Source organism: Hydra vulgaris, chromosome 02 (assembly GCF_038396675.1).
Source record: "Hydra vulgaris chromosome 02, alternate assembly HydraT2T_AEP".
Taxonomy (NCBI): domain Eukaryota; kingdom Metazoa; phylum Cnidaria; class Hydrozoa; order Anthoathecata; family Hydridae; genus Hydra; species Hydra vulgaris.
In genome coordinates this window covers 31,375,188-31,447,276 of record NC_088921.1, presented here as the reverse complement: position 1 = coordinate 31,447,276, position 72,089 = coordinate 31,375,188, and the positions used below count along the sequence as shown (strand labels likewise).

The window sequence follows — 72,089 nt, the reverse complement described above, 5'->3', positions numbered from 1 at the left end:
GAGTAGCTCTAACATACTATTCACTATTGATACAGCTGACTTTACTTGTGGTCTGACGTTGAAGTCATTAGAGACCATCACACCGGGGTTTCGTTTGACTACAATCTTTTCGAGTGGATAACGTGTACCTTCAACGTTGGCCATTGAGTATTCGCGCGTCGACTAGTTACATGCGCGGCCAACATGCGTTACTTTGCATTTCTCAATGTTGAAATGCATGAGCCAAATATGTGACCATTCTACTGTTCTGTCAATGTCAGCTTGAAGAGTGATGCTGTCCAGCTTGCTTTTAATTATGCCAATAAATTTACTGTCGTTAGCATACAGTTTCATATGATGATTGATGCTGTCCGGCAGGTCATTAATGAAGATTACAAAGAGCAATGGGCCCAGGACCAAGTCTTTAGGCACGTTATTAGTGACTGCTTGCCATTCAGATGTGATGCCGTTGATGACCACTCGTTGACTTTGGTCGCGTAACCAAACAAAGATCCAGTCTAAAATCGCACCTTGAATACTTTAGACTCTTAACTTATAAAGATGGCGTTAATTTGGACTTTGTCAAATGCCTTCGCAAAGTCTGTGTATATGACATCTACTGCGTGGGTGCAATGAATTACTTCTGTCATGATGTGCCGAGTTTCTACTAGGTTTGAGACGCAACTCTTGCAATGTACAAAGCCATGCGGCTTCGGAGGAAATAAGCCATTAGCAACACAATGTTCTATTATACTTGTTTGAAAAATAAAAAAATACTTTCTACAATTTTGCATGAAATGGATGTGAGAAAGATAGCCCGATAGTTTAATGCATTTATTTTACTCCCCTTCTTGAAAATAGGCGTTACATTCAATTTTCTCCGCAAGTCAGGAACTACACCAGTCGCGAACGAGCACTTATAGATGAGCGAAAGAGGTTTGGTAAAGGTAGCTACAAACTTACTTAGGACCCGTTAATGCTTAGTAAATTTACACTACAAATTTCAAAAGCTGGCATTGGATCTTCGCGCTCCCAAACAAAAACGGAATGAAAATAGTTATTCAATAATGAGCATATATCGCCGGTATCGGTAGTGATGTTGCTATAAGCTGTTTCTAGCAATGTTTGCTTTGTACACGTGCGCGTAAGCGTTTAGGGTTGCTTTTGGACTCTCTGGCGAATTTCTCTTCGTAGTTATGCCTAGCAGATTTTACCATTTTAGTAACGTTTTTGTATACGGTGCAATGTGATTTTTTGAGTAATTTATACGTATCGCGACCTGCATTAATCATAAATGCAGGTCGCGATACGTATAAATTACTCAAAAAGGTTAAGGACCCTAATTAATCATTAATGCAGGTCTACTAATTTAGTTTATTAATTAATTTAATGTACTTGGCTTAAGAGGTGCGTTTAGCCTTGACCGCCTTAATAAGATCTGGTGTTACTTGTTGCTCCAGTTTCTTAGTAAAGGGAGTAGTTGTTGATGGAACGTATAGTTTGATGGCTTCATTATACACGTTTACCAGGAGCTGGTAGTTATTGTTTTCATTTTGATCGTGAATTCTGTTTCCCAATCAATAGCTGCAATGTGCGAGGATATCGCTGCATAATTTTCTCGGCTTTAAATAAGTCGAGGTCGTATCGGCAAAGTTAGCGAGTTGTCAAGGCCTGCAACAGCGAGTTAACCTTCAATGAAGCAGTGTACCTGGCCCATTGGAGTGTTACCGAGAGAACCATCTTCAATAAAGATAGCACGGTCTGGCTAATTTTTTATGATCTGATCAAGTGTGCTCGACGATTCAACAACTACGGTACGTTGGGAATGTGACAAGCTGAGTTAGGTGACATTCATCAAGGTACTTGTGGAACCTGATATTGCCTTGACACTTATCTTACACATGAGCAACTGTTGCAATGCCATAGTTAACTTAGACTCATAAGGTTTATGGCTAAAATTGAAATATCCATATGGTAACATTGCCGAGCAGTTTGTATAAGGCAGTATCTGCCGAGCGGCCGTAATCAATGTGACACACTAAGTAAGAACCTGATCATTAAAGTTGCAAGAACGATATAAGCAGCCAAGGAGTAACAACTCTTCACCAATCTTTATTTTTTGCCAGATTTGCTCAATTGATGGTGAGAGGACCTGAGTAGAATTAACTTGAGATTAGTTCAAATCTGGCGGTTAAAATTCCATCAAGTACCATAAAATTTAAAGCTTACCTCAAAACGATAAATAATATCATGAGAGGACTAAATTTAAGTATAAGTGAGTTGCGTAATGCTTTTCCAACTCTGAAAAATAACAAAAGTGCAGGTAGAGATAAAATTAGCGTCAATGTAGTTAAATCTGGTCTTTGATATTATTGAACCCTTATTGTTTTACATTTTTAATCTCTCGTTAACGTCTGGTATTGCACCAGATAAACTTAAAATAGAAAAAATAGCCAAGTTTTTTAAGTCTAGCGAAAAAACAAATGTTTCAAACTTCCTACCTATTTATGTCTTACCTTGTTTCTTGATAGGCTTTATAATCAGTTAGTATCAAATAATATTCTGTACAACAAACAAATTGGGTTTAAAAAAATCATTCTTGGGATCACGCGGTAATTGAAATTGTAAACTATATGTCGGATGCTTTTAACAATTTATTTATTTTACCTTAGGAGTTTTTATAGCATTTGACACTATCAATCATAAAATCCTTATTAAAAAAATTGGAACTTTACGGAGTACACAACTTAGACTTACTTTAAAGACTACATGACTAACAGCAAACAATGTAATAAATTGCGGGGTTCCCCAAGGATCTATCTTAGGACCATTATTGTTTCTAGTGTATATAAATGACTTATTTTTAGCATATAAAAAATTATATCTTATATTGTTTGCTGACGATTCCAATCTGTTTTATTCACACAAAGATATAAAATTATTTTTAAAAATTGTAATGAAGAATTATCTAAAGTAAATAAAATGATTCATAAGTAACTGCCTTTTGGTAAATGTAGATAAAACTAAACTCATCCTGTTCCACAAACCAAAAAAGTTGATAAAATCCCACGTAAACTACCAAATCTTTTATTAATATAGCAGATGTAAAAAGGGAATCTACTGTTAACTTTTTAGGAGTAACTCTTGATGAAAACTTGTAATAAAAGTTTCACACCCTATCCATTGAAAAATATCTTATAAAATTTCCATACTTTATAAAACAAAACCATTTTTAAATATTAGAGCTCTAATGAAAATTCAATTTTTAGTTATTCACAGCTATCTTTCTTGATCCAACATTGCATGGGGAAGTACGAATTACGGAAAACTCAAAAAATTTTATAGTAAATAAAAGCATACTTTTTCGTCTCAAGGCCTTAAATATTTATAAACTAAACATTTAGCAAATATTACTATTCATATTTAAAATGACCCATAGAATATCTTGACTTATATTTCAATCTTACTTTAGTAAAATTTTTCATAAGTATCCAACAAAGTTTTCAGGGAATAACTTTATTGTTCCGAGAATTAATTTAAAAATGAGTTCTTATCAAACTCAAATAGAGGACTTTTTTTACGGAAAAATTTCATTAAAAAGTTCAATAAAGAACACAACTCACTAGAAAAATTTAAAATAAATCCTATAGAATCATAATTTAATTTGATTCTAATACAAAAGACTTTAAAATTTTTTTTTTAAAAGGTGATCACTATCATGTGTTCAAAAGATTTGTGTAAGTATTCAAAACTTTTTTTTTATTTTAATTTTAAATCACTATAAAAGTCATATTATTATTTTTACAAAAGTTATGTATTTTTAACGTTTTGTGTAGAATTTCCATGGTTTTCAATACTAGTATTGAAAACCGGTATTCAACTAACTTTTTCCAGTACCGAAACCTTTTTCCAGTACCAAAACCGTTTCCCAATACCGGTTTTTTACTGTTTTTAAAATTTTAAGTTATTTTTATTTATCATTATAAAAGTTATATATTTAATTATAATATTAAATATATTTACTTATATTGATAAATAATATACAAGTAAGTAATATAACTTTATTTGCGTTACATTTATTTTACTTTACTTTTTATATGTAACCAATAAAAGACATGTACAAAAAAACGTGTCAAAATACAGCTCTTCTGTCTGTAAGTATTTCATAAAACCTTTTAATAATATCATAGAGAAAACTGCTCATTGAAGCTGCAACAGAACATTTCGAGATGATATCAAGTTTGTACTGAATAATTCACGTAAACTGATTAAATTTTTAAATTGTCAAGTGTTCGTAGCACTAAAAATATAATTAAAAAAAATTTAACCAAAGTATCGGGTAGTGTTAATATCGAATCATTGGGCGAAGAAGTTGCTGAAGAAGCCAATAATAACCTTAAGACACAGTTACACCAATCCCTAAGAAAGATTGTTTCTTTCCGTCCCAAAATTAGTTGTTCTAATCCATTTTTATATATATTAAAGGAGCTTAAGCTGTTTGAAGCAACTGGAGTTCGAACATTGAATTTAAATAAGATTGCTGCTATCAAAACAATTTAGCCCACGTCAACATCCAGCGAAAGAGCTTTTTTGGTTGCTGGTAACTTTTTAACTAAGCTTTTAAGTGGAATGAATTTTGATATATTAAATGCATTAATATTTATAAAATACTATTTTTTGGAATGTTAAATTATTGAGTTATTACTGCTTGATAATTTACTTTTAATATTTTATATAATACATTTAATTTTTAGATATTAAAATGTAAAATCAAATAAATTTGAAAAAGAAAAACGTGTAAATTTTTTTTTTCTATTTTGTTTTACTTTTTAATGTCTAAATATATTATTAATATCTAAATATATAAATGTTATATAAAATATTAAAAATATATTATCAAGCAGTAGTAACTCAATAATTTAACGTATAAATATAAAGCGTGAAAAATGTGTAAATTTTCTTTTTCTTTTTTATTATTTTTTTTCATGAAGTTTTCTAAGGATTCGGCAAATTTTTAAAACGTTTTTTATAAATACCGCGCAATACCGGTTTATACCGGTATTGAACTATTTTGAATACCGAAAACCGGTGTTATAATGTTATATATGTTCTGGTATTTTGGGAAACTCTAGCTTTTAAGCTAGAAATGGAAGTAAAAACAAAAACAAACATTATTTCAACCGTTTTTTAAAGTATCGTGAATTTCGAAGAGTGAAATTCCTTTCGGTTCGAAATTTGGTGATCAGAAATCGCTTCTAACTTACCGAAATAAAAATAGAATTTCAAAAAGTTTTTTTTTAATCGAAAATTAAACTTTGGCAAAAGTGAACAACCCTAATCTAATTGACAAAATAAATAGCAATTATAACTTTAACTTTTTGCTTTGTGAAAGTCCTTAAAAATTATTTGGATTTACTTTATTGTTAACAAGGTTTATTGTTATTTAAGGTTATTGTTAAATATTAACCGCAAGCAATACAGTTTTTTTGATAAGAACGCCGCTCATAAAACTCCGAATAGGTTGAAAACCTTTTAATTAATAATCTTATATTTAGTTAAACTTTATCAAGCGCAATTTGGTTTTTAAAAATCATTTTAGTTTAAGCACTAATATTAAAAAATTAGTTAAAATAAAATTATAAAAAAGTTATAATAAGATATAAAATATAAAAAAAAAACAAATAAAAAAAAACAAAAAAAAAAAAACAAAAAATATATATATATATAAATATATATATTATCTATCAGCTTTAAACTAAGAAATATAAAAAACAAAGGTATAACATTAAAATTAACTATAAAATATTAACTACAAAAATTAACAAAAAAATTTTATAAAATTTTCAAAAAAAAAAAAAAAAAAAAAAAAAAAAAAAAAAAAAAACTAATATTATTGTCAAAATGGCTGTCCATTAAATATGTTTAAAAAAAAGGGGAAGGGGCGTCTGAAAATTTTACTCAATGTAGATAAAAGACACTCGATGTAGTTAGGCCGATTTTTAATAATTATAGCGTTTATAACATTATATAACATTTTGCTGACTACAACATATTTCCGTTAAATGATCAGGTCTGTGAATCATAAAAAGACGAAAAAAATTAAAATGACAAATTTGCCGTAACGTATAATAAAAACGTTTGTAGCGAAAAAACCCAGAGCGAAGATCTTTTTTTTTTTCAATATTCTTAAAATCACAATCGCTTGTTCAAATTTGAATAAGATTTTAAATAAATACGCTTTTTAGGTGAAATGAACATCATAGTTTAGTAATGTGATCTGTTCTGATCGTTTTTTTTTAATTTCGCTTACATGTCAAAAAATGTCATAGGACAATTATATATGCCGTATATATGGTGTTACAATAAAAAAAATTCCAATATCAGCATAATTAAAATAAGAAAAACACTAACATATATAAATATAAGCATATATACACTTACAAACGTATAGATGCGCACATACATAAACTGCTAACAGTTAAACATAAGCTAGAATCTAAAAGAAGATCACAAGATCTTGTCATCAGAACCTTATAAAGTACAAACAAGCAAAATAAAGACAAGTATGACATACTAAAAAATAAAGTAAAAATTAAAATGAAAAAAGTAATAAAACCTAAGTTGAATAATAATTTTCAAAATATTAGAAGTATCTGAGTTTGTTATCTAGTGAAAAAAAACATTTTTTTTAGATTGAGCTTCAAAAGATAAAAGGAAGTTGATTGATCGAAATTCCGCGGAACAATATTATTCCATAGGTGGGGTCTACGATAAACAATGCAAAATTGATTAAATTTTGTTTGACAAAACGGCTCATTAAAACAATTTACGTTTCTCATTTTGTATTTGTTGTTAGGTTTGAGTTTGAAAATATTACTAAAAGCGGTCGGGGATAAATTATTTCTCCATAAATATACAAAACATAAAACTTTAAATACATTGAGTTCAAGTAAATTTAATAATCTCATTTCAGTAAAAATAGGTTTTGTTTGTGCATATCAGCATAGTCTTCAACTATATGCGGATCGCATTTTGTTGACGACGATAAAGAAGTTTTAACTTACTTTTTACAGTACTCCTCCAAGCAGTATTAGCATAATTTATGTAACTGTGGATAAAAGAGTAATAAAGTTGACTTAAGCAATTTTTATTAAGGTAGTTACGAGCTTTATTTAGAATCCCAATCTTTTTTTGGTTCTAGGATATGTTTTCATCGAGATAAACGCCTTAGAACTTTGTAACGGAATCATTTTTTATTTCAATTTTGTCTATTTAAAGTTGCGGCAAGTTTGTTGGTAAAAATCGCTTTTTTGCACACGAGTGGAATAGAGTCCATTTGGTTTTATTAACATTTAAAGTTAGCTTATTACATTCAAACTAGTTTGATACATGTTTTAATTCTTTATTCATTTCTGTTTATAAAGAACGTCACCATTTTGTAGACAATTTTTGAGGGACAAAACAGATCGTAAAGAGTAATTTTGAATGATTTTAATGATCGAGGAAGGGTGCTCTAACTATTGGAGGCGATAAGAAAAGGTACAGAAGGAAAACGATTCTTGCTGGTGATGTCTGAAACGACTACAGCTTTCAAGCCATCTTCTGACTGGCAGATTGGAATAGGTAAAGGCAGAAATTGACAGGGAATGACATGGAAATAAGAGCTCTTTTTCAAAGAACAACATCCGGGATCCTCACATTTCACAATTTGCGTGAAATATTGGCTGGTGCGCACATGAGAGGCTAACCATTCCTGATCCTTCGATAAGAGATAACGAGCATCGAGCTCGTCATCTCTTTTCTTATATTCCACTTTTGAAGAAAGAGCCATCTAAGCTTATCCTCAATATAGGAACAAACAATTGTGTAGATGATTCACCGGAAACTATAATGAGAAAACTTAAAGACCTTGTCGAACGTATATCAAGTTTGAACCATCCTGTTTGGTCATTTTGTCTACGCCAACATTTTGTTTCGATAACGCCAAAACCCAGCTGACTTCTAAACATTTAAAAATTAAGTTTAAACAACCACGTTTTAATATTATTGATAATTCTAACATCTCTAAGGAACATCTTGGACAACAGGGTCTCCATCTAAACACGCGAGGTTCGAGTAGATTGGCTAAGAATTTTATTACTTATTTGAAGTCTATTTGATATTAACCCCTACTTTTAATTTATGATCTCCGAATAACCTTACTTAACCCCAATGAAGAATATAGTAATAGGTCTTATTTATATAAACTAAGGGCTAAATATCCTCACAATGTTAGTCAAGCTTTCATCAATATTAATTATATCTGTAATAAGTTCACAAATATAACTAATTTTATTAATAAAACTTTGATATGCTTATTATGGGAGAAACGAAAATAGTTGACTCTTTCCCTATTAGTCCGTTTTTATATACAGGTTACAAAACTCTCTATCGCCTTGATATATCCCATCAAAGTGGGATATATCAAGGCGAATTTCAATTTACAACCTCATGATAAAATAATAAAGGAGTTTCTCTGCCTTTACCAATGTAGTAACTTACTTAAAGCACCAACTTGTTTTAAATCGGTTGTAAAACCCACGTGTATAGATCTCATCCTAACAAATAGAAAGACGTGTTTCCAACACTCTAAGACTATCTGTACGGGTGTTAGTGACCATCACAATCTTATTTTTACAATGCCTGAACATACCTTCCTGTACCTTCTGCAAGTTACCTCCAAAAAAATTTACCTATTTTTTAAAATTTACAGGTCTTTTAAAAACTTTTCAAGTGTTATATTTTCTGAAACAATAAAAAATAAATTGAGATTTTGTAATGACATTTGTGAGTTTAACGCTATCTTTTGCAACTATTTAAATCTATATGCTCGATTGAAAACTAAAATCCAAAGAGGTATCGATAAGCTATTTATGGCTAAGAATTTTATAAAAGCAATAAAGCGTCGCTGAAAATTAAAAAAAAAAATTCTAGATTAAAAAATCAGACATTTCTTTGTCTCTTTATAGGAAACAAAGAAACTTCGTGGTGAACTTGAATAAAAAAGCAAAGAACATGTATTTAAGTGAGACAAATTTATTAAAGACTTCAACTACATTTCTGTGGAAAATATGCAAGCCTTTTCTTTCTAACAAATCTACTAATTTGAACGATCGTATAACGTTGATTGTACATGGGGAAACTATTTCGGATAACTTTCAAATTTCAAACATTTTCAACTTATATTTCACAAACGTTGCACCGTCTCCTATAAATAGTAAGATGAGTTATCGTACTTCACCTTGCAATGTACATGTGTCTGTTGAATCCGCTATTACAAGATATGTAAACCATCCCAGTATTATAAACATTAAAAAAAAATCTAAATTGTATCCTCAAATTTTTAAATTTCATCAAATTACTTCCGATGATGTAACAAAAATTATCCATTCGTTAAATTGTAAAAAGAAGACTTGTGGAGATATTCCAACGTTTATGTTAAACACTTATGCCATCGATATCAGAGAAAGCTTCACTTCTTGTATAAATAATTGCATATACCAAGGCGAATTCTCGTCCTTCTTTAAAACGATGTCATACCATGTTTTAAAAAAAAACGACCCAACTAATGAGTGTAACTTCCGCCCAATAATTATTCTGCCAGTTTTCTCAAAAGTGTTTTACGAGCAAATGCAGGTTTTTATAAAGCCAAGCCTTAACAAATTCTTGTGTGTGTTTCGGAGAGGATATAGTGCACAACACGCACTTTTAATTTAGTTAATAAGAGGCAAGAATGCTTGGATAAAGGAGGTATAGTTGGCGCTATGTTTATGAATTTATCAAAGACATATGATTTAATTTCACATGATTTGCTTATAGCTAAGTTAGAAGTTTATGGGTTTTCTTACAATAGCCTCAAACTCTTATTTTCTCGTCTTTGTGCTCGCTAAGAGGGTAAGACTAGGATCGTCATTTTCTGAATACTTAGATATGGAATCTGGTGTACCTCAAGGCTCAATTTTGGGACCAATTATCTTTAATATTTTTATTAACGATGTTTTCTTATTTATAAAAGACTCTGAAATCTGCAACAATGCTGATGACAACACTCTCTCTGTTTGTGACAACAACCTATAGAGTGTTATTGCTCGTCTTCAAATAGAAACATCAATTGCGATTTCATGGTTTACTTTGAACAAAATGGTTGCAAATCCAGACAAATTTCAATTTTTTGTAGCAGGCTTAAAAAATTGGTATGATAAATTTTTAATGGTCGGAAATGTAAAAATCATGGTTCCTCTAAGGTTAAACTTCTCGGCTTTACAATCGATAAGGATTTGAAATTAGATCATCATATTAAAAGTCTGTGTGGAAAAGCGAATAGTAAATGCTCTCTCACAAATAAGGAGCTTCTTATCAGTAAAACAAGCTACTGATTTATTCAATGCTTTTATACTGTCAAATTTTTCGCATTGTCATTTGATTTGGATGTTTTGTTTTGTCCAACGATTTGAACTTCTTTATAACAAATAGGCCTAGGTTTTAACTTCAATGATGTGTAAATTACTTGCCACTTTTTGTAATTTTTTGTTTTGTATTTGTTTATTAATTCTTATTTTTAAGAGTACAATGGAAACGTACCTGGGGGTATTTGTCTCTGTTTCCCTGTCTACCTTCTTTAAAGAAAGTAAATAAATTTTTTTTTTAAAAAGCTATCACCAATAAACTATAAAAATTTATTTTATTAAAATAAATCTAAATTTTATGTAAAGAAATAATTTATTTTTAAACAAAGTTTATCTTAGGTTCGTCAGAGAAATGACCTAAAGAATATTTTTTGATCTAACATATAAAAGAAGTGAAGCATAATTTATTGGAGTTTCAAAATGATACAATGATAGGCTATTGCTAATCAACGAACAAGGATAAAAAATAAAAAAAAATAAAAAACAGTGATTCTCTTGAAGTGATTATTGTGATACCTGCGGTACTGCACAAAGAACTTTAAAGAATTAATTGAGATAAGCAAAAGAAGGGAAACAGAAGACATACGTAGTACCACAGATAGGGGCGATTTTAGGAATAAAATGAGGTTAGATAATTTAGAATTACTTTACGTTACTGTTTTACAGAAAAAAAACCAAAGCTATTAAGATTAAGTGCACTGTTTTTAAAAAGTTTTTCGAAGCAGGTTTTTCCAGAAGACAATATAAAGTTGTTAGAAAGTCTTGTAAAATACTATATTTTTACTGCAGTGTCCTGCAAAGTTTAAAAATGGATTTTTATCCAAATAAATAAACGTAATATGTCACAAAAGCTTGTCAACCATACGGTCACACGATTGTTAATGTATTTAAAAGAAGTGATGAAAAAAATATTCACAAGTACTAAATTATTGTGACGGATCACAGCAAAATCAATAAAGACAGAAAGTTCTGAATGATGCCAATTCTAATTCAAGTATATTTTAAAGTTCCTTTGTACCAATTTAATTAACTTATATGAAAGATTGATCTTGCGAAATTCAACTCCTTCTTCACGTTATTTTAGCCCTAAAAGAATTAGATTTTTCCAAGAACCTGATAATATAACAAATGTATAGATAAACTTTATTACAAATTTAATTATCTCATTTCATGATAAAAAATTGAAAGTGGGCGGAAATTTTTTTTTAGTTAAGCATAATATGGTTGAAACTAAGGTGTGTAAGCAGCATACTAAGGTGTGTAAACAGCCATTCAAACAGCTTCAACTATGAAATTCTACATTTGTGGTGTAACATCCTAAAGCAATCAAATACGCCACTTGCGTTGTTGCAGTTGAGACAACCTTACTTAAATAACGTTGCAGAAACGTTACAAAGTAGCTTATTTTGCAACGGTTTTTAATGCTTAATAAATGTTAATTAAAGGTCGCTAAAAGTCGTTGTTTAAACGTTGAAATACCGTTGAAAAAAGCGATACTCAAGTTTTATACATCAAATCAGCGTCACAAAAGTTTCAACTTTTGTGACGCTGATTTGATGTCGCAAAACAAAGTTCTAACGACACAAAAATACATTCTGAAAAAAAAATGTTCTCATTATCTTCCATGGATATTCACAAATATTTAAAATACTAATCTAAAGTAAACACCAATTGGATAAAAATTGAAGTCATATAACAATATAAAAGCAAAGAGGAGAATTTTAATAATAACCATTTTGGTACCATGTAATGTTTCATGTTCTTATTTATTAAAAGAAAGAAAATTGCTTAAGTATTTGTTAGATATTTATTTATATATCTGTATATTAAATTGTTACAACTAATTATTAGGTAACCAAAAAAGTTCGTGCGGTTTTTGGTAATTGAATTGTTTTTAGCATTTTTTACAACACCCACATCGCACAAGGCAAGTAGCTTTGTTGCGTAATACAACGCGTGTGTAACGCGCAGTTGCTGCATATATAGTGTAGGCTTGTAACGAGCTTACAGGAAAGGTTTTGTGTAAAGAAAGGATGGCAACCCAACCAACGATTATTCGATCTTGCTTACTTTACGAGTTCAAACTCGGAAGGAATGCAACACAAGCGGCCAAAAACATCTGCACAGCATTAAGTAAGTGAACGCACAGCACAGAAGTGGTTTCAGCGATTCTCTTCGGGAGATGAGTCCATCGAAGACCTGCCGCGTTCTGGACGCCCATTGTTGGTTGATGAGGATGAACTGAAGGACGCTGTCGAGTCTGACTCCAGCCAAACTTGCCAAGAACTTGCAGTGAGGTTTGCTGTGAGTGTTGAAACCATCCGCCTGCATCTGCATGCGATTGGGAAAGCGTGGAAGCTGAGTCGGTGGGTTCCGCACAAATTGTCGATTGACAACAAGAAGCAACGGCTTACGATCTGCACATCACTCTTATCACGCCACAGTGTTGAGCCTTTTCTTGATCGTTTATTGACATGCGACAAAAAATGGATTGTGTACAACAATACCAAGCGTTGCTACCATTGGTTGTCCCCCGATGACCCCATCCCAAAGACACCCAAGCCCAATCTCCACAAGCGGAAGGTTTTGCTCTGCATTTGGTGGACTACAGCTGGTGTGGTGCATTACGAGCTGCTCCCAACAGGCCAAACCATTACTGGACTGGTCTACTCAGCACAGCTGCAACGAGTTCACGACCTGTTGCTTGTAAAGCAGCCTGCACTGGTGCACAGGAGAGGAGTTCTGCTTCTCCACGACAACGCGAGACCGCACACCGCTCGCGTGACTCAGGACAAGCTCCAAAGCCTTGTTTGGGAGAGTTTGCCTCATCCACCATACTCGCCAGACCTCTCCCCTACTGATTTCCATTTTTTCCTTTCCCTGGGAAATCATTTAAAAGGACAGCAGTTCCGAGACCAGGACGCGGTTGAAATGGAGTTTAAAGCTTTTATATATTTTAATAAATAAGCTTGTTTTACGTTGGGAAAAGGTTTTAGATGCTAATGGTGACTATTTTGATGAATAAATGTACTTACTTTTGTCGTTTTGTGTGTTTTTATTATATACGGAAAAACCGCACGAACTTTTTTGGTTACCTGATATTATATTAACTATGTGTAATCTACTCGTGTCGTTATTTCATCCAACATTGAGTTTAGCGCTCCAGCTTTTAAGTGATAATTCCTCGTACGGAATTAGTCCCTAAGGGAATATTTTAGCAATTATTTTCCGTGTAATTCTACAAAAGGAATTACTTATTCCGCAATCGCTAATCGTTATTTTAAACGATTGTTAAAAATTATTGTCCAGAGAGAACAACCATTACACCTTTCTTTTTTTAAAAATGCATGTCGTAGTTAATATAATGTTTAAGTTTCCTCAAAATTCTTCCTGAACTTGTGATAGTAATATCACGGTTTGTTGATTCATCGTGAATTGTATTTTGATGATTGTTTATGTTTTTCGACAGTTTTCTTTTACCCGTGAACTTCTTTTGATAGTGTTGCGGTCATCATCTGATAAATTAACATCCTAATCTACTTCTTCCTTTGTTTTTAGTAGATATCTTCTGTTTCTTCAAGTAACATTTCCATTTAAGGTTTTTACATTAAAACTTCGTAGTTGCTTGCTTTCAACAACTTTTCCTGGTTGCCATTTGTTTCCATCACGGATACGAACACTGTCTCCCTCGCCTATGTTTTCCGTTGTTTTCGCGTTTTTGTCGTAATATTTCCTCTGTAAATTTTGAATTTTTTCACGATTGTTCTTAAATTTATTTAGGTCAATTGGATTAACTTGAAATAGTGACAGAGACGTTGGAAGTGTTGATCTCAATATTCTTTTACTGATGAGTTGAGCAGGTGATGCAAAACCGTCAACAGGAGTATTTTTTACAACTAGTAGAGCAAAGTACAGATCTTGATCAGATCTTTTTGATTTGGTTAGCTTGTTTTTTGGTATTTATACATATCTCTCAAACATTCCGTTTGATTGTTGATATTGTGGACTACTAGTTATATGTTTAAACCCCACTCTTTACTAAAATTTTGGAATTCGGAAAATGTGAGTTGTGTGCCGTTGTCACTCCGTACAATCTACGGTATGCTTTATCACTGTTTACGATTGTATGTTATGCAATCTTTCAACTTCTCAATAACGATTATACTACTCAGTAACGATTATATTAGTCAAGTATATTATAAAACTCCAATTACTCCAGTGAAATAAATCAGTTCCTACATTTTGAAATGGATGATTTAGTTCACTTGATATCATTAATTCTTTTTTTTTTTTTTTTGAGTATTCTACTTTTAACTCTTTTCTATGTTTTCCATCAATCCACTTTACATCAATCATTTTAATCACAATCCACTTTACATTAATCCACTTTACATCAATCCACTTTACTTTGTTTAGAGTAAATATTTCTTTTTGCTGTCGACACTTAGATTCGTTCGTGTCAACAGTTTTTACTTCTTTATTGACTTATTGTAAGTAGCCTATTCTCTGTAAACAAATTAGTCCATATAGAGAATGTAATTTTTGTAATTGTTATAAAAAAGAGTTGGTATTTCACCGTACTAATTGACTCTTTATGATCAAATTTCTTTAAATTCCTATATGAAGAAGTTTGCATAAATAAAAAGTAGTGTTTCACAATAATAAATATAAACTACTTAATGGTAGACATTTTGTCGAAGGTCTAACTACATGTTTCCCTAACTTTCGTTAACAATACAATGACCTTGATTATAAATAATTTTGTTAAAGTATTTGAACCAATAGGATTTAAAATAAAAATAAATAAAAATAAAGGAAACGGCAAAAGTTGTATCCCTACAAATAAATAGTATATTAACTAATCACTTATTTTTTAACTAATGGTCAGGTCAGGTGTATGATCTTCATGATTACCCTGCTATTGATAACATGTAATCTAATGCAATCTGTTCCATGTTCTGCTGCCTTGTCGGATTCGCTTTCTAAATAAAGGCTGAAAGAAGTTTGTTTTCTGTCATTAGAACTATTTAAAATCGCACACGCCTATAGTAATATATACATAGTAATAAATTTCTTTTACATAGTTGGAGGTGCCTCAGTTACTGTTTAGCTCACTTGTAATCTACTTTATATGTATGTTTGTGTTTTCTCTAAGCCTCTGTCGCGGTGTTGACTCACCCGTAAGTTACCATGTGTATGTTTGTATTCTGTCTGAACATCTGGCGGGGTGTTCACTCACCCGTAAGTTGCTATCTATATATTTGTGTTCTGTCTGTTTATGCTATATGTATGTTAGTGTTCTGTCTGAACCTCTGGCGTGGTGTTTACTCATTCGTAAGTTACTTTATGTATGTATATGTTCTATTTAAATGTTCAAGTGTTCTATTTAAATGTTTAAATCTGCTTTGATGCAATGTGAGCTCATTAACTAACTAGACACTCCAACTATTAAACTTACGCTCACCCTTATCTCTAATATTTTGTTGGATGTAATATTTTTCCTAATGCATTTCCAAAGTATCATGCCCGATGTTTTAAGATACTGTTCGCAGTAAGTAGCTCCTTTTAAGAACTCTAGGTCAGGTCAGGTTCAGAATCATCACGATTACCATGCTACTGATATTATGTAACCTAGTATTATCTGTCTCATGTCCTGCTTCCTTGAAACAAACTCTGATTTAAAAATCCTCAGGGCTCTTGGTTGAGTAAAGGCTAGAAGATGGTGTCTCGATAAAAAAAATCTTGGGCAGATGTTAACTAAATCCAGCTACTGTCTTGTTGGAAGCCTCCTAGGCAAAGACTTTAGGGGTAAGCAGAATATTTCTGTTGACCAGCTTCAGTGCCCTTCTTCATCTACTAGGTTAGCATAGCTGTAAACCTGTGTTACATTGTTACCTGTCTAGGATGATGAATGCTAGATCTTTTTGATTTTTCTCACAGACTTTTCCTTATGCCTCCTTGATAGTGGCGATGCAACTCCTTTTGTTATCTCCTAATATGGGTATAGCTATAAAACTCAGTTTAATGGTTTTGAGGCCGGCTGGTAGTTAGGTTTCCCGAACTCTTTGGTAGCTGATTCCATCAACAGCTGCAAAATATCAGAGTATTAACAGCGTCATGTTGCGCATGGATGGTGTCCCTGTTAATGCTTTTGGTGCGCATTGTCGAGGCTACATAAGGAACCCTATATTACAAATTAGGGTTAATTAACAGGATTGAAAAATTGCATAACTCATTGCTTGAGAGGCCGCGCTCTATCTATGCATGAGTCAAGTTATTTGTAAACTTAAATTATGCTAAAAGTAAACCAAGATATTGAACATAAAAAACCATCCCCACAACCTAACTGTTTTAATATATCTTTTACTAATATTCGTGGTCTGTGAAGCAACCTTCCATCAGTTGAGTCTTACCTCCTGCAAAATTCACCAGACTTGCTTGCTCTTAGTGAGGCTAATTTAAATTCTGCTATTCCTTCTTCTGATCTCAGTGTTGATGGGTTGTATCCTTGGATTCGGAAAGACTCCAATAGTCACATGCTTGGCTTAAGGGTATAAATAAGCATCTATTCACCTATTTGTAGTGAAATTAGGTGCCAATTCTTTGACCATTTTTTTTATGTGCTTCCGCTTAGCACCTCTTTACTCTATCACCTTTCTTTTTGCTTTTTATCTTTCTCCTTTATCCCAAGACTGCATTCTTTTAGATGTAACTTTTACTCAAGTTGACCATGGCCTCTCTCTTTACCCCTCTGCCAATATTGTTGTTATTGATGACTTTAATGCTCATCACGCTCAATTATTCTCAGCTCACTAAATCTAGTATCTTATCTCAAGAGTTAGGATCTAGAGACTTTAAAAAAATTTTTAACAGCGTTTTTAACAAAGGTAGGTCTAACATTACATCTCTCAAAAATGTAATAGAGTTTTGTAATTCAAGATGAAGAGGTGATTTACTCCATGATTCTTTGCATTGGTGTGTGAAACTAATGCATAAATTAATATATTAAATTGTGATCGAACCAAACAATGATTTGGAAATGATAGTTTAAGGTTACTAAAAGATCAAAGATAATAACGAGATAATAACATTTTTAAAGGGGTTTTTTTAAATATTAAATTTCATTTTTTAAATCAACGCTTAAATCTAACGTTAAAGAGACAAAAAATATGCATTAAATTTTGCACCATTTTATTCCTTAGAATAACTTATAAACAGAAAACAATAGCAATATAAAATATATAGTGTGAAATTAGATGAACCATATATAACTATTAATAATAATCATTATGTACTTAGCTTTTGTTCACTAAGGTTAACAAAAATAAACTAAAAAAAACAAAAAACAAATACATGCTTGGGTCGACAAGAAGACAACTTAAGCCTCATTACGAAGCCTTTTAAAAATCATAAATAATAGTCAAAAACAACGAAAAGGGCCATCCATAAAAAAAAAGAAGGGAGGGGAAGTAAAGATAAAATGGAGAAAAAATGAAACGGGGAAGGGAAGTTATCAGAAAAGGACATCATTTTATAGAACTTTTTAATTTTAGTTTTAATAACATGGAAAACTATGTAAACATGTGTTTTTATGAAGTTAAAAAAAAATTCGTTTTGATAATTGTTTAAATTTTATTTTCGTATATATATATTAAGTATGTTATAACTAATTATATACTGTTAAACTATTGGTAGCTTCTCGTATCTTTTATCAAAGGTTGAGCACTATGGCTTTTTATTAAATTAATGTGCAAATTCTTTGTGCGAAATTCGTCCTCAAGGACATAGTTTTGCTATTATTAACAATTTTTAAAAAAGAGTATTATTGATATTTGTCCAAAGGGGATTGCTTGTGTAACAGTTATTAATGATTGTCCGATGAGAATTGCTTGTGTAACAGTTATTAATGATTGTCCAAAAAGAATTGGTTGTGCAGCAATCATTATAAAGCATATTTTTATGTTTTCTAATTTTATAGTGTGTCAACAGTATCAAACATCATTGTTGTCTTTATGTCAAAAGTTGAATAAAAATATTCTTCTAAATTTGCTTATAAATTCTTATAATAAAGATCATCCGTTTAAAAAAAAGCTGATTGTCAAAAAAACGATCATAAAATATGAAATGAGATCAAAGAAAGGGAAGATTTGAAGGTCCAAGTAAAAACTCTATTCCAAAAGTATACTTCAATATTCTTGATGCAAAAAGGTTCTTTAATGTCATTTTGGGCCCAGCAACAATCAAGAAATTTTTTGTTTCCCCTTCCAGTTCTTCCTCCTTAGTGTTAATACTACGTCAGATGCCTTTCAACACGACACCCCTAGCACAGTTCAAATTGAGGCAAAAAAGACCAAGACTTATGCTCAAGATACAATCAAAGCAGAGATCTTCATTTTGAATCAAAAGCAGTTGCTATAAAGAGGAGAAAAAGAAGTAGCTTATGGACGATGCTGAAGAAGAAACCGTTAAAAAAAAGGCTAGAGTCCAGGAGCTCACGACTAATCTAAACAAGTTGATTGGCAAAATGAAGTCAAAACAAAAATCAAGGGCTAAAAAGAAAACTGTCATGAATCAGATAGTATTATAACATCGTATAATAATAGGTTGCAATATTTAAAAAATAATAATAATAACTATTTTTTATAGTTCTTTTTGGTACATCAGGTGTTCACTGATCACCCGGAAGTGAGAAAAACTTTTAAGGTATGTGACGGAATTAGTTTTTCAACTTGTTGAATATAGATCTGCTACTCACGATAAGAAGCAATCTAAAGTGTATAAGGTAAGAGAACAACTTTAGCTAATAAAAAATTATACTGGAATTCTATAGGTCTAAATATAAACTTTAAGTCTCTAAACTTATTCACTTTTTTAATTTTCTAATTATTTTATAAACTCAAATCAGAGAATGAAAGTCAGAGTCTCAAATAGCTGAATGAATTTGGTGCCAAGATCGAAAAAAGTGGCAACCATCTTAGCAGAAGTGCTTTATATACTCTGTTGATGCCGAAACGTAGCAATTCGCTTGAACAAAAGAGACACATCCACATGGTTCCAGTCAGAGACGTAGAAAGAATTTTTTGGTGTTCGATATAGGTAACTTTCAGACATGGAGCAAACTCCAAACATTTATATGTTTATACTTATGTCAAATAATGAGGGTTTGCAAAATATTGCGATGATTGGAGGCTGGGAACAAAAAAGCTCCAATATTTTCGCCCCCCCCAGCCCCAAACGTGAGAGCAACAAGTTGATGAAGTATTTTTTGTACTATTCTTAACTAGACTTATATTCATCAATAAATTTTAAGTTTCATAGTATTATCTATTAGCGTTTAAAAATTATTACCATATAAAATTTGCAACCCCCTCAAATTGAGGGGGTTTAAACTTTATATGGTCATAATTTTTGAACGCTAAAATATTTTAAAATGAAATCTAAAATTTATCGATGCAAACCCTCATCATTTGACATAAGTATAAACATATAAATGTTTGGAGTTTGCTCCATGTCTGAAAGTTACCTATCTCGAACACCAAAAAATTCTTTCTACGTCTCTGACTGGAACCATGTGGATGTGTCTCTTTTGTTCAAGCGAATTGCTACGTTTAATTGTTACCTATCTCGAACACCAAAAGATTCTTTCTACGCCTCTGGTTCGAGTCAATTTGATGTGGGCCCAAAACCACTTTTATTCAAGTCACGTGAATGGTTTGTAAGTCAAGACAATAAAGCTTGGATCCTAGAAATTCATTATTTCATATGCTATAATAATGCATATGAAATAATGAATTTCTTTTCCTGGTCATGATTGGGTCATCACCGCAAAGCAAAATTTTATCCCATCCGTCTACGCAGGCATTGAAATCAAACCAAATGGGGTTAGAAAATCTGACACATTTTCTTATTGCTGTTGTTGTTCGATCTAGTTGCTGTTCGATCTAGAGCACATTCATCATCTATAGCATATGATTTTGAACAACATTTGACTCTGCCAGAGTTTGATTCCATTATAAATGACCCTTTGAAACGGAAAAAGATACTAAGTTTCGAGAAAAATGATTGATTTTATCCTTTTCATAGTAGAGCGTAGCCCCGCTATTGCAAAAGCAACAATAAAATTCCTAATGCTATGTTTTCTGCTAGTGTTTACTAAAAACTTAACTTATGTGGTAATGGTGTTGCTGAATGTATTCCAGATGCCATAACCTACATCAGAAATATGCAAACAATATACACCTTATTAAGTTCTAGCCAAAAGAGATGGAAAATAATATCTATATTAACATCTATAATAATAATAGCACATTGGTTGTTCCCTTCGTGGCATATTTTGCAGATAGTCAGATCGAGTTGAAAGTGTCAAACTATTTGTAGCACACCTTCCAAGAGTAAAGCTGACTTTAGAAGACTTACTCCAGCTAAATCTTACAACAAAAACAATAAAAAAGATTCGTGTGGCAATTTTTAATATCAGCACCTTTATCTGCATTATTAAGTCAGTTATGTGGCACAAATTATTAACTTTTATTGACTTAGGATAAATATTGCAACATTCATTCAAGTTAGAAAAACCAAAGTCATTCAAGAAAAACCATTTTAAATATATAAGTTTCAAATATAAAAAGCTGTGACAGTTTAATGTATTAATTTAAAGATCCTAGAAGTGTATGTTAGTATAAAAAAATTTCAATAAAATTTGATAGGTGAAAAAATATATATATCTACAAACGCATATAGTTTTAAAATTACGTACAAAACTTCCTTGGATAGTAATTAAGTCAACAATCAACAATCAAATTTTTGACACCAATAAACTTGATATAAAAAATTCCAAAAAGAAAAACATTATTGCAAAGTCACACTAATCTAAGATGATACCAAACTCTAAAAATTAATACTACAAAACACGTTTTTACCACACTTACTCTGAACGGACTTTTAAAAACGTGGAGCAGTTTGTAGGCACAAAATTCAGTTTTGTAAAAAGCTGATTTCCGCGATCCTAATTCTAAATAACTAGTCTGTGACAGTTGGAAAGCGTTAAAAAAAGTTTTGAAAGTTAATATTGTTTGCAAATAGAACTGAATTTACAATATTTGAAAGCTTTCTAAGAAAAGGGTTTCTAAAATTAATCCTTCTCGGATGCATCAGTTAATTGTCATTTCTTATAATTAAACTAGGGCAAATGTTAACAAACATTAAAGCTGTTTAAAATTCGTTGAAATCAAAATAAATAAAAGCCATGCATACAATTAACGCGTCACATAGTTTTGCTACCATCAGCTGTCCCTCCAGCTAATTACTAGTAGTTTATTTTTATATTATTTATCATGTTTAAAGCAATTTGTTGTAAATTATCATTTTTATTTGTAATGGATAATATTTCTTATTTTTAACAGAAATGCATTATCTTCAGCTTCAATGTATTGTATTCAATATATCATCCGCTGCTTTTGTTGACTTTTGTAACAACCTTTATGCCAGCTAGCTTACATAAAAGTCATTTCAAAATTAAAGATAAAACTTCAACAAAAAAGTTTTATTCCATAATATTAAATTGACCAACGTTCTCGTTTTACCAAGGAGAGAGCAGCGTCAAACGTAATTAAAATTTAGATTTTGACAGCGCTCTCCTACAAAAAATAGTAGAACGTTGGCGACTTTCATAATTTAAATGTAAACAGTAGTTAAATAAACAATATTTATAATAAATAAGTTGTACTATTACTTATATTACGTCAGTTAACATTTATATAGTAAAAAAATAAGTTTTAAAAGTAATTTAACTTTTAATCAAGATTCTGACTTACATTAAAATTTTTTATAATAGCATATATTTTTATCATGGTGTATTTAAGAATTTAATTTAAGTATTATTATATTATACGATAGTATTATTAATAGTAATTTAATCACTGTAGTTTAAATATTATTTATATTTTTATCTGTTATATCTTTGCGATAATTATAAAAATTAGTTTTTTTTATTAGTTTTTTTTATTAATACTTGAGAACTAATATAACTTTTTCATTTACACTTCAATTGAGAGTTAAATAATAAACTTTATCTTAATTCATGATCTTTTTTTTTTTTTGTCAAGAAGTTCTTGATAAACAAACTTTACTTATCGTCATCGAATTCAATTTTACTTCAATTTTACTCAATTTTAAGTATTTGTGTCATAAGTCTCGTTGGACTTTCTCAAACATTATGGCGTTAAAAATGCCGAAAATATATAGCTACTTTGAGCATTATAGTTAGTTAGCTGAGCATCCAAATATTTCAGCAAACTTTGACAGGTATTGAGAACACAAAGTTTTCAATAACAAAAAACTTTATAAAAAGGTTAGCACCTACCAAAAAAAAAACGACACTAAAATAAATTTCAACTACTCCACTTTTAAAAAATATAAGATATATTTTTCAAATATATAAAATTGAGTTCTAAAAAATATTTCTACAAAACACAAAATGTTGGAATAATCATGTTGTATATATATATATATATATATATATATATATATATATATATATATATATATATATATATATATATATATATATATATATATATATATATATATATATATATATATACATATATATATATATATATATATATGTATATATACAGGCCCGTAGCAACCGGGTGGGCAGCAGGGCATTTGCCCCCCCCAATAATTTTTCAAATAAATGATTTTAAGAAATCGACATAAAAAATAACTTTAAAAAAAGAAAAAAAAAGGTCCTTAAAACTATTTCGGGGTAGTATTGCCCCCTAATATAATTTTTGTTCCTACGGCCCAGGATATATAACATATAATATAACAGTTTAACAATTTGTTGCATAATAATTACACTGCATAGTATTATTGTAATTAATTCTAATATCTGATGATTGCCATAGGCGTGAAACTCGGAGTCATGTTTCTTTAACTACCAGGTGTTATAATTTAATTTTACAGAATGTATATATATATATATATATACATATATATATATATATATATATATATTAGGGTTATGAGTTTTTTTAACCCCATGCTGCTGTACGGTAGTTTAATGAACTGTTACCTAAAAAGCACAAAATGAACTATTATTTGTATATCTTTTGAAAAAAGTTCACCCCGCCAGTTTAATGAAACGCTCTTGTAACAACAGTTTTGTTTATTTAAGTTTTTACGCAATTATAAGTAGTTAAAAAAAAGAACAGGTCACAAATATGTGATTTGCATAAACTGTTTGTATGTTGATTTGCATAATTTTTTTTTTTTGGTAATCTATTTGGTATTTATATAATTATATTTTCGACGTTTATTTTCTACCTACCATGTGATTTTGTTTTGTTTATGCATATGGCTTTTAGCCTTTAAAATTTTATGGAAATTTTTTTTTTTAATATTTAATACACGTATTTTTTCATCTCCTAGTCTGGCATATACTGAGGGTTCGCGTAAAGTAAAAAATGTCTCTTTGTATGTAGAAAAATTATGCTACTACATTTATGTTCTAAAATATATATACATACTCAACTATATACATATAAACAGATTTTCAAAAGTACAAAAAGCCGATTTTTAATGTTGCAAAGCTGACAATCTTCCTATAAGTTTTTGCAGATGTACTTTTTGGTTTCTTAGACTATCTTGATTGACATCATCATCAAGTTTGCTAACGGGACGCTTAATTATAAAATCATTCTGTTGTTCTACTTTTATTTCCAACTTTCGGAGCTGCAAAGATGATAAGTTTTTTTGTTACCATAGTTATTTTTATTAATGTTAATAAATCAGAAAAATATCATAAATATAAGTATCAAAAAATATAAATATCAGATAAATATAAATATAAATATCAGAAATATAAATATCAGAATCATAAATCATAAATCTTAATTATCTTAAAAAAATATCATAAATATCAATATCAAAAAATTATCAGAAAAATATATATTTACATTATTTTCAATTGAAATTTTTTTTCTTTTGCTTTTTTTTGCAAAAACTTCCCAAAAGCAAAATCTTAGAAAAACATTGCACTTACTTTTAAGTTAAAAATTTTGTAAATTAAAATATATATATTTTTTAATCACCTGGTTCTCCAATTTGTTTGTGTAGTTATTTAAATTTTCTTTCACTGATTCGAGCTCGACTTCTAGTTTCTTTTTGTCGTTTTCCAGTCTTTTAACTCTATCAATATCCTCTAATGAGGTATTTACATATACAAATTTGCTATCACTCGGATATTTTGGATCGATATTGACTTTTCGTTTTTCTACAACAAACAAAGTTTAGATTTTAGCTGAATTAGTTTTACAAATAGTTTTAAAGAAAGAAATAGTTTCAGAATTTGTTTTAAAAGGAAATAAATTAGAAAATGTTTAAAATCTGTTTAAAAAGAAATAGATTAAACAAAAATCATTTAAACCTGAATTTGCAAGTATTGATGCTACAGTTTGAGAAAAACCGGGTGACTTAAGATTTCTAACCACTTCATTTGTGTCACGTTGAAGTATGTAAGAAGAATTTAAGTCATCAGATGCCTGCTTACGAACAGCGGTAAGTGTTTGACCAGCATGCTGTAATTTTGATTTTAGTTCCTGAACTTCTAGTTCTAATTGCAGCTTAATTTCTTCTGTACTCCTTTTTGCCTTCATTAACTAATAAAATTGGACTTGATCAACAAAAAGTTTTGCAACTTCCAGTAAAGCAAACTGAAGTTGCAAAGTAGCAAAAAAGCTTATATTTGTAAATTAAATATTTTTTTCTTATGATGCTTATTAAAAGTTTATAAAATATTGTTTAAACAACAGATAAAAACATAATATTAAAAATGTTATAAATAATGTTAATAATGCAATAAATAATGTTAGTTTTCTAATATAACGGATAAATAAAAATGTTTAAATTCTTCACCAAAGAGTTGAAAAAGAAATTTTAAAAACTTTTTCTCGTTTAGTAATTAGTTTATCAAATCCATTTCCAAGTGACAAGTGATAAAACATTGAAAGAAAAAAAAAGTGTAAAAAATAGGATTTAAATTTTTTATATTTTTTTTCAAAATTTACTACTTTAATATTACTTTAATTTTTTATACTTTAATACTTTAATATAGTCAGTTTTGCAAACTTGAAATATAAAATATGAATTTTATATTTGTATTGAAAAATTAATTTTGAGTTTAATTTTTTATAATTTTTCAATCATATTTTGTTTCTAAAATATGTTTTAAATTATAAACAAATATATATTAAAAAATAACTATAATAATATAAAAATATGATATTAAAATAACTATAAAATAAATACAATTTTTTGTAGATATGTTAATGTGTTGGCTTTTTTGAACATGTAAATAATGTGATTATCATTATAAATAAGTGAATAACCGTGAAAGATTATTGAAACATGTGAAATAAAGGGTTTACCATTTTTATTTCTTTTTCTTTTTCATCTTTATAACGTATAAACTTGCTTTTTTCTTCTGATAATGAATCCCTCAATCCTGACGATATTTCTTTTTCTTTCATGAGCGTGTTTTCGAGTTTTTCTATTTGCCGTTCACGGTCTCTTATTTCTTTCTCTAACACTGAGTACCCGTATTGAGAGTCCTTTAGTTTTTTTTTCAAACTTTCAATTTTATTTGTCAAAACACTTTGATTTGGATGAAGAAACGGAAGAGGCGTATTAGGAGAGTTAACGGTTTGGTTTGGAGATTGAATGGGAATAAAAGTAAATTGAGCATCAGAGTTCTCAAGAATTCCATGGTACATTGGCTAAATGAAAAAAAAAATTGCTAATAAGAAGATATCAATAAAAAAGACAAGTATTAGATAACATCAAACGACAATATAACGAACATTGATCAAAAACTTTTTCAAAACTTTAACAAGATTTTAAAATTGAATTTTTAAAATTAATCATACTGAAGAAAAAAGGAACTGATATGTATAAAAAAAGTGTAAATAAAAATAGCAAAGTATAAATATCAAAATAAACCTTAACTGGTATGCTTTGTTGCTGAGGAGTGCTCTTCATTTTTGCAAACTCATCTTGCATACTAAAAACTTTTCCTTCAAGTGACTTAAGAGATTTTTCTAAACGATTCTTCTCGCTCAATAAATTCTCGTACTTTTCGTGAGACTTTCGTTTAAAAATATGTTATAAAATTAAATAAGTTTTAAGCTCAAAAATTATAATAAAAAGATAAAAAAAACTTTATGTTAAGTTTTCATTTTAAATACAAAACGTGTTTTGATTTTTTTGTATGTATAACCCCATAAGCAATTTTTTTTATGAGCAACAAATTATAAAAGTAAGAATTAAACTCACCTTATCTAATGCCAATTTAGCGGCATCTTCTATGTTTTTGCGGTCCTTGATATCCTAATATAAATTATAGAATTAAAGTTCGCTAACTCCTTTTTTGTTGTACATGAATCAATTCAATTCCCAATATGTAAAAAACTCTAAAATACATAGTAAAAAAAAACAAAGCACATGGTATATAACAAGAGGTACAACATGCCACAATACGCTGCGATGTAATTTTAATGTCAAGGAGGATTGTCACACGTGGATTCAATTCCGTTATACGTAAACAGAACATAATAATAATTTTAAAACCATTGTTGCTATAACTTTGATATATAGTGTACTCTACAAAACGTTATTAGTAAAATTATTTACCTTTTCTTGTTGCTGCAGATCCAACCTTAGCTTCTCCAATTTCTTTTTTTCAGCTTTAATCTCCTCTTCTTTCTTCAATATATTTTGATCAGGAGTTTTTGATTGCTGTTGGACTTGTTTTTGTTGTTGTTGGTTTATTAACGTCATAATTAGTGACGAATAATCTGTTGAAGCAGGGTTTTTATCGCTAACTTTCTTTTCTTCAACTATTATTTTGAGTTCTTGAACAACATTTCTTAACCTATCAACTTCTTGTTGCCCTTCTTCTTTTAAATTTTTTAAAAGTTGATTGTTATCTTCTAAAGCTTTGGCTTTTAGTTTTAACCCTTCGTTTTCTTGTGTCAACTCCTGTATTAAAATAGAATTTCTTTTGCTTTCGTTTTCCAGCACTTTTTCAAGTTTAAAGCGATCTTCTTCGGCTATTTTTCTATTTGAATCGTCAAATCTTTTCTGATGATCAAGCAATGATTCTTGTAATTGCTTCGTTCGTAACCTTCGTTCAATTTCTTTTTCCATGTCTTCCCGATTTCTGTTAAAGTCTTTCTCTATTCGAAGTTTTTCTTCATTGAGGCGTTTTTCAAGTTCTTCTTTTTGTTTTAAAAATTTTTCTTTTAGTTTTCCTTTTTCAATTTCAATTTTTTTTTCCATTGCCTCGTTATCACTTTTATACTTGTCTTTTAGATTTTCTTTATATTCGTTCAGTAAAAAATCGAACTCATCTTTAAGGTTTGGAGGTAAATCCATTCGACTTTTAAAAGATAAAATCGAATTATTGTTTGGCACTTCTTTTTCAACTATTCGTACTTCTGGGCATGGAATTGGTTGCTTTTTAAGACGATCTATTTCTTCTTTAAATCTTTCAATTTCTTCCTTTAACATGCTTATTAAAGCCTGTGTATTATTTTTTTCTAATGTAGCTATGCGTTCTATCTCTTCTCTGTTTAAAGTTTCTTTTCGCAAAGTCATTTCTGAGATCTCAAGACGTCGCTGAAACTCTCTTTCTAAGGTAATCTGTAAATTAAAATAAATGAATTAGTTTTTGGCCGAAAAATAAATTTAAAGAGAGCAAAATATATTATATTAATATTTGATAACAGGTTTTCAAAAATCCCCTCAACGTTGCATAGGTGTTTTAAGTACGTCTAATTTTTTGTAATTGGTGTTGATTGTTTACTTTTTGTTTAAATTTATTCTAATTCATCTAACGCCGTTTTAAAGTATCTCAAATCAAGCAATCATTACATATATTTTGCATTACCTTAATTAGTTCTTTCTATAAATAAAAATTAAATTAAAATTCAAATAATATTAATTATTATTAAATAGATATTATTATTTTTTATATATTCACAAATATATAAAAAATTATAATATCAAATAAAAATATACCTTTTCTTCTGCATTCTTTCTTTCTAGTTCAAAACAAACTTTGCTGTGCTTAGTTTCTAACATTTCAATTTGTCTTTTGTAGGAAGCCTCTATTTCAGTTTTTGATGACTCGAATTTTTTTTCTAAGTTTATTGTTTCATTAATATGTTTTTCGTTTTTTCTATTTTGTTCGTTCTTTACCTTTTCTTCACATTCGCTTAATAGTTGCGCTTTCATTTTTTCGCTTTCATTAAAAAAAAACTGTTTTAAATTGTCCTTCTCTTTTCCAAACTCTTGTTCACGTAATTTCATTTTTTCCTCAAACTGTTTGTTCATTACAGCTTTTTCTTCTTCTGATATACGCGCAAGGTTTGCAATTTCGTGGGCAAATGCAGCGTTCATTTCAGATCGCTCTCGTTCAAATTGATTTTCTAGATCTTCACGCTCTAATCTCACCATCTCTTCCCACTCCAGCTTTTTGTTCTTAAAACTCTGCAAGAGATTATTTACTCTTGTCGAGTACTCCTCTTCTAAAGTTTCTTTTTCTCTCATTATCATGTGGTATAACTCATCTTTTAGTAGCTTGCTTCTAATCCCATTACTTCCCAATAATCTTGCGTCTAAATGATTGCCAGTATCATTTGAAATTTTTTCAAACTCGTCATCAAGCTCAAAAATTTTATTCAATTTACGTGAGCGCGTTCGGGAAACAACGCGTTCTGTGTTTGCCATGCTATGCTGCAACTTGAGCAAACTTTTTATAAAGTTTGCTTAAAACATCATTGTGGCTTCATGCTAATATATTCTAAACAACAATTAAAAATACAATTTTTTTCTAGAAAATAGAAATTTATTCGTATGTTTTATGTTAAAACAGCACAAAATATAACGTTAACGATAAGGAAATAATAAATGTTATACATAATACAATAAATAAATATATACATATATAACATATATTTATAATACGTAAAAAATATATTTACTTCAGTTAAAGAATAAACTCCGTTAATACTTTTGAGAATCCAACTGGTAAGGAACATATTACACTTATTAACTTATTACGAGCGAATTACTCAGCTATAAATCTTTTAAATTTGAAAAAAAAGTTCACATATTTCAGCTTTCTGCACGAGCTTGGTGTGACACTCAATCGGCATGATTTTTGTAGGCGTGTTTTAACTAGAGCTTAGTTTTCAGAAAGCAAGAAATTCCATTCAGTTTCGTTGTAAACTTTTGCAATATTTATTGCAAACTAAATTCATCAAAAATGTATTTCAATCTTATGATTTTAGAGCGGTGTTTTTAAAGCTCTCGTCTGGCCATTGTTGGTAAACGAAAAAAATTATTTTTTTGAGATTAATCATTTTCAAGTTTAATGCCTCAAATATGCTGATAAATTTATTCTATAATCACAACAAGCACATTTCCATTTGCTCTCAATTTCTAATTTTTCGTTTCAAAAACTAATTAAACTTTATCTAACATTAATTGCTGGAAACATAAATTTTGGTACTCCTAAAAACATTACAACTCAAGCTCTATCTCATAAAATAAAAAAAATTCCTACAAAAGTTTCTTAAGTTTCTACCTTTTTATAAACCTGATTCCTTGTTTAATTTTTTTGAGATAACAACTACAGATTAACAAAATTTTATAAGTGCCTTTCAGTTGCAAAAACTTGATTAAATTTGCAAAACTACAAACTGGTGCGTCAAACAGTTTTTTGTAATAAATGAATGCTAAAAATAATAATAAACCTTCCCAAATAAAACTCAATAGAAGGTGAAGAGGAGAGTTGGAAAAAGTAGATCACGCTAAAAAACGGGCCCAAAAATCAGGAGCGGTCTTTAATTAAAACCTTTTCGTGCTTTCTTTTTATAACAGCTTGCAATAGTTGGTGAGTTTTATCCCAAGAAAAACTCATTTGTTTTCTGCTAGTAATAATTGGAAATGTTGTTGGTATTCTTATTTTGATGAATGGCAAAGTAAGAACGGCACTCTTGCAATTAATGTTGGTATTCTTTATACTTAACCGAGTCCTCTCTGAGTTCTCGAACTATTTTCAATTACTGAGATCTCATGGAAACTCTATATACTTTCTTTATTTAGCTATGATCTGTTAAGGTTTTTTCTTTTTATTGTGCTTGCCATTTTCTTACTCCTGATTCTTTTTTTTTTTTTTTTTTTCTTTCAGTTTACAAAGTTAGTCGCGATACATAATAATATACGTCGTGATTACGTAAATAATACAATTCAGCGTGCTAACAATGTAAAACTAGGTGTCCAAATGAAGATCATAAGGATCTCATTATCGGAACTTTAAAAAGTAAAAATATTAATTTATAACATATATATATATATATATATATATATATATATATATATATATATATATATATATATATATATATATATATATATATTAACGTATATATATTAGAGTGTGACACGGTAACGGGAATTGCGGTAATACCACGGTTACCGCAGGGATGGAAAAAAAATAACGGTTTTAATACCGCGGTAACGGTAATAATGGGCTCGGTTATACCGCGGTAGCGGTAACAGATCTGAATTTATTTCCGCGGTAACGGTTATTAATTTGTCATCTGGATACTTAAAATGGATAAATTAAAGTTAAGCAAACTTATTTCAAAAAACGATGGTAGTATAAGTTACGTCGAAAATCCGGGAACCAGCGATGTTTGGCCGTTTTTCTTAAAGGTGAATGTTGACAATGTTTTTAGTGAACACGTTCTTTGTTCGAAGTGTAAAGCTCTACTAAAATGGAAATCTCGAGATGGTACAAGTGGTTTGAAAGCTCACATAAAATCGTGTGTGGGGAAAACAGAATCGCCAAAAATAACCAGGTTTGCTGTGTTAACCTGTGAAACTGTTAAAAAAAATATCGACTACAGAAAAAACTGAGCTGGTTAATGCAATTTCGAACATGTGTGCTACTGACATTCGGCCATTTTCAATTGTAGAAGGTGTTGGTTGTAGAAAATTTGCAGAGAAATTAATTTCAATTGGAGCTAAACATGGAAATGTTTCTGTTGATGATATTCTTCCTTCTGCTCGAACTGTTTTTCGTCATGTTTATACTGAAGCAGAAAATAAACGAGCTGAGCTTAAAAAAGTGTTTGAGAAGCAGAAACGTTTTGCTGTAACGACTGATTTGTGGACACACGTACAGACAACAATGCCATACATCACAATTACAGTACTTTATATCAACGACCAATGGAAATTGTGCTCATACATCATTGCAACAAGATCAATGGAAGAAAAACACAGAGGTGAGATTATCATAATTTTTATTGATTTAAATACTCAATGGTTTCCAAAATATTTATTTATTTAAACGAAAAGGTTTTAAAAATATTTCTTTAATAATATTAAACCACATGATTTGATTAGTATTTCTTTTTTAAAACCACACGGTTACAAATATGTCTTTTTTAAAACCAAATGGTTTCATAAATATTTCTTTACTTAAGTTAAACCACATGATTTCATAAATATTTATTTGGCTTGTCTCTTCTCTTCTCTTGTCAATTTAAAAAGTAGTTTATTGTAATAACTTTTCACAAAGCTTTCATCAATTAAAATCTTATTTCAATGTTATTGGTAATGTCAATCTTGTATTTTTTATTTTAATTAACGTTTCATAATTATTTTATTATTATAACATTTAGCTGAGAATATTAAATCCATTGCCAAAGAAATTCTAGAAGAAATGGGAGCATAGTAAACTATTATGACAATTATTATGTAACTGACAAATGGCTCAAATGTTAAAGCTGCTTTTTAAGATCAAATTTATATTCCATGTTGTGGACACAACCTAAATTTGGTTTTGGTTCATGGTCTAGAAGTGAAAGATGCCCCTGCTTCTGTTTTGGAAATCATTAGTCTTATTGGCACATGCAAGGAAATAGTGACACATATAAAACGTTCAAAAATTCAATATGAACTACAAACATCGGTTAAGCAATCTGTTTCAACAAGGTGGAATTCTAAACTCACTATGTTGCAATCAGTGTTGACAAATATTGAAGATATAACAACTTTGTCAGCAAGAGAACAAGATAAAAACTTTAAAGAAAATTATTTGATTTGAACGAGACTTTATTGAAAGATGTCATCACAGAGTTAACACCATTTGATACTGCTACTAAACATCTTTCAACAGACAAAGAATGTTCTTTGCACATGGTTGTTGCAACTAAATATCAAACAACAAAACATTTGCAAGTATCGGCTACAGATAGTAGTATCATTAAAGACTTTAAGACACATTTAAATGACATGATGAAGCGCTATTTTCCAATAAATGAAATGCATAGAATTGCAACTCTTTTGGACCCAAAATTTAAAAGAATTGCAGCTAAAATAATGACAGAAGAAGATATTAAAGAAGCACTAAACAGTTTAAACAACATAGCAGATGAGTTGCCTCTAGTTAGACCAGCCTCCTTTGACTCAAATCAAAATACTTCTTTTGAGCCACCTGAAAAAAAGAGGAAAATACATAATGACAATTCAAGTGAATTTTTTGTGGATTTATTTGAAAGTGAAGAAGCTGCCATCAATGAAGTTGACAGCTACTGGAACAGCACAGATTCTGAGAATAATATTTCTTCGTATTGGAAAAGTAAAACAGGACTCTATCCAAATTTGTCACAGGTAGCACAGTCAGTGTTGTCAATTCCAGCAACAAGCACATCATCCGAACATTCATTTTCAATTGCTGGAAGAACACTTGACGATAGAAGAACACAACTTCAACCGGATTGTTTCGATGGGCTGTTATTTCTGCATGGTTTGAACAAAGAACAGGTATAGTAGGTATGCATAATAATATATCTGAATCAAGGACAGTTTTCAAGTATTAATAAAAATATTAATAAAAACAGTTAAAATACAAGATTTTGATATTTGAATTATTATATTGGATGCGGTGACTGGATGGGGAGAGAAGCGGTAATGATGGAGATGGGATGGAGATGGGGACAAACTTGATGGGGATGGGGAAAAACCTGATGGGGATGGGACGGGGATGGAAAAATGTGTATGCAGATGGGGTGGGGATGGGGAGACTTTCTGTCCCCGTGTCACTCTCTAATATATATTAACGTATACATATATATTAACGTATATATATATATTAACGTATATATATATATATTAACGTATATATATATATATTAACGTATATATATATATTAACGTATATATATATATATATATAAATATATATATATATATATATATATATATATATATATATATATATATATATATATATATATATATATATATATATATATATTTATATATATATATATATATATATATATATATATAATGATCGTTATTAAATAGTAAAAGAACGCGGGAACTCGTAGAAGACCATACGGTCTTGTCGTCGAGTACCGCTAAGAAATGATCGTGTTAAAATTTATAAGATATTTACAAGATAAAAAATAAGTTAACGAAGTAAGAAACTTAAGATAATCCGTTACAAATACAAGATACATTATTACATATTACAGTTGTTAATGATACCAGTATAATTTTTATAAATTAATGGTTAAATAGAGGGTAAAAAGGAATATCACTAAAAAAATATCAAAAGTATATTGTTAAATCTTCAATTGTAAAAATGAGTTCTTTAAGTTTTCGTTTAAAAGAAAAGTAGTTACTTTGACGAATAAAATCCTCAGTAAAATTTTTAAAACTGTTTTATTCCATAAGAATGCGTGAAATGTATTTATTTTTATCTTTTGATGGATACAAATTATGGAAAGAGATCGGGGATGAATTGGTTTTATATTTAAACATAAAACAATGAATATTCAAAATGTTAAGCTCGTATATATTAAAAACTTTCATTTCAAATAGTAGAGACTTGGCATGAGTATAACGGTCTTTAAAATATACGAGACGTGCTACATGCTTCTGCTGACAATAAAGAGGTTTAAGTTGATTTTTCATTGTACTACCTCTAGCAATGTTTGCAAAGTTTATGTGACAATGAATAAATGAGTGATATAATTGTACTAAAGTATGTTTTTTTAAAACATTTCTTGCTTTTTACAATAGTCCTATACTTTTTGAAATTTTACTTGATAAGTTTTTAATGTGAATTTTCCATGTAAGATTTTTATCTATACAAGCACCTAGAAAGTTGGTTACTGTTACTTGTTTAATTTGTATTGTCAATATCAAGATGAGGCATGTTAATTGGCAATTTATGTTTTTGATAAGAGGATGGAAAAGAATCCATTTAGTTTTATCAATGTTAAGAAATAATTTGTTTGTCCTAAACCAGTCAGATATTTTGATTAACACATTTTCACGCAATGAAATAGAGTAGGAATGGTTTTGTGTGACAAATAAATTAGTGTCATCAGCAAATATAATTGTTATTAAATCCGAGGCTTTGTATAAATCATTAATATATATAAGGAAAAGAAGAGATGCTAATATGGATCCTTGAGGAACTCCACATTAAATATTTAACAAATATGATGAAAATGTTTCAATGGCGTAAACAAATTGTTTACGATTAGTTAAATAACTTTTCAACCATTTTATGACATTGCCTGTTATACCATAATATTTTAATTTTTCAGAAAAAATTATATGATCAATGGTATCAAACTCCCAATGGTATTAAACTCTTTCGCTAAATCAATAAATATTCCCAATGTGAATTTAGAATTGTTAAATGAGTCTGATATACTTCTTGTAAGCTGAATAATAGCATGCTCTGTTGAATTATTTTTTTAAATCCATATTGCATGTTATAAAATAATTTGTTTGGTAAAAGGTGATTGTATATTCTGTTGTACAAAATTCTTTCTAAAATTTTAGAAAAAACAGTGAGGATAGAAACTGGACGATAGTGTTTTACATTAGTTTTTTCTCCTTCTTTAAATATAGGAATAATTTTTGCTATTTTTAAATCATTAGGAAAAACTCCCTGATTAATAGAGCATTTAAAAATTTGAAAAAGTATGTCTTTTAAAACGTGAAAACAGTTTTTAATAACATTCCCATTGACATCATCTGAACCAACTGTTTTATTTGACTTTAACAATTAAAAAGCACTTTCAAACTCTTCAAAAGACAAATCAAAAAAATTTATATACGAGTTTAGAGGGTCATATGATGCCTTTATTAATTTTTTAGGGTTTGGAATTTTTTCGGCTAGGTTAAGCCCTACACATACAAAATATGTATTAAATTCGAAAGAATTTGTTTTTTGATCAAGAAAAAAATTATCATCTACTTTAATAACTGAGGGAAAAGTTTGTGATATTTTTATAGTGTTACCAGTAATTTCGATTATTAGTTGCCAAGTGCGTTTTGTGTTTAATTTGTATTTTTCAAGTAAATTAGTGTAGTATATTGATTTTGAGTTTTTCTTTTTTTTCCTTTTCCTACTTATTTGTTGCTATTTTAATTAGGGATGCTGATAAGAAATATTTTTGTAGGTACAAAGTCTCATGTGGTTTTTGAGTATCATTTAAATTAAAGAGGTGTTTTAGTCTTAGGACGACAGTTTGTTTTATAGGATCTATAATACCGAGGCCTCCTGCTGTTGTTGGATAGCTTAAGATTTCTTTGAACAAGCTCTGCATGTTCACTTTGCCACAAATATTTTGAGATCCTTTTCTTAATTCTTTTGTCAATGAATTTGTTTACAGGGAAGATATTTGTAGAGAACCAGATTTTTGACATTACGAGTACATTTAAGAACATTCCTTTACACCTCAATGATACATTTCTGTATTAAAATTTTTTTACCTTTTGATCAAATTTAGTTATGATACTGTTCCAGTTTTCAGCTGCTATAAAAGCTAGGTCTGTAAAGAAATTTATACCTAGTATCTTAATTCCTGTTGAATCGGACCAAGTGATATGATGGTCCTTTAAGTATTTTTTTTGTATATAGTTTTGGTAGGCTATGTAGTTAAAACCTCCCATCGCCAAGGCCTTTGTCTTCGTTTTATTTATATTGGATCCAGTTGCTTGTTCGAAATTTTTAATTACTTGGAAAATCTCATCTATGGAAGTGTAGTTTTTTGCTGTTATTGTTGTATCGTCAGCATATTGTAGTATCTTTAAGTTGTGTTTTGACCCAGGTATTCTTATACCTTCAACATTATTATTTTTATTTATCTCTGGGCTTAGAGTCTCTACAGCAAGACAGTAGAGTATCAGAGGTATCGGGTCTCCCTATCTTACACCTCTGCTTATTTGTGATGGTTTGCCCATTTAGCCATTATTTAAAATTATTGATTGTGTATTTTTCATGGTTTGTTTTTAGGGCAACTTTATCAAACGCTTTTTCTTGATCTATTGTGATCAGAAAGCTTTCTATATTTTTGGAGTTCGTATATTCGATAAGGTCTCCGACGAAAAAGAGATTTGAGTATCATTCTCTCAGGGACTGAACACGTCTGTGAAGGTTTTAATAATTTTTCAAGTACGTTGACAGTTTCTTAGCAAGTGTTTTGTTAGTATTTTATAGTCGGCACATAGGAGTGATATGGGGCGCAAATTTATAATGCATTTTGGGTCACCTTCATTCGGTAGAAGACTAATTAAGGCTGTTCTCTGTGACCATGATAGTTGTTGATCCACATTAAAAAGCTGTTCATTTGCCAATTCTGTAAATCGAGAACCATATATCGCCCAGAATTTTTGATAAAACTCAACAGAATTCCGTTGATACCTGGTGATTTTCCAGTTTTTAAAGATAAAGCTGCTTCATGCAGTTCTTCAATTGTAATTTTTTTATTTAGGAAAATGATTTCTTCTTTTTTAACGGGTTTTTAATATTACCTAAGAATAGTTCTTGTTTTTCTTTGTTTATTATTTCTTCAGAGTACAAGTTAAGATAATACTCAATGTGTTCTTGACATTTACTGTATCACTGTGAGTTATATTGCCATCGTAGATTTCAGTAATTGTTTTTCGTTTTTAATTTGTTTTCTCCATCATGAAGAGGGATTTTGAAGGTACCTCTCCTTCCTCGACTATTCTTTGTTTGGTCCTTATAAATATATCTTTGTCTTCTTTTAGTCGTCTTATTTCACTCATAAGTGTTTTTATCTTTTTTTGTTTTGGTTTTCCTTTTCTTTCTCTATTTCTATTTCGTTTTCCATTGATATAATGATGCTTTCCTTTTCCATCTTTAATTCCTTTAACCTTCTTATGGCAGTTTCTTTAAATCCATTTTTAACTTTTCCCAGAACTAGCTTGTATTATCGTATCGGTGTTTTGACATTTTGTGCGTTTCAAAATCTTTTTTAATTTCATTTTCAAACTTTAGGTCGTTTAATAGGTTTGTGTTGAGATGCCAGTATCCTGGTCCTCTTTTGTGCGCAACTGATAGTGAAAATTGGTATTGGTAGATTTTATGATCACTCAACTGAGTCTCAGTTGAGTGATCATAAAATCTTGTATGAAATATTATTTGTGATACTCTTAAAAATGTAAATTCTGTCGAGACGATTTTTAAATTGTTTGTCTTCGTAAGTAAAGTCTGTACCTATTGGGTTTAGTTTTCTATAGGAATGTATTATTTCATATTTATTTGTGAAAGTTTTTAGATTGAAAGTTCCTAGGGAGTTGTTTTTATTAAATGTATTTCCGCCTTGTCTGTCTATTTCCAGATTTTCCACTGTATTGAAATCTCCTGCTAGTATCAAGGAGTCGCGTATCCTAAAGTGTTTATTTAGAAATCCATAGAAATTTTCTTTTGTTTTTGAAACGTCTGGACCATAAACGTTGATAATTATTATGTTGTTGTTATTAATCTTAGCATTTGTTGCTAATATTCTGCCACTGTTATCTTGAGTAACTTCTCCAAATATAGCTATTTTTTTAGTGAGGATTGCAACTCCTTTTTCTTTATTTGTTCCATTATTACACAAGGCTGAGCTTTGCGTTGATAGGTGCCATTCCATTGTCCAGGATTGTTCTTTTTTATCTATACAGTGTGTTTCTTGTAAGCAGAAGACATCACTATCGCTATTTGCAAGTAAACTAAAATTTTTTAGCCGTTTCCTATCGTCGTTAAGACCATTTACATTGAAAGTTGTAACTTTGATAGCCAATTTTTGTTTTTTATTTGTTTTATTTTGTTTTTGGTTTTTTATATTATTATTTGTTTTTGAGTTTTAAATTTTTATTGGTTTTTTATTTTATATTTCTATTTGGTTTTTTATTTTGTATTTTTACTTGGTTTTTGGTTTTATATTTTTGTTTAAATTTTGTTATTATCTATATTATATTTGGATTTTGGATTCGGCTCTATACAGATTCGTCTCCATGTTTGTTTTTTTAGAGTATTGAATTTTGGGTTTTTTGTCAGAGAGTTTTTTTTGTTTATTCTTATTATTTACTTCCGTAAAATCGTCAACCACAGAATCATCCTGCATATCACGACAATCACGTTCTCTTTTATTATTTTTGTAGAACTTGTTTCATTTTGTTTTATTTTGTTTTGTTCTGTTGGTTTTGCAGGTATTTCGTTTTTCTCATATTTGTTGGTTCTTCATTATTTTTGGGTGTTGTTTCGGGTTCTTGTTGCTCTAATTTTTCATTGGTTGTGTTTGTATCTTTATAAGAAGGTTGTGCAGAGCTTGTTTCTGTTGGAGTTATGTTATTTTTCCGTGTTTTTTCTTTAAATGGTTGTCCTGTATATAGCTCTTACGTTATAGCCCCTTAATTTTATAAACCTTGGTATATCTTTATACAATTTTTCCATTACAGCCATTATTGTCCCTGAGAAATAATGGGTTCCTTTGGTTGATGTTGCTTTCATGATAGGGTATGTTCTTAAATGTTTTCCGCACCCCTTTTCTTCAAGGTCTTTTCCAATATGAGCTAGTTTAGCAGCTATTGGTAGATATTGACACGTATACACGTGTTCTCAGTTCTTGTCTTGGTGTTGAATGGAAAAAGTGCTGATGAAAACCATTAATAGCGAGACCCTTTTCTAGAAGTTTATTTTTAACTTTATCCCTTTTCATTACTATTTCTAGGAGTTCTACCTTTCTCAAAAGTTGCGCTTCTCCAAGCTCTTCGTCAAGATTCTCTTCTTCGAGAGAACATAGGACATCACGAAGAGAAATTTTTATTGAAAGCTTACATAACAGGGTATTATCAAGCTTAAAGTATTCTTTTCTTGTTTCTTTTCCTTTTGATGACGCAGCTTGAGCATAGCTCCTTTCTTGCGTTATTATCTTATTTATTTCTTCGTTAATCGGACTTAAGTCTACAGGGGAATCATCATGTGGATTTTCCATTTCAGATATATATCTGCCATAAAATTATCCATCCACTAGGGTTTTAACTTTACCTTAAGTAATTAGACCTTCTTACACACAATACACACTCATTTACTCTATACCCCCTCACACCATTTAACTAGAAAGTTCACGCCTCCTTTCTTACTGATGGCTCGAAATATACCCAGAGCTCACTTCGAACCCTGGATCTCTTGCTTCTAAAGCAAGCGTTCTAACCACTGCGCCACGGCCGTTTTTGAAAACTATTTATCAAATTAATTCGGTTTTCTAATAAATAAAGCCGCAAAGTTTCTTATTTCCAGTACCCAATCATATTATTTATTTTTGAACCACATTTGTACTTCACTATTTTAATTGCAACTAAAATAACACTAGTATAAGTATCTATAGGAATATTTTCAAGAGTATAATACTATAATAGATTTAAGTTATGCCTTTTTTATATATATTCATTTTTATGCCGTTGCAATAAAAGATACACATTTTTTAAAAACAAAAGATTATTTTATAATAACTAATTTTTTAATACTAAAATTATATAAAAAAAAGAAGCTGTTTTTTCAATCCCCACCATCAGGATAAAAACATTCTACTAACCGCAAAAATAAGTTATTATAAAGATTTAAGATACACGGTACATATTAATTAAGTTGTAATAAGTAAGGAGCGGCGATGTACCGTTTAACATCGTTAAATACATCGATGCATTGAAACACGCATTGTTAAAAAAATGAATCGAATATCCATCATCCTTAAACAATGCATCGAAAGACTGGATCGTTAAACAATGCATCGATTGAATAAAAATAAAATTTTTAAAACATCTAGATTCAAAACTAAAATTTTATTTGGTTATTGTTGCTTGCTATTGTGCTACAATAATGGAAAAGAAAATTTACAGGAAAAAAAAAATGTTCACATTTTCTATCTATTTAATTTAACGATTTACGATTAATAATACATTAGACAAATATTTAATTTTACGATTATCAATACATAAGACAACTTATTTACTTTTTTCTTGTGAAATGTTAAATCATCGTAAGAAACATAATCGTAAATTAAAAAAACAATTGATGTAAGTAACTTTATGACATTTTATATATTATTTTTTATACAACACATCGTTAATCGTTCAGGTACATTTTTGTTCGATCAACCGTGTTCGATGCATTAAACAACTACTCGCATTTGACGTATCGAACACGATGAGTTGTTCAGTGCATCGAACACGATTAATCGACTCATCGTTAAGCGATACATCGCCACTCCCTAGTCATAAGGATGATTATTGCCTCGGGAGAGAAGCTCTCTCCTACGTAAAAAGCGGGACATAAAAACTTGGGATAGTTGTTTTATTCCCAGTGTATCTACGCTTGAAACAAAAATTTTAAATAATTTCAACAGGATGAAAAACATTAAAATATAAGTCAAGAGGTCATTAAGTATAAATTTATAATTATATATTAAAATTTAATTTAATAACTATAACAAATATTGAAAATAAATATTACAAATATTTAAAAAAAAAACAAAAAAACATTAAATATTTAAATACTATATAAATTAATTACAATATTTAAAATTTACTCAATATTTTGTTAAACATTTAAAAATTATCAACAGAAACCCTACTACAACTATATATAAATTTCATAAATAAACAAAAGTTTAAAACAATGTTTTTATAAAAAATGGTTTCAAAACCTTTATAATAATAACTTGTATATACATATATGATCATTTGATAAAATTTGAACTTTATAAAATTTCATATTTACAATAAATTTATATTTAAACAACATTTGCGGTTAGCGTAAGTAACATCAGCACTTACGATAAGTAGAAACAAATCAATGTATGCGATTAGTGCGAATAATATCAACTTTTGCGATTAGTGTAAACAAAATTAACGTATACGATTGGTGCAAACAACATTAATGTATACGATTGATGCAAACAACATTAACGTTCAGTGTAAAAGAAAAATTACGAGTGGTGTAAACGATACTGTAGCGCTTCATAAATAACACTCTGCTTAATAATCGTCAATAGCAAAGAACAGGCAACAAGAAAAACACATACCAAGAAGCTAAAAACAAATTTTTAAAAATACTTTATTTATTTCGTTGTCTTAAGATTATATCAACTATAAAACAATTTAAGAAAAAGCAGATGTTTCAATTTCTTCAAAACAATTACAAATTTCTGGTTTAGATAAATTTGTTTCAAAACAAAATCATAAACCATATTTGTTTGAAAGCAAAAAGAGTATAAAATTAGGCAATAAAGTTAAGGTAAAAGAATAGGGACTAGGTACTCGACTGCTACTACACAAAAACAAGGTATGTACAGACTGAAAAAATATGCCAGGCCAGATAAATGAAGTCTATAAAAATGAAGGATAAAAAGTCAAAAAATATTTTTTAAGTTGATTTTTATTCACATATTTATTTTTATTTATAGCATGAGTGGATGAACCTGTGCCTATCAACAAAAACATTCAATTGGAGTATAGAATATGACTACCCATAAACTACTTGTGGAAATGTTATGCAAGCCAATTTAACATACTATATAAAAGTATTATCTATATTTTATTGCTGTGTTCGTGTTAATGATTAACAAGGTTCGTGTTTGTGTTAATGATTAACAAGGTTCGTGTTCGTGTTAATGATTAACAAGATTCGTGTTTGTGTTAATGATTAACAAGGTTCGTGTTTGAGAGTTTTTTTACTTATTTTATTAATTACTGCTTAAAAAGATTTCTGAGTTTTTAGTAATAGTAAATAAAAATAAAAATGATGACCTCTTTAACTGCAATGATTCTCTGAACCCTTGGGAAAGAAAATTTAGTTAAAATAAAAATTTTGTTTAATAGTATTAGTTTAATTCATGTTTAGCATGAAACCATGTTAATGAGTATTGAAGGTATCAATACTCACTAACATTTTCAGAAAACATAAGATTGTTTTGTAAAATATTTACGTAACCAGCTTCTGTTGACTTTTCTTCAGTTTGAACTAAGCTACCATCTGAGTGAAACAAAAAAATACCATCCTCCATCGCATTAAAAACAATCTCCTACGTATTTGCTTTTATAGTTTTTTGTTTAATGGTTTTTTTGGAAACACTTGAAATCGAATTTACTTTTTTCAGACCATAAATTTAATTTCCAAAAAATTAGTGGCTTTAAAAAGTAGTTTTTTGAAACAGAAGGCATTTTTATTTTGCTATTTTCTAAACTAAAGAGTTTTTTAGAGACATGGGACCCATAACACCCTACAGAGTAAAGCCTATATTCTATAGTTTGTTCAGAAGTATTTATGGTTTTTTTTTAAATAGCTCTAATAATAAAATAATATCCTGAGCAAAAACAACTCTCCCTTTTCTTGTAAGAACTTCTTGTAAGCTTCTTCTTTAGGTGTACTTACTATGTATGTACGGTATGTATAGTGCTTACTATGTATGTATGGTATGTATAGTACTTACTATGTATGTATGGTAGAGTGCATTGAAAGTATGTATGTATGGTAGAGTGCATTGAAAAAATAAAAGTTAGAACCTTGGTAATAGCAATAAAAAATTGTTTTTGGTTTAGAATCATCAAATTCAAAAATACATAAAAATAAATTTATTATTGTCTTTAGGTTCTCTGAGGGAAAAGTGGGACAAAAAAGCTTCAACCCTAAGTTTCAAAAATAAAAACAATTAACATAGTTTTAATACAAATCATAACAATCCAAGTAACTATGGAAATTAACATCAAATTATGTAATACAGTTTTCAACCTTACTATTAAAAAATGGTACTATACACCAACTCTCCAATGTCGTCAGACATTCAGAATAATTATAAATGGTATTAAAATAAATGGTGTAATACCATAAAGCTGACATACTAAGACTGCGGTCTTCCTACTTTCTTTTTTGACGAATTGTATAAGAACTTTGTTCAATATTTGGGCCCTCAAAATTGATTGCTACTAATATATGTGAAGAAACTTTATTCGTGCTAAAGTAATCTATAATACTTCATTTGATTTTGACAGCTGTATCTGTTTTATTAAAAAAATACTAATATTGCAATACAGAAGTTATCAGCAGAGTTAATAATGCTGCCAGCGGTTAACTAACTTTCTGCCAAAAGGTCAGCTTTTTAGGAAGGCAGAATCCATCAGTGGTGGCTTTCCAATCAAAATTCCTCCAGTTGCTTGCGCTTTTTTATTGGCTATCTACTTCTTATTTTTATTTTCCATTGAACATTTTTTGATACTTCAGAGTTCCTAAAACTTTACCAACTATTTTATTCTAATTATGATTTGCTAACTAGAAATACTTATTCAAAAGTAGGAACCTAATATCCTTTACTGCAAAGGCGATCTTTAAATGTGCACTAGCACACTGCAATGTCAAAAAGTTTTAATTTGTACTTGTCTTTGAAGTCTAGAACTTTTCTTTGTACTTCTCTTTATAACTTTTGGTTATGATAGTTGATTGAGAGCATCATGGAAGAATCTATATGTTTATATGCAATATTATTACAAATAGTAAACTATTATTATAAAGAGAAAACTATGTACCCCTTTTGTAAGGATATCATATATATATATATATATATATATATATATATATATATATATATATATATATATATATATATATATATATATATATATATATATTACAAAATTATTTTATTTCAGCACTTAACAAAACAGTATTTTGCCGTCTGGTTAAATGCTAAAATAAAAGAATTTTGTATTGCGAAATATAGTGTTGACACAACCAAGTGTCATTTGAAGTCTGCAAATCTATTTGAAAGACATCCTGTGAAGAAACCTTTTATTTCTATAAAGAAGCATGAAATTTGCATTTGAACATTTGAACTGGGCAAAAGAACAATGGTTAAAAGTACTATGGATCTGATGGTATAAGAAATTTTTTATTGACAAAAAGGCCATAGAAAATACCTACCAACAGTAAGCACAGAGGTGGAAATGTTATGTTTTGAGATTGCTTTAATGGAGAATGTGTGGGTCCTATCAACTTGATTGATGGCATAATGGTGAAAATATGTGTAATGATATCACTAAGAATGTTATGCTGCCTCATGCTAAAGACAAAATACTTGAAGGATGGATATTTCATTTAGACAATGACCCAAAGCATAGTAAAACCCTTGTGAAGCCCAAAAAAACTTGATTAATGGAGTGCAAAGCCATGAACTTAATTATACTTACGTAACACAAAAATATTTAGTATAATTAAGCTCAGGGCTTAATCACACATTTTTGTATGTATACATTTTTGTATGCATATATATACATTATATATATATATATATATATATATATATATATATATATATATATATATATATATATATATATATATATATATATATATATATATATATATATATATATATATATATATTAGGGTAGGTCGATTTTGGTATGTAAGTACAGCTAAGCAATATAAAGTTGGATATTTATATACAAGTAACAAAAATAGCAAACTTAAGTGTTTTAAGTGAATATTTATTTGCGGAACTTCGATGGAGTTTGTGAATTTGCATACTTCATAAACTACTTTTCGCTGTTTTATAAAATTTATTTTTCTTTATTTATTAAAGCACGCGTGTATTGTATTTTGTTTGTAAACAATATTTAACTTAGTAGTTTCGTAGTGTTCAGTAAAGTCTCTGACTGCTTTTAACTTAACTTCAAAATATCAAATTTATAAGCAGCTAATAAATATTTCTTAAAATATACTTTTTGATTCGCCTGAGTCTATACAACTAGATTTACATGCTTAACTGTTTTATATTTTATAAATGTTACTTTTGTAGAATGATATAATGTAGTTAAAATAGATTAAAGTGAACAATAAGCACGTTTTACTAGTAAATTAGTATACTAATTGAAAAAATTATTATTATCAAGTAAGTTATTATTTTGTGCAAAATTAAAATAGTTTAGTACTTTAATAAAGTGTTACTAATTTATTGCAAATAATTTATGTGTCTCGTAATGATAATATGAACAAAGTATTTAGTTTTAGAAAATAAAAAATGCCAAAAATAAAAAAAAGGCCCTATACACGATCGAAAAGTGAAGAGAATTACGGAGGTTGCCCTTGTGATTTAATTGCAACGGATCCAAGCACATACAGACAATTGATTCAATTTTATTACTTCTTAGATAGTTCTGACATTAAACCGAACTTTTGGGCAATCGTTAAACGTGTTTCATGTGATTTAAAATCTATATGGTTATCTGTCAATCCACGATTGCCTTTAATAAACGATAAATGTATTGAAACAAAAATTAAAAATCTAATTGCAACTGTAAAAAACATAAACCGCAAACACGCTAAAGCAAATATCAAACGAAACCTAGATTCTAAACTAGACAAACTTTTTGACATATCTGCATGTTGCTATTCATTGGATATTGTGTCATGTAACAATGTTTATGTAAAGTGCAAAAAAGAAAAATGCAAAATGGAACACATTATTTGCATATGCCCTAAAGAAGCAAAAGTTCCAATAGAAGAAAGAGCCTATATACAGGACCAGCGTTTAAAAACAGAACCAAAGGGGCTGTTCCAAATGTCTTCGGTAGATACATCTGCTTTAAAACAAAACAATAGGATTAAAGAGAAGGAAGGAAATATGTCACATCACAAACATATTAATAATGAGCTTTCAAGTTTATTACCAGTTTCCCCAGAATGTATATCTGAAATAATAACATCTCAGATATTTTTATTTGCGAGGCCTTAAAATTTTTATTTGTTTAGTATATATTTAACGCTTATTAATAATAAAATCACTTATCATAAGTATTTTAAATTTTTTACTTAAGGAACAGGATGAATGGAAACCAAGTAAAAGAACTCAGGTAGGTTATAGTACTCAAAAGTTTCCAAGATATGCCATGGAGCTGGTCAGAGGCGGATGTTCTTCAAATCTCGGCGCAGCTCTTGGAAACGCCTTACTCCATGATATCAAGCATCTATTGCTACCGGAAGTTGACATCAATAATATTCTAATGGATAAGTCTAAATTAGACAGAGCTAAGTCAAAAGTAAAAGTAATTTCAAAAAACGCAGATTCAGAGGAGAAGACACAACTATTTTGCATTTGTTTAGATGGAAAGATAGATACTTAAAAACAATTAGTTTTGAAGGAAAAAATTTCATAACAAAATGTGTTGCTGTAAAACATCACCTTACTTTTACACATGACGATGGCAAATCTCATGGTATCTACTTGACACACAGAACAATACACGTTGTTGGTGCTACTGGAGATGTTCTTGCTATTGAGAATTTAGTGTACTTGAAGAATATGACAGTCTGAAGAGCATCCGTGCTATTCTTTTAGATAATACTGCATCAAATACAGGTTGGAGGAGTGGCTTGGCGGTTAATCTAGAAGAAGGAAACTTCACAAAATAGGTTGTAGCCGTCATCAGAATGAACTCCCACTAAAAGCCCTTTTTAAAAAGTTAGATGGAAAAACAACCGGTCCACAAAATTTTAGTGGACCAATAGGGAAAAGATGCTCTGAAGAAATTCATAGACAACCTCAAGTTGAAGCAATTCAAACTTCTATCACTGAAGGATATATTTCACATGAGATATTAAAAGATATTAGTTTTGATCAAAGGCTTCTTTACGAATATTGTAAAGGTATTGGATTAGGTAAAGTAGACGACAAATGGGCTAATTGTTAAATAGGTCAAATAAATCATGTTCGATGGTTAACCCTTTCTATACAAATTCTTTGTTTATACACTCGAGATATTTCTCCAAACGCAAGTCTGAAAAAGCTTACCCATTATATTGTTAAAGTTTATGCTCCATCACGGTTTCAAATAAAGAAATCTTCCAAATTGCAAGATTCCCCCCAGATTCTGTTTTTCACTATTAATCAATTGAATCTTATTAAGTTTAATGATGTAAAAAGAATTGTAAAAAAAAACAAGGTAATGCTTTCTGTTTGATACCTGCAAATTTTCTCTACGCAATGGTTAAAAATAATGATGAACAGATCAGGACTCTCGGATTTGAGACAATACTTACTCTCAGGAAACAGTAAACTTTTTAAAATTGGTTTTTCTGTTTATAATATATCAGGCATCTGTAAGCTTTTTTAAAAACGTATTGTGCTGTATATTATCATATTAAGTTTTAATTAAGGTTATTAATTTTTTTGTTTTTCGCAAGTTTTTTGAAAGTAACGATATTTTTACTTTTAGAAACAAAAGCAGTTATGGAATAGAAAAAAAAATCCCTCAAATAAATTGGAATGCTATGAGCTGGATATCTCTTATTGATATTGCTGATCTTGCTTATATCGACATGGAGCCACCAACTACAAAAGAGTTTTTCGATGAAGATATTTACACATTCATTAAAAATAAAATAAAGCCTAATATTCAAGACTCTCATTTCCCGAGCCTTGAGAGATGTGTCAAATTAGTTTCTGAAGCTTCTAACACCGTATATGTTTCGTATATAGTTTCTGAAGCTTCTAACACCGTATATGGATTTGAAGCCAGGCATAAATCTATACTAACAAAACAAAAGGTTTTTGTCAAAAGGTCAATATTCTCATTCATACGATGATTTACTTGCTTAACTTGCTTGTTACATTCTTGAAATAATTTTTTTTTAGTTTAATATTGCTTTTTAAATAACTAATTAAACTAATAATGATTATTTATTACATTTTATTGAGCGTTTAATGAGATAATCAATGTAATACTACAAGTAAAAAATTTGTACTTAAATATGAATTGGACTTGTAACATTTTTACTTAATAAAACAAAACGATAAAACGTATAAATGATTTTAAATGGTGTGTCAAACTTTTTTGATTGAAATTTTGTCTGCACGTATTGAAAAGTATGAAACCACAAGCAAAAAGTTATTATTTTTATACCAAATATTGATAAGGGTACTTCTGAATTTTGATCGCTAACCCGCAAGCCGCCGTTTGACTAAACACCTTCAACTTGTTTTTTTTTTGTTTTATATATATAAATACAACTTTCAGTACCTTAGCCTTTACGATTTAAAAAAAAAAAGTGAAAAATCCACCTACCCTAATATATATATATATATATATACATATATATATATATATATACATATATATATATATACATATATATATATATATATATATATATATATATATATATATATATATATATATATATATATATATATATAAATATATATAACCTTGCGTGTAATGACAATACAAAAAATACTTTTATACTGAAGTAGTAATCTGCAGGGGGCACATACAGACTAAAGACAGGCCTTTACAGGAAGGTGTGCGATCGCACGCAATTATATGACCACGCAAATAAATTTGTTTTGACGATTTGACCACAGCTGTTAACATTTAAAGAAAGCGCTGAATAATAAGGATTTTATATTATATTTATACATTAGAACTATATGTTAGACATATACGAAATAAACAACTTTGAAACTTTTATCTTTACTAATGATTTTTATATTAACTTTTAAATAAAGTAACAAAGTAACTGATTAATTATTTTAATTAGTAATTACTGATAATAGTTTTTGATTAAAGTATTAAGAAAGTTGTATAAATTTTATAAGAATTTATTATAAAAAATACAAATGTATTTTTTATAACAAGTGTTGTTTAAAAAAAAAAAAAAATTTTATAAACAACAACATTTTTAGATAACAACAGTCTTTTTAAAGAAATTTGTAAAATATTTATGTCAATACACTAAAATGATGAAAAAATTTTGTTGAAAAAAGTGAAAAATGTCTTTAAACACCATTACAATTAAAGACCTTAGATTTTTACAAATGTTTTTTTATTATTGAAACGCTTTTAAAATCACTGCCCATAATTTTTATTTAAAGTATTGAATATTATATTTCTCTCGACTTCCTAATAAATAAATAAATGGGGGGGGGGGGGGCATTTATTAACTTTTGAAGATTTCCCCCACTCACCCCAAGCTTATTAAGACCCCCCCCCTTTTTTATTAATTTTTACTTGTTCTTAATTCCAACCCACCCTTTTATTCACCACCCCCAACCCCCGAGTTTTATTAACAATGGCCAATTTGGCATCCAAACATAAAGTTGTCTTTCAAAACATAAAATCAAGTACTTTTAATTATAATTCTTGAATAAGAGGATTGGCCCTAACAATGTTTTTTGCATAAGCAGAAACACACAGTGCTCAACATATATCAAACAGTAATTAAGATAATGAAAAATATAAACTCTACAAACCTGAACACATGCAAGTCCAACACCAATGCCTCCGAGGATGATCATATTTTCTTTTATAAATGTTGTAAGAGAATCAACACAACCCTGGTTAATTATTTAATAGCAAAATTTATAACAGTAATTTTATTAAAAATTTTAAATTAAAACTTAAAAAATAATTGCAGTTAAGAGTTTAAGAAAATTTTATTCAACAATATATATATATATATATATATATATATATATATATATATATATATATATATATATATATATATATATATACATATATATACATATACATATATATATATATATATATATATATATATATTAGGGTGATTCAGATTGTAATAGAAAAAAAAAATGTCACAAAAAACATTCTCCTCAAGGTTGCCTGTGTTCCTTTATCACCTAGGATCATGTGTACCAAAAATTAGACTAAAAGAAGCAATTTTAGGGGTTGCCATGTTTTATAAGATGAATTAACCATTGGTAAAATTTTGTGATTTTCTCAAATTTCGCAAATTTGTTTTTTCATTGTTTATTTATTTATAATTTAGAAATTGATAATATGGCAACCACTAGATCTTCTGCTGAGGTGTGGCTTGTTGGTAAACCTACACAAACTCTGTCGACTGCCAGACTTCCTTCAAGAGGGGATGTTCTTCGGAGGTTGCTCTTCCATCATATAGAAGAGAAACAAGAAGTGAAAAAAAGTATTCGGGCAACAATTGAAGCAGTTCTTGTTATATGGGAGAGAGGAAAAATTCCAACTCAAAGAATTGACAATGCGGAAAGAAAGTTAAAAAAACTTTATGACGAATATCTGCTGCTGAAAAAACACCGAGGATCAAAATTGGACAGCTGTCAAATGAAAGAAGGAATTTTCCACGCTGACCTTGAAGAACTTTTTGATATTTCAACCAAGAATGCATCAGAAGTTATGAAAAACGATGAAGATAAAGCATTTTTACGTCAGCAGCAAGAAGATCCATTAAGTTGTAGTATGGCAGGAATTGATCGGAATTTAACAGCTAGGGAGGCACGGAAACGAGTCCGAGAAACTAAAATGGAATTGAGGCGTCAAAGAAGTCAAGCGGAACTGATGGAAAAAACAGAACTCATTTCTTCTTCATCAGCAGTTGACATTGTGAGTGAAAGTAGCTCTAGTTCCTTGGATGATGATGAATATCAGACTCCTTCCGCTTCCAGCACACTGAGCACAAGTGGTTCAACGAAAAAGAAGATGAAAGTTCTAACAAATAATGTTGTATCATCTCTTGATCGTGTTAATATTTCTGATCGCCGTGCACTCTTCGTGGTTGGAACAGTGTCTCAGGCTCTTGGTCACTTGGTAAAAGATTTATCATTGTCGTACAGCACAATCCGCAGAAAAAGGCGATCTGTTCGTGAAGCGGTGACTACAGCTGACAAGGTTGATTTCTCTCCTGATGATCCACTTCTTCTGCATTGGGATGGAAAGCTCTTACCTGATATCACTGGTGGTCAAAAAAAAGTGGATAGAATTGCCATCCTTGTGACTGGTGGTGGGGTGGAAAAATTGCTGGGCGTTCCAAAGATTGATCGAGGTACAGGTGAGCAACAGGCTGATGCTTGCATGAAGGCTCTTAAAGACTGGAAATTGAAAGAATTTGTTCGGGGACTGGTTTTTGACACTACTTCATCTAACACTGGGTTGAACAATGGTGCCTGCACAATAATGGAGCAGAATCTTGACCGTAATCTTATATGGATAGCATGCAGGCACCATATGTTTGAAGTCATGCTTTCCACCATTTTCACGACTGCATTTGGAACCAGTGAAGGACCTGAAGTTGGAATTTTTAACCGTTTCCAGAAACAATGGCCAGCAATCAACAAGGAGGTGTTCACTATAGGGAATAAAGAATTTTACAACTGCAATTTTTTTCTCAAACTCCGTGAAGAAATGGTAGTATATTATAGTGAAGCAATTAAAGGTCAACAACCCAGGGATGATTACTTAGAACTCTTGAATTTGTGCCTTATTTTCCTTGGAGGATCAACTACAACATCGGAGTTCAAAGTGAAGTTTTGGGCTCCAGGTGCAACACACAATGCACGTTGGATGGCAAAAGCTATATATTGTATAAAGATATATTTGTTTCAGGATCAATTTGTTATTACTGCAAAGGAAAAGAAAGGAATAACAGATATAAGTCTTTTTGTGGCATTTGTATACGGACAGTTTTGGAATGAAGCTCCGTTAGCTGAACGAGCACCATTCAATGATGCCAAGCTTCTTCAACGGATTCAAGAATATCCAAATCGTACAATTGCAATTAATGCAGCAAAAGTTTTGCATCGCCACCTCTGGTATTTTTCTGAACATCTAATAGGATTGGCTTTCTTCGATTCCCGTGTCGACAACAACACCAAGAGAGACATGGCAAACAACCTGAAACAACAGCCAAGGCAGAAATCTCTCAAAAGACTTGATGCTGCCACATTCGATTGTCACAGCCCATTGTCTTCCTTCGTCACACAATGCACCGCAGAACTTTTCGATCTAATTTTGAAAAATGGAAAAGAAAAAGCTGAATCATTTTTAATGAAAGAATCTTCAGAGTGGGATATGGATTCAACATATCTTGAAATGAAGCACAAGGTTTGTCAAATGAAAGTCGTCAACGATTGCGCGGAACGAGGCATAGCACTTATAACATCCTTTAACTCAAGCGTTACAAAAGATGAAAACCAAAAGCAGTTTCTTCTTAGATTGGTTGATCTTCACCGGAAGGAATTTCCAGTTGCATCAAAGTCTACCCTGATGAAGATGACTGTTGAATGATGAAGATGATTGATTTATTATTGCCTAGTAATAGTATTTAGTATTTATTATCAATAAGAAATTGATAATAAATAATTCAGTAATATAATATAAAAAATGTAAAAATAAAAAATATTTTTTTTACTTTTTGTAACCTTATACGAAAATGTGACATAACATGGCAACCCCTAAATATCATCCGATTTGATTCAAATTTTGCCCAATAACTACTATTGTCATATAGAACAAGGGCAAGCTTGAGGACAACTAAAGTTTTGAACCTACAAATTTTGCATCACCCTAATATATATATATATATATATATATATATATATATATATATATATATATATATATATATATATATATATATATATATATATATATATATATATATATATATACACACACACACATACACACGTACAAATGTAAAAACGGCTTTTAGATATATACAGTATATATATAAATAAAATATAAATTTTTACCGTTTTATACAATAAATTTTGATCAATATTGATAGTGCACTTAGAAGGGGTGCTGCAACAAGACTCTGGAACTTGCTTGTTACTTCCCTGTCTGTTAACCCAAGCACTATAATCATTAGGACCAGAAGCACCACAACATTTAAACTGAAAAAAAGAAAGAATAGATTTTTATTAATCAATGATGTTTGCATAAATGGCAAAGTTGTAGCTAAAAAAATAATTTAATTTTTGCTATTTCAGATAGGGAATTTGAGAATTTCTTTTGCCTGGTTATCTTGGTGCTCTAAGAAGTCCTTATGGACTTATCACAGAGCAGGGGGAAGAGCATTTAAATAATTCACATCTCTTTCATTACCCATGTAGCCAGAGCTGGCATTGAACAACCAACCTCTTGATTCAGAAGAGCTTTAACCACTGCTTCATGAAAATTATTCATTATGAAAGAAGAAATTTTGTAATTTTGATTGAGAATAGAAATACGTATATTAATAATATAAATATAATAAAAATATATACAATATATATATATATATATATATATATATATATATATATATATATATATATATATATATATAATAATAATAATATATAATATATATTAATGTACTTTAAATAAAATATAGATTAAAGATTTTTTTGAAATCGAAAAAAAAAAAAATTTAGTGGTGCAGTAGTAATGTTGTGACAAAGCAATTGAGTTTTAAGCAAGAAGTATGAAGTTTTATTCATACCGCATTTCTGTTATTACAGCCTTTAACTTGTTTTTCTATGCAGCAGCCTTGACTCCTCGACTAAAAATACTTTTAAAAATGGGGAACAAAAGTTTTTTTGAATTGTTTTATTTTAAATCTTGGTAAGAATTTTAAGATTACCGAAATAATTTTTCAAGATTTTAAGATTGCAATCACTGAAAAACAAAATTTAATAAACTGCATTCCAATCAGACACTAGAAAATTTTACATTCTAATCCAACATCAGCAAGATATCAACATTATAATAAATGATTTATCTTTAATATAATCTATCTTTTTTGATTGATTGATTAACATGATTTATCTTTTTGAATTGGCAAACACAAGCTATTATAATAGCAAATAAAAGGTTTGATCGATCATAATTTAGATTGTTAATACCATAAACAAATGTTAAACAATAAACAAATAAAATGCCATAAACAAATGCTTAAGCTTGTATTTGAAAGAAGACATTAGAAATGCTGTAATGTATTTTAAAAACATGGAAATTGGAAGAAAAATGAAAGGTAAATTTTTATTATTTTGTAAATTTAACATTAAAAACTACTCAAAAAATGAACTTTAAAAAAAAAGGTGATGCAATATTTATTGTATGGGTACTTATACCTTAAAATGTTGGTGTATTAAATGATGATAATTGAATTTTGGTTTCTTGTACTTCAAATCGATTGGAACATGATTTGTATAAAGAAATAGCTCAAACATAAAATCTTTCTCTTTACTAAAATGGAATTTTACAGGCTTCAGTGCATGTAGCTAAACAGTATATTTATTTTAAAAAAATTCCTAAAATTGTTATTTAAAAAAAGAATTGTGAAATAAAAGTGCTTTGTTTTAAGCTTCGAGAAAATTGATTTAAAATGATCCAAAGGAAATTTATTTAAAATTAATGCAAAATAATAAATTTGTTCAAATTATTCATTTTGCATCCAGTTGACTTGATTAGACCTGATTATGCAATATCAACAATAATTGTTGACTTTTTGTTGATTTTGTTGTCAAACCTTGAAGAGTTACCATCTGTTATTACAGGTCTCAAAACATTTTTCTAGAAATTGAGTAGAAAATTGTAATCCTGTTGTGTTGTTAATATAAATCAATGTTGTGTTGTTAAACAAATGTGGTATCTTTTTGAGGTTGATTTCACAATATGACAAAAAACTATATAGTTATTGGTCTCATGTCATCCTTATCCCAAGATATAAGTTGGTAAATAGTAATAGTATTACTATTTACATTATTTAATCTTATTACCTTAATAATATATATATATATATATATATATATATATATATATATATATATATATATATATATATATATATATATATATATATATATATATATATATATATATATATATATATATATATATATATAATATTTACTAATTACTATTAATTGTATTAAATACAATATCTTATCTCACAGATCATTTGATAGTGATTGTCACTCTTTCCAGCAAACACCAACCCAGTTGCTTATTACATTTTATCATGCAACTTCTAAAGATTTTAAAAAGTTCTTCATTATACCTGTAAATTTAAGTTTTTCAGCTTGTTCAATTAAATGATACCTAATGCTAAAGTGCAGTTTAGAACACAGTTCATAGAAATTGTCCTTGGACTTATTTGAGTTATATTGGAATGCTTAATTCTAATATGTAATAGTTTATTTTTAAGGATTGGTTTTACTGCATTATGCAGCCCTCGAAATTAGGAAAAGAAAGGTTGACTAAAAATTGCTGACCTAAAACCATATTAGGTCAGTATTAGGTCGATACAAAATTTAGAAACAGTATTCAAAAAAACAGAAAAAAACACCCAGATCACTAACTTTTCTTTCAAATGTCAACGTTTGCTTAAAAACTTGAAAACTATAATAATTTGAAAAACAAACAGTATTTTAACATTTTATTAGAAATTTAAATATATAATTAGTTTTGTCGGATTTTATTTATTTTGTTTACAATTTAAACTAAAGTGGTTTTACCTTTTTCGATTTATTTGAATTAGTAAATAAAATTGAATTTTAAAATTGCGCATGCCAACCTAACGAACCTTGCAAGAAATTACAAATGGCGAAGATTGTAGACATTCACCAATAAATATCGAGACAAATATTGAGGAAAAAATCCCAACATTTTATAAATCTAAATATTTCATAAAAAGCATCTTTATTAAATAGAATATTTCACAAAAAAGCATTATTATTTAAGAAAAACAATATTTTCACTTCAAAAAACATAGGTCGTCAAAAAATTGCCAACCTCAGACAGTCAGGCAGTTAGGTCAACATTGGCAAATGCTGACTTAATTCAGATTAATTTCCAATCTAATTCGGGAAAGCGGAATAGTATAGAAAATTAACTGATCAAAAAAATGATAAATATTGAAAAATAACTGACCGAAACCCATTTTAATGATTAAGATCGAAAATGTGATTTTCAGATTAATATCGAAAAGTTTTTATATTGAAATTCACAAATGCGGAGCAATATCGAAATCAATAAAAACGGAATAAGGTCGAAAACTCGTTTTAATGATTAACATCGAAAATGTGATTTTCAGATTAATATCGAAAAGTTTTTATATCAAAATTCACAAATGTGTGACAATATCGAAAACAATAAAAACGAAATTAGATTGAAAACTAGTTTTAATGATTAACATCGAAAATGTGATTTTCTTAATAATGTCGAAAACAATAAAAACAGAATAAGATCTAAAACTCATTTTAATGATTAACATCGAAAATATGAATTTCTGATCACACTTTTTTTTTTTAATTATAAAAAACTAGTACTAGGAGAAAATCTTAAGAAACTTTTAATACTAAGTCACTTTTCAATAAGAAACTTATTTAAGAGTTCGATGAATATTTCCTAACTTTTCACCTAAATATCGCATCAACTTTACACAAAGTTAGCATTATTTACAATGGAGAACAGCAGTTTAAATGAACAGTTTAATTTGCACGTACAATAAACAATTTAATTTGCACGTGCAATGAAATTAAATTCGATTTAAAACTTGAAATTAAAGAAACTCAATATTCCCAAATGTCGTTAGAGAACTTATCAATATAATATATGTTTGCACATCAAAAGCACTGTTTAAAAAATAGTCACAGTTTCAATGGTTTTATTTCTCAATCAATTACTATCAATTTTTATAACTGAAGCAGTTTTAATTATATACGGAATGCTCCTATTATTTAATGAAAGTCCTTAACAATTTTCTATTGTGTACCATTTTTGAAAAGTTTAGACTTAAGTTTTTTTTGTTCAAAGTTCAGAGTATTCTGTATATTTCTGTAAATACATTTCATCAAATATTAAACAGTTATCTTGCAACATTTTGGGCCAATATTGAGTAATATTTTTGCATATTCTATTGCATCAATATTACCAGAATATGTTTTCAATAAAGAAAGCACTGGAAAATCTTTCCAAATTCCGCCGATTTTAAAAATGGCAGTTGTTTTTTTGTGAAATTTAATAATAATAAAAACAATAACAAATAATAACTGGTAACACAGAATCAAAGTTTATATTACATAAACATTATTGGATATTGGACTTTTTATTCCCTGTGTAATAATAATAAAATGACAAACATCACCAAAGCGATGCTTGACCAAATTTTGGCAAGCTACGTCACAAAGACAACGTTAGACAAAGCACTAGCTGAGCATGCATCTGAAATACAAACAATGAAAAACTCAAATAAAAGTATTTTAGATTTGTATAAATCAGATTATGAAAAGGAAATAAATCAACTAAAAAATGAAAACATATAATTGAGAACACAAATGACAAAACATGAAACAAAACAAGCACAAATTGAAAAGACAGTTATTAGCGAACCAGTTGCTTGTTCATCAATGGTAAAGAACAAGAAAATACACCTAGTAAATGCAGCAATAAATGAACAAAAAGAAAGAAAGAAAAGAAAGAAAAATATAATCATATCAGGAATCCCAGCAACATCGAATGGGACTGATGAGGAAAAACAAGCAGAAACTGAGCAACAAGTTAGCCAAATATTAAATCATATAGGAGCAGTCACCAACCCAGTACATGTCAAAAGACTGAAATTTTTTCAAAGAAGCTCAACAGCAGGCCTACAAACCGAACCACCAAAAGCACGCCAGGAAAAGATATAAGCTATACTAAGTGACGAGTCAGAAAGAAACCCAATATTAGCCAAGCCAAAGAAACTTGGGGATAAAACAAACCCACAGTACAAAGGAGTTTATATTTCAACAGATATGACACAAGCAGAGCAATATGAAAATATGGAGCTCAGAAAATTAAGAGACACCAAAAATGCAGCAAGAAGACAAGATGATCCCTTTCGATATGCTATACGTGGAACCGGACTTGTCAAGTTTAAATGTAACGTTGAGAATGGAAAAAGAACTGAGCAGTACTAGCAAATACCTGCAATGTTTATACACGAATGCAACATCGCTTGGCAATAATATGGAAGAATTTAAAATCTTGTGTAAATTAAAAAAAGCTAGTATAGCTGGAATCACTGAAACATGGTTTCAAAAATCATCCATTGTACAGATAGAAGGTTACAGGGTGTACAATAAAAATAGATCTGATTGACGGAAAGGTGGTGGAGTTGCCTTATACATTGAAAACAATCTCACATCATATGAAATAAGTATTGGTAATCAGGACAGCAAAATAGAACAAATATGGGCAGTCGTTGTAATTATGAATATTAAATACCTCATTGGATGTATATATAGACCAAACGAACAAATAGACATGAATGATTTTAGACAAGTTATACACAATGCCAAAAGTAAAGTAGATGTTAAAATGTATGCAGATATACTAATACTAGAAGATTTCAATTTTCCGAACATTACCTGGAATAATGGATATGTTGAAAACGTAAATAGCAGTGAAATTTCAACAGAACACATTTTCATTGATATAATAAATGACGAATTCTTAATTCAGCATGTTAACTTTCCAACTTTTCAACTGTCAGACACAAAGGTAAAGAACACACTGGACTTGATTTTTACCAAAGATAGTAACAGAATATATGAGCTCCAATCACATGAAATTCTGGGTTGTGCAAACAAGGGGCACTTAATACTTACATTTAAACTTGAATTAGACATAAACCAGACAAGCAGAACACCAAAATATAAATTTGACTACACCAGAGGAGATTACACAAAAATAGACAAAAAAGTTAATTCAATCAACTGGAGCTTCTGTTTTCACAATTTAACAACACAACAAATGTATGATACTTTTATATTACACATAAACTAACTGAGTAATTTATATATACCAAAGATTGATGTTAATGCAAAACGTAAACATAAACGAAATCCATGGTTTAGTAATAAACTTAGAGCACTAGTACGAATGAAAAAAGATCTAAGATACATAAATCTAGCAAACAAATGGAAAGATGCTGTACAAGTCAATGCGTACAAAACAATAACAAAATTAGTATCCAAAGAAGCCATATTAGCTAGAAAAGATTATGAAAGTAACCTGATTATAAAATCAAAATCTAATCCAAAACTTTTTTTTAAATACGTAAACAGTCAGAGGAATACTAAGCAATCAATAAAAGCCATTTTGAATTCTAATGGTACTGTAACAAATGACCAAAGTGAGATCGCAGATATTCTAAACAACCAGTTTCACAGCGCCTTTGTAAACGAAAGCAGCATTATGCCAGAAATAGCAGATAAACTAATAAGTTGCACACTTGATCTAAACGATAATTTTATTGACTACATAGATATTCAGAATCGTCTTGAAAAATTAAATACAGACAAAGCTTGTGGTGTGGATAATTTACATCCTATTTTACTAAAGCATTGTGCAAAATCATTGGCACTACCACTTACATTAATCTACAAATCATCTTACAATACAAGTAACCTTCCTCTACAATGGCAAGCAGCAAATGTAACTCCAATTTTTAAAAAAGGATGTAAGCTAAACGCATCCAACTACAGACCTGTGTCAATCACATCAATAGCATGTAAAGTATTTGAAGGAGTTATAAAAAATGAAATGCAAAATTTTTTTGACAATCATAATATAATCTCAAAATGCCAACATGGCTTCGTAAAACAGAGGACGTGTACAACAAATCTTTTAGAGACACTTGATTTTATCACACAGAAACTAGCAAAAAACATACCAGTAGATGTTATAATGCTAGATTTTGCGAAAGCATTTGATACAGTGCCACACAAGCAACTTTTATTAAAGTTGAATGCTTATGGAATAAAAGGAAATTTTTGAACTGGATTGAGGCATTTCTGAATAATCGAATTCAAAGAGTTGTCCAGGGTGAAGCGGTGTCAACATGGAAAAAAGTATCAAGTGGCGTTCCACAGGGATCCATTCTGGGGCCATTCTTTTTCATAGCATACATAAATGACTTGCCAGAAAAAATCAAAAATATGATGAAAATATATGCAGACGACACTAAAATCTTATCAGCTGTATATTCAATTGAGGATGCCAAATTAGTTCAAAGAGATTTAAATATTATAGAAGATTGGTCAGAAAAATGGTTAATCAAACTGAATGAAAGTAAATGTGTAGTTATGCAATATGGAAAAAACAACATAAATTTTAATTACACAGTAAATGGGTCAAAAATTAATAATTCTACGCATGAACATGATCTTGGTGTAAATTTTGATACATCACTGAAATGGAAGAAACACATAGTAGCGTGTTCATCAAAAGCAAATGCAATAATGGGAATGATAAAAAACACTTTTGTCCATTTGGATCAGCATCTTCTCAAGCAACTATATACTACTTTTGTTAGACCTCTGATTGAATTTGCAGTGCCAGTTTGTTCACCAAACTGCAAAGGTGACATTGAAATATTAGAAAGGGTGCAACACAGAGTGACAATGATGATAAAGAACTTAAGAAGCTTGCTGTATGAAGACCGTTTACAGATACTTGGTTTAACAACATTGTCAGAAAGAAGGAAGAGAGGAGATCTTATTCAAATATTTAAGATTTTTAATAAGATTGAAGCAGTAGACCTTTTAAACAAACCAGTATTTTCAAAATCATGCGGAGGTCACAGCAGAAAATACAGCAGAGAGCAAACCAAGTTTGTGCCAAGATATGAATTTATCATAAATAGAACTGTGAATTTGTGGAACAAATTGCCATTGGAAGTGGTCATGTCAGGAAATGTAAACATTTTCAAAAACAGTTTGGACAAATTTTTGGCATTAAAAAAATAACTTAGAACTAACTATATATACATATTTTTTAATTTGTTCATTATTATCTTTAGTAAATTTTTGTATATTTTTAGATTGTCAAAAGCTGTCAAAGTGAGTTTTTAACTCACACGCTGTTAACACAGCTACAGTTTTAAATACTACTACTACTACTACTAAATAATTTTTAATGGTGATATAATGTATGCTTTGAATAATTGCATGGAAGTAACACTAAAATAATGCATATCTATCAGTATTTTTTAATTTCTTTATTTTTTTTAATTTTTTCAAAAACCTAACCAAACAGATTCTGCATGATTTTGTAAGTAAGTAGAAAAGTGTCCCAACATAAATATGTAGGGCATTCTTATAACTATTACAAAACGTTATGTAAAGATAGTTTATAATCTTTTATTAAAAAGGATCTTTTAGCATGCTCTTCTTGTTTTATTAATCAGGATTTTTTAATTAGCTTTTTTAATTGTTTTATTAAGCAGGATCTTTTATCCGGCTCTCCTTGTTTTAAAGTGTTTTTTTCTTGAAATTTTTTTGCACATATAACAGATGACTTTGTTGGCATATAGTTTTTCATTTTTACTAATAACTTTATCCTTTAAACTTTTTATGGTTCGTAAGTTTTTATTGATTTTGACTAAAAATTTTGTAACTTTTTATGTTTTGTTGACAATAAATCTAAATAAAATCAAAACATCTTGTTTTAAATTGCTTTATAAATAGCCAACAACATAACATTCAATATTTTTTGTTCTACTAATAGAGCTTTTAGTTTATATTGTATAAATTATACAATTATACAGTATTATTACTACACTTTAATTCAAAACTGCAAAATACTGGCGTCTATTTATTCTGCTTTTGGAATTTTTGAACCCATTCCTTGTTTCGCATTTTCGATATTATTCCGGAAAATCCCTTTTTGATATTATTCCTTTTTTCACAACTTTGATCTAATTCTGTTTTTTGAATTTTTGATAGTATTCCTTTTTTCACAATTTCGATGTTATTCCTGTAAGTCCCTTATCAATATTATTGTCTTTTGAGCTATTTTGAGATTATTCTGTTTTTCGGATTTTCGATACTATTTCTTTTTTATCAATTTTGATGTATTCTCTTTTTCGATATTATTCCGAAAAGTCCCTTTTCGATATTATTCCTTTTTTCACAATTTCGAGATTATTCTGTTTTTCGGATTTTCGATACAATTCCTTTTTTTACGATTTCGATGTTATTCTCTATTTTGATGTTATTCCGGAAAGTCCCTTTTTGGGATTAATCAGTTTGGCTGTTTTCAATACTGTTTCTACTACCCTCTAATTCAAGGGCTGATTAAATGATAGCTTTTTGTACAAAAAAGTTTTAAAAAAAAGTTTTTAATGGAATGCATACAAAAATACAAAATCTTTAAATACTTAAGATGATTGTAGACATTTTTCTTTTTTTGTAATAATTTGTTTTTTGACATCTGTTTTTATTTTTTACATTCAATACTATTTTCGTCATCCATATTTCATTCATATTTTACATTTTCCTCATCCTTTGTCAAAAATTAAAGATAGTTTTTATTTTCATCAACTTTAGCATAATTTAAAATGTGATTAATAGTTCTAGGATCAACATTAAATCCACCTTGCTAGAGACTTGAGATCTCTGGACTCATAAATTAACAGTAAAAACAAGATTAAAAAGCACTTTGAATAATTTAAATTATAATTTTTTAAATCTGTTAGAATTTAGACCTGCACTTTAAAATACAAAAATCCACATTATAAAATACGACTGAAAATAAAATATTTCCATTAAACTATTAAGTTGATAATCTAAAGTCATTGATACAATCTACTTAAATTATTTTAACATAAAACAGTTTAAAAAAATGCCCCACAATATTTTAACAAAAACAAGAAATTGATTCCAAAATTGTTACTAAAAAATAAAAACTACATTTTAAAGAACACATGGTAAATAAAAGTTTATTTTGCAGAAATACTGAAATTCATTACATGTTTTTACGTGTTTTTATTTTAAAGAAACATACAGTTAAACATTGTAAAAAGTTAAATAATTATATCTTTTTAAAATAATTAATATATTGATATGGGAAAGAAAAGTGGATTATGTTTCTAGACAGCAAATTGAAGAATTAATTAATAGAGTATCAGAATTAGGGCGTAAAGGTGTTGAAAACTTGTCTAAAATTGATAAACTTGTGAGTGAAAAAGTAATTTTGAGGGCAAGAGTTAAAATATTGTAAGAAAAAACAAGTAGTGTTTTAAATTGGAGTAAATTATTCAATAGTAAAACGTATGATGCATCAACAGAAGAAACAAAGCTTACACAAGGTATTATAGATTTAAGTAAAGACGTAGGTAAAAGAGATAAAAATATTATTGTTTTTAGTATATCAAATTCAACTGATTCTGATGCTGGAAATAGAAAAAAGTTTGATGAAAATATTCTTAAAAATCTTTGATGTGAAATAAAAATCCTGATGAAGTAAAGAGAATTCATGGCTTCAAAAATAAAAATGAAAATAACAAAACAATCAAAACAAGTATATCTTTGTTGATCGAATTACCTGATAGTTCAGATAAATATTAAAAGCTGCTAAGCAGTCGAAAGGTTCAGAAAGTTTCAAAAAAGTATCTATTTATTCAGATCAGAATGAATTAGAAAAAAAATTTACAAAGAGTTTGGTTTTAAAAAAAAATCTATTAAATGAAGAACTAAATTTAAAAGGTCAATTAAACAACCCCTTTCGATATGGAATCAGAAACAAAAAAGTTAAAAAGATCAGAGCAAAATAATCAAATAATAAACCATGATGATAAAAATAGTTTAAATCAATATATAAATTCCAATGGTAATATTTCTGGTTGCCAACCACATGAGTCACTGAACATTAAAACAGTGCTCGTTAATTCAATAAATAATAGCAAAGAAATGGATCCAAATAGAAAAAAAATTTAAAACTGTTTTTACACAAATGCCACATTATAATACATTCTGTATAATAAATTTGAAGATTTAGTTGAAGAAATAGTCCATAATTTGATGCAAATTATTATGATTTGTGAAACTTGGTGGACTGATCAATCTGCAAAAAATACTGAGGGTTTTAATTTGTTTAAAAAAGATTGTGAATATAAAAATAACAATCTTGATCAAAAAAAGACACAACTATTACACATTAAAGGAAATAATAAAAAACTTTCAAACTATTTTTCAAGTTTTGTTTGGGAAAATGAGTTTAAGGTTTTAAATGCTAGTCAAGCCTAAGAATATATATTGTACTGGATGTAGTAAATTTATTCCAAATATAAATTATGATATAAGTAAAAAAATATGCTCCATGAATGAACTAAAGAGCTTCGGAAAATGATAAAATTAAAAATTAAAAAAAAATTATGGTACAAATGCAGTCATTCAAAATTCAAAGAAACTGACATGGTAAATGACTATAAACTTTTAAATAAAAATGTAAAAAAAAAAGAGTTGATAACAATATAAGAGCTTTTGAATTAAATCTGACTAAAAACTAAAAAAAACACCCTAAAAGTGTTTATTTATATTTAAATAGTAATTAAAGCACTTAAAACTGCTGATGGTTCAATTATAAAAAACGAGGTAGATAGATTAGTACGAGGTAGATAGATAGAGGTAATAATTAAATATTGATATAAACGAGGTAGATAGATAGAGGTAGGTAGATTGCAAATTGTTTAAATGAGTATTTTGTTTCAGTATTTTTAAAAGATGACATATTAGACCCTGTAACTTTTCCTTCAAAATGTGACATTTTTTGTAGCGATCCAAGTTTTAATGACACTGATGATGAGTATCATTTAGTAAACCTTTATGTAAATAAAGCTCTTGGTATGTTCAAAATATTCAAAATCACTTTCTCACCTGTTATCACTGATCTTTAAAATGTCATATTATAGTGGTGTTATACCAAATGAATGGTTAATTGTAAACATAATTCCACTGTTCAAATAAGGAAACAAATTAGATCCTTCAAATTATCGACCAATATCATTAACATCAATAGTTTGCAAAATTATGGAGAAAATTATTTGCAAATGATTAGCAAGTGAACAGCATGGATTTGTTAATAGTAAAAATTGTTGTTCAAACTTGTTAGAGACTTTTGATTTTATTACAAGAGAAATCAAAGATGGTAATAATATCGATATAATATTTTTGGACTTTGCAAAAGCTTATGATTCGGTTTCTATATCTAAATTATATTGCAAGCTTTATGGTTATGGTTTTCCCAATATTTTACAATAGTGTGAAACATTCCTTAGTAATAGAAAACAAAGAGTTGCTTTAGGTGAGTTTGCTTCATGTTGGAAGGAAGTTTCTATTACTAAGGAATGTTTCACACTATTGTAAAATATTGTGTAACTTCCTTCCAACATGAAGCAAACTCACCTAAAGCAACTCTTTGTTTTCTATTACTAAGGAATGTTTCACACTATTGTAAAATATTGTGAAAACCATAACCATAAAGCTTGCAATATAATTTAGATATAGAGTACACGCCAGGGTTCAGGTCCGGGCCCACTACTATTTGTAATTTATATAAATGACTTAAATAATTATATACTAAATAAATTAGAATTATTTGCAGATGATACTGAAATTGTGTCAGCAATTACCAATTAAAGTATTAGCAATGCTCTTTAAGAAGTCTTAACGAAGTTGTTAGACCGGTCAAATCAGTGGTTGATTAAGTTCAACGGAGATAAGTGCAAAGTTATGCATATTGGTAAATTGAATCCTCGATTTAACTACAAATTAGAAGATCATATTTTACGAAAGACATAAATTGAAAGAGATTTGTATGTTATAATATCAAATGACCTTAAATGGGAAATCATGTTACTAGTGTTGCAACTAAAGCTAATCGAACACTAGGTTTTATAAAACATACATTTAAATATCTTGATAGTCATATTAAAGTTGTTATACAAGTCAATTATTAGGCCGCAGCTTGAATATGATGCATCAGTTTGGAGCCCTTATTTTATTAAAGATCTCAATAGACTGGAAAATGTACAATGTAGATCAACTAGGATTAAAACACTGAAAGGCATCTGTTATGAAGAAAGGAGAAAAATTTTAGGTTTACCAACGCCACAAGAAAGGAGAAGTCAAAGGCAAGAAAGGAGAATAAAGGAGAAGACTTGATAGAAATATTTAAAATATCAAACTCAACTGAATATATTAGATTAAGGGAGCCTTTGAGATTTTAAAACCACATGTCTAGAAATTATCACAATAAAAGACTTCATCTAGAATTTACTGAAAAAATATGCAGATTTTACTATTTAATAAATAGAGTGGTAGACGGTAAGAACTTCTTATCACAAGATACAAAATATATATATATATATATATATATATATATATATATATATCTAGCAAAAAAGCTAGATATATTTATCTATATATCTAGCTATATATATATATATATATATATATATATATATATATATATATATATATATATATATATATATATATATATATATATATATATATATATATATATATATATATCTATATATATCTATATATATCTATATATATCTATATCTATATATATATATATATATATATATATATATATATATATATATATATATATATATATATATATATATATATATATATATATATATATATCTAGCTATATATATATATCTATATATCTAGCTATATATATATATATATATATATATATATATATATATATATATATATATATATATATATATATATATATGATTTATAGATATATAGAAAAATCAGAAAATTATGTCACAAGAAATTAAATTCAATCATCTATAAATTTATTTATAAAAAATATAAATTAAAAAAATTATAAACATCTAATTAATAAAAAGTAATCTTGTCAAAAAAGTGAAAAATCAGTAAATAATTATTGTGTTTGTAATGGATGTCCATGCAAACAAATAATAAAAAATAAATAAAAATATTTAAAACCTTTTGTTGCATGAGATTAACTGAATAGTCTATTGCTACTATTCCAGTACCATAATCATTTATTATAACTAGTTTTGATTGGTACGTTACTTCATCATAAATCTAAGTAATTTGAATAAATATGAATAACTAAAACAATACTAACAACAACAAAAAATAGAATGTAAAAGTAAAAGCAGAAAATCAATAATTTTTACCTTGTCACGATACAGAAATGCTAACACTCCAGCCGCAATTTCTGCACAGAATACAAGCAACAACATTGTAAAATACTAAAAAAAAAAAAACACAAACACAAAGTTAAAAAAAATAATTATCTTAATTATTAAGTGAAACATATTTGACAGCTGAAAATCATTTTCTATCTGCACCATTTTTAGTTTGAAGTAAATTAAACCCCTCTGACATGTATCTACATATGTGAGCAGTAAGGTTAGGGAACGGAATGGTGTGATTTTGCCAGGTGCGAAGAACAGATTTTTTAAATGTCACAGTGTTGTGTTGCTCAATTACCAATCACATGAGTGATGACTCACAAGCTAGGAATCACAGGACTTTGGCCAGGAGACCAAACCACTATCACTCAGGTGGCAGAAAGGAACTCAAAATGTTTCTAATCATATTTTAAATTTGTTACCATTTGTTTTTATTACTTTTACAAACACTTCTATAAAGTATATATCATGTAATTAATTTATCACATGATTTTAATTATATTTTTATTAACCCCCTTGCAATTTCCGCTTATAAATCTCCATTACGATATGATGGCAATTTTATAAATATGTGTCAAGCATGGGTAAAGAGAGACAGAAAAATGGAGTTATTGAAATATTACTGTGAAGGAAAGAAAAAATTTGTTGTAAAAGTGATGACAAAAGAGTAGTGATGACGAAGGAGAACACGAGTACAGGAAGATGATTACAACCTTAAAAGTGAGGAGCGAAAAATTTTACACTCAGAGTGAAGCTTGGGTGAAGTAATTATGAAATTCTTTGAGCATGGAGCACAAATTCTTCTTGCTTAGCTCCACTGACATACTCTGCTCTCTACCCCTTTTTCCCTTCAGTTGTAGAAAGTCAACAGCACATAAAAAAATGTAAAAAAATAAAGAGAAAAAATATACAATTAGTTGATTGTCAAATTGATAAAATATAACAATTTGTTTTTAAAACTAAAAATATTTTCAAAATTGAGATATTAGTAACTATAGTAACTATTTCTCTCTAATTTATACTAAAATATTTTTTTATATAATATTTGTTTTATATATATTTTTATATATCATTTCTCCTCAATCTAGCGCCAAATATTCAATTTTTTTAAATATAAAAATATTTAATTGTAAATTTCTTAAATAGTTAGTCAGGATGTAAACTATATAATTAAAATATCAACGAACTCAACCTAAAATAATCAAAAAATAGAAACCAATGTGTCTACCAATTTTGCAAGTATTTTATTTTTTACAGAATTTATTTTATGTTTTGTTTGGACTATTTAATATTTATAACTAATGGAGTTTTCTCTTTCTTCCAAACTTTTTTTTTCTTTTTTATCATTATTACAATATAAATTATTATTTTTAACAATATGAAAATTAAAAATGTAAAAAAAAAACTCACAGTTCCAAGTAAACATTTGTGCTCTTTAACAGCACCAAAACACCCACAAAAACCAACAAAGAAAACAAAAAGTCCGGCAGCAACAAGTATTGATGCAGGTACAGTAAATGTATAATTTCCAATAAATTTATTAAATCGACCACCATCAAACAACATCCAAATTCCAATGGCTGCAGCAGCTCCTCCAGCAAGCTTAATAAATAATAATAAACTAGACATTTTTAAATATATAAACATGTTATTAAATATGTAAAAACACAAATACAATTCCATAAAACAATGAGACAAAATCATTTTGACCTGTGTTGAAATTATTCCTTTTTTTCAAAAAAGAAGACAAAAACTAAACTTCAAACAATAAATACAGAGACTAAGAAGTAGCTAGATATTAATACTCTACAGTCATAACAAATCTCAATGTTAATAAATCTCTTTATTAACATTGAGATTTGTTATATGTATATATATATATATATATATATATATATATATATATATATATATATATATATATATATATATATATATATGTATATATATATGTATATGTATATGTATATGTATATGTATATGTATATATATATATATATATATATATATATATATATATATATATATATATATATATATATATATATATATACACACACACACACACTATATAAATAAATACTTTTACAATAATATTGTGGGACTGGGTATATATTATGCTTTTGGTACCAAACACACAAAAAAGCTTTATTTGAAACTTTTTTTAAAACTATTTCACTCCTAACAATCACTATTAAATAGGGAGTTATTAGAAAACAAAGAATAGTGTTAAAGAACAAGGAAACATATGACAGAAGGCTGTTATTCCAGTCTTCTGTATTTATAGGTTGTACGAGTCAGGAAAATATGAAGATTGGAAAAAATTCAAATGCATTAAAGCTTGAGCAAAAAACAAAGTAAATAAAAGTTTTAAAACATAAAGGGATACAGTAAAAGGATGCAATTTTGCTGAATGACAAGTCAAGCAAGAATTACTTTTGGTTAATAGAACTAGAAACAATAGCTCATTTGAGCAGCGACCATGGTATAATTGAGGAAAAAAGAAAGAGATGCAACCTTACAACAATGGGAGAGTGGCTCAAGCTTAGCAGATAAACTAACAAGTGAGAATAAAATTTTTTAAAAATATAAATTTTTATAAAGAATTTTTGATATTTTTTAACAAATAATATTAAGTAATGATTATTTTTATTATGTTTGGAGGTTTATAAACAAAACTTAATTTAAAAAAATTAAATCTTTTAGCATTAGTATTATCAATATCTAAAATATTAAACTCAAATAGTTTATTTAATTGAGAAGTTTAGATATAAATCTATAAAAATGTATAACTTTTTTTATAAAAAAAAAACTTTAAAAAAAAAGTGTATTTTTCTGAGACAATAATAAAAATTAGTATGAGTATAATGTAGTATATTTTCATATTTATATAAACATGTATATAACCATGCAAACATACTACAATAAAAATAATTTAAACTATATTACATAGGTATATATAGTGGTATAAATAATTTGTTAAATATAATAATAGCATGTTATAAACTAAGATTTATGAATCAGATCGTTCACTTTGATGCCTGTTTACAAATTTATTTCATTTAAAAAAATTAAAAAAATTCTTACCCAAAATACTACATTAAAACCAAATAAAAAAAACTTCACACAAGTTTTTGTAGCGGCCATATCTTAAGAGGTAATCAGGTTTCGGAAATATCTGACAAGATTTCTGATTTGCAAAAACATAAAACGTAAATAAAGCCACATTCAAACATTCTCTGCGCTTGAGGAGATAACGTATGTACTTGACGGAGAAGTAAAAGAAAAAAATTAAATTCAATTTAAATGTTGGACTTTTAAATTTAATTTATGAATTTAAAAAGCACTACGTTTATATAAATTGAATCGCAACAACTATAATTATATTTAGATCTAGCTCTTATTTTTATTTAGTATTTATTATTTTATTATTTGTTTATATATACAAATAAATGTCTGCACAGAGCTTTTGTGATGCCCGAGTCCAAAAGTTTATTGGATGCCCTATCATACTCCGAATCTTAATATAATAAAAGCATACAAGTTAGTTTATTTATTTATTTTTTATTTATTTTCATAGAAAATTCAAAATCCCTTTGACATTATTGTAGAAAAATCATTTTCCGGGCATTCCTAGAGCCAAAATTTGAAAAAAATTTTTTTATGCTGTTGTGAAGAACTATCTTTTGCCTTTAGAAGTTGAAACAGACAAGGTTAGATAGATTCTTCTAAAAACACACATATAAAAGTATTAAGGCAGTTCCTTTGCATAAACCTAATTTAAAAGTTTAACAAGCTTTTCTCTCGCCTAAATGTTTCTTCTAACAAAAAAAAATGACAAACTTCCTCAGAAAATTAATTTTTTTAAATTCTACTGTGTAGAGTTTAACGAGATTTTCAGCTTTGAAAAGTAGTTCTTTGTCTGTTTGAGATTTTTGTGAAGAAGAAGGAAAGAAAACTTATACATTCCTCTTCAATTATTTAAATATAGTTCTTATTTAAATGTTAAGATTGTTCGGTACAACACTATAATATATATATTTTTTCGTATGTGAATGTGGTTATTAAAGTGCTCCCTAAATTCGACTTATCATTGAGCATCACGGAAGAGCATTTAACTAGGACGATTACCCCTTTTTCCTTACCAATGTTGCTTATTGGGCTAGAGCCGGCGTCAAACCTCTGATCTTTTGGTTCTAAGCCAGAACTCTAATCAATGCGGCATAGCTGCATATATTTTTTGCATTTTTTAAATTTTAGTTATTTAGGTGCTCCAAGAAGTCCTAACGGTCTTATTTCAGATCACCACGGAATAGCATTAAAAAAGAAATTTAACGCCTTCTTCTTTATCAATGGTGCAAAAATGGCCAGACCTGCATTAATCTTTGAGCTTCAATGCGTTTAAGGAAGTTTATGAAATGATAGCCTTG

At 28.8% G+C, this 72,089-nt stretch overlaps 2 protein-coding genes across 3 annotated transcripts; both read right to left on the bottom strand.

Moving 5' to 3' along the window:
- Positions 1–23,900: 23,900 nt before the first annotated feature.
- LOC100211279 (trichohyalin) lies at positions 23,901–29,668 on the bottom strand. Of its 2 annotated transcripts, none has more exons than XM_065790600.1 (9): positions 29,471–29,668; positions 28,506–29,289; positions 27,117–28,127; positions 26,760–26,813; positions 26,427–26,570; positions 25,856–26,203; positions 24,856–25,087; positions 24,521–24,702; positions 23,901–24,161 (listed from the first exon to the last, which is right to left on the bottom strand). In XM_065790600.1, exons 2-9 carry the CDS (start codon positions 29,214–29,216, stop codon positions 24,006–24,008), a joined length of 2,838 nt encoding a protein of 945 aa, XP_065646672.1. In that variant the 5' UTR covers positions 29,217–29,289; positions 29,471–29,668; the 3' UTR covers positions 23,901–24,005. The 2 variants fall into 2 exon arrangements, with proteins under 2 accessions (XP_065646672.1, XP_065646673.1); XM_065790601.1 differs by having other exon boundaries at positions 26,433–26,570; positions 29,471–29,655.
- Positions 29,669–41,256: 11,588 nt separating this feature from the next.
- Positions 41,257–70,890, bottom strand: LOC100202014 (CD151 antigen). Its single transcript, XM_065790598.1, has 7 exons — positions 70,747–70,890; positions 69,070–69,261; positions 67,642–67,716; positions 67,445–67,546; positions 53,402–53,545; positions 50,123–50,206; positions 41,257–41,909 (listed from the first exon to the last, which is right to left on the bottom strand). The coding sequence occupies exons 1-7, from the start codon at positions 70,804–70,806 to the stop codon at positions 41,856–41,858; spliced, it is 711 nt and encodes a 236-aa protein (XP_065646670.1). The 5' UTR covers positions 70,807–70,890; the 3' UTR covers positions 41,257–41,855.
- Positions 70,891–72,089: the final 1,199 nt, after the last annotated feature.

Excerpts from the sequence above, each read along its gene's own strand:
- LOC100211279 (XM_065790600.1), bottom strand. The coding sequence starts at position 29,216 with ATGGCAAACACAGAACGCGTTGTTTCCCGAACGCGCTCACGTAAATTG. Across the intron at positions 24,703-24,855 it reads ATCAATACTTGCAAATTCAG|AAAAACGAAAAGTCAATATC; the intron begins GTTTAAATGATT and ends TGTTTGTTGTAG. Across the intron at positions 24,162-24,520 it reads CAAACAAATTGGAGAACCAG|CTCCGAAAGTTGGAAATAAA; the intron begins GTGATTAAAAAA and ends TCATCTTTGCAG.
- LOC100202014 (XM_065790598.1), bottom strand. The coding sequence starts at position 70,806 with ATGGCCGCTACAAAAACTTGTGTGAAGTTTTTTTTATTTGGTTTTAAT. Across the intron at positions 67,717-69,069 it reads ACAAATGTTTACTTGGAACT|TATTTTACAATGTTGTTGCT; the intron begins GTGAGTTTTTTT and ends TTTTTTTTTTAG. Across the intron at positions 50,207-53,401 it reads AAAATTTATTGTATAAAACG|GGTTGTGTTGATTCTCTTAC; the intron begins GTAAAAATTTAT and ends ATAATTAACCAG.